The sequence below is a fragment of the Xyrauchen texanus genome, chromosome 4 (assembly GCF_025860055.1).
Source record: "Xyrauchen texanus isolate HMW12.3.18 chromosome 4, RBS_HiC_50CHRs, whole genome shotgun sequence".
In the NCBI taxonomy this organism is placed as follows: domain Eukaryota; kingdom Metazoa; phylum Chordata; class Actinopteri; order Cypriniformes; family Catostomidae; genus Xyrauchen; species Xyrauchen texanus.
In genome coordinates this window covers 29,649,939-29,722,027 of record NC_068279.1, presented here as the reverse complement: position 1 = coordinate 29,722,027, position 72,089 = coordinate 29,649,939, and the positions used below count along the sequence as shown (strand labels likewise).

Sequence of the window (72,089 nt, the reverse complement as noted above, 5' to 3'; positions counted from 1 at the left end):
CCCACTAGCTGTCTTGCATTCCCATCTTTTGATATCTTTAAATTCTGCAGGAAACAGTTTACGATTCACCCTGCATGTCCCACAGGCATTAGTTCCCATTTCTAACAACTTAACCATAAGAGCTGGGGATGTGTAAAAGTTGTCAAACCAAACATTGTGGCCCTGGTCTATGAATGGCTGCAGTAACGATTCAACTACTTTGGTGGCCAAGTAAGTGACATGTCCATCATGACTACCTGTGTAAACATTAAAGTCGAGAGTATACCCAAAGTCTGATGTTGCAATTACCCATAATTTAAAACCCCACAGAGTAGGCATGCCCTTCAAGTATTGTTTAAATCCTGAACGAGCTTTAGACTTGACCATACATTCATCTATTGCAAGATTTTTGTTAGGCTGAAAGAGCTGCTGGCATTTTAGTTTGAGGTGGTCCATAAGATAACGCAACTTCCTAAGGTGATCCTGATTATCCTCTGTGTTAGGGTATACAACATGTAGAGCTGCTAAAAGAGCCTTGTCACGCGACATAAATCCCCTCGCCCACGGGCCCTGAAGTGGCCCTGAAGTTTCACAATGACGATGGGAATAAGGGAGAATTGAAAACCCCATGTAAATAAGCAACCCAAGAAATTTGTAAAATTCATCGGGGGTCACCTCCATCCAAGCTCCTTGGTAGCTAGAATATGATGGACAGTTAATTACGAGCTCCCACTCCTGATGGTTTGTAAAGCTGCATATCTCAGCAACTATAGCCCGAGAAAAAGACAATATGAAAAAAATTATTTCTCGCAACATCATATTGGAGGTTGACTGCACAGCCTGACGCGCGCTACCTAAGTCAATACCGAATGGACGGCTAGGCTTAAATGGGAGAGGTTTTGGTGCCTGTGAATCAATGTCAGAGTACAAGGGATAAGAAACAGAGTCAGGGAAGCGTTTAAGCTTTCTAGCTGACTTGGGTCCTGGGCGAGAATGAGAGTAACAGTGTTAGTGTTACTGTGAGTATCAGTCATATGAGAGATAGAAACAAACAATACATACAAATGGTCTTGGCTGGGGATCAGGTTCCATCTCATCCTCCATATACTCGAGGTCTGGGTGTTCCTGCTGTAGTTCCTGGTCCAGCAGATCTTCCTCCTGTGTGCTCATGCCCTCATGAACCTTGTCCTCCTCTGCTATGAACCTAAGCTCATCAGCAGTCAGCTGCCACCTCCTGCTCTTGAGAGTGCCATAGTCACTATCCTTCTTTACAATAGAAAAAAGTACATCAATTTGTAGCCAGCAGTGTGTTCTTCATAAATCCATACACTGAATCACCAAAGGCTTGCAGACTAACCAGAATGTCCAACTACAGACAGTCCTCTCACACTTTGCTTGTGAACAGGAAGCTACACACAATCTAAATGCAGTTACTGTAGTGTGTGGAGTTCTTGCTCCGGACATGTTGAAAACAGAGAGTGAAAGGTTAGTGCAGGCAATTTTAAATAAATCAAAGTCAAAGAAATCTACTAAACAAAATGTATTTATTTGTAGAATGGGTGATTCTCACTAAACCTGACAAAGAAATGTCATATTTAACCTAAAAAAAATACATACATTATATTTATATATATATATATATATCCCGCGACCCGACTTCGGATAAGCGGTTGAAGATGGATGGATGGATGGATGGATATATATATATATATAGAGAGAGAGAGAGAGAGAGAGAGAGAGAGAGAGAGAGAGAGAGAGAGAGGGAGAGAATTGAATTTTAACAAACTTTTATTCCAAAAAACATTTTTACAGTACATTTATGTTACAATATACAGAAAAATTAAGCACCAAAACAAATCAGACGCGTGTGAAAACCAAATTACCTTCAAATACCGAACACAAAGCCTCATTGTAACACCAAATACTTTCAAAAGTGACAAGATCATCCATATGTTTGTAGTAATTAAAATCAATCAATATTCTTGCTTGTAACATATTTAAAAACAGAGTAACTATATTTTGCTCCAGATTCTGTTCAACTTTCTTTTTCCTACTTAAATAAATAGCCAATTTTGCTTGGCCTAAAACAAAATTGAGCAACTGGCATACAAAATTTCTTTTCAACATATATTTAAAACCCAAAATAAATAAAACCATAGAAAAAATTTCATTTCAACTCTGAAAAATATTTCCTAAAGACAAAAATAAAGGCACTAATCTGGCACAGTTTACAAATGCATGAAAGATGGTTTCTCTCTCAGTGCAAAAAGGACATACAGCACCAACCTCAGGATTTAAAACTGAAATAAAAGCATTGACGGCGACAGCGCCATGAAGGATTCTCCACTGTAGATCACCTGTTTTTTAGTTAACGGTGGTTTATAAAGTGCTCTCCACTCAGGTTTTCTGTCATCATCCAATTTAAAAAAATCACGCTACGAGTATCGATTTTCTTATTTAACATTTTTTTGTTGAAATTAATTACACAATACTTGTACAAGACTTTACCAGTACTTGAAAAAAAGTCTATGAGTGAGGATTCAACAGTTTTTAGAAAACTACCGGAAAAATCCTCTAGGTTCAGGGAAAGCAACAAACAAGGAAGAGAGTCTTCAGGGTTTGGTGTGCAGAGATCATCACAATATTCCATCAGCAAAGTTTTTTCTGATGTTTTAAGAGCTGTCTGCCATTTTATTAGAAGCTGTGCAACTAGACGGGTAGATCTGATTCCCAAACGCTGGGCCGTTACCTCCTCATTCTTGAAATCGACCCCTGATATTTCCAGTAGTCGGCCCAAGGTAGTTATTTTACTCTCAATGAGTGTCTTGTTGAGTCCTGGGAACAGACCACTGGCAGACACATCCAATCGTGCACCACAAACCAAAGGCTCTTCCAAGAGCCAATGAAGAGACTGTGAAACCTCCACTTTTTCAAAAACAAAAAGACTCCAAACCTTAAAAATGTTCTTATAAAACACTGGTAGACCAGAGGTGTCCAATTTTGTAGGGTCCATTATAAATAGAGTTTTGTCCAGTCCCAGACTTTCAAGATTATTTAAAATCACATACGCAACTGCACACCATTTAAAATCAACTGAACCAGCTAGTAGTCTTTGTACGAACTGCAACCGAAAGGTTGCTATTCTACTTTGGAGATGTATTAAGCCATGCCCGCCCTCCTCTTTAGGCAAGAAGAGCACATTCTGTGGAACCCAATGTAGCTTATCCCAGAAAAAATCCACTAAAATAGCCTGGACTTTAGCTAGCAGATGTGCGGGAGGGTCAACACATGCCAGCCTGTGCCATAAAGAGGAAGCAATTAAGTTGTTGAAAATTAAAATGCGCCCTCTGTATGACATCTTCGGAGTTAAACATTTCCATCTATCCAGACGACCTTTGACTTTTTCAATGACTTCTTCCCAATTTTTTTGTACCGTCAAATCGTCACCCAGATACACTCCTAAGTATTTAAAACCTGATTTTCCCCATACTAAACCTTCGGGAAGTTCTGGTTTCCCACCTGTCCATTTACCTGAAAGTAAAGTTTCACTTTTATTCCAGTTAACACTTGCAGAAGATAAGCCTTTAAAAGTTTTAAGTAAACTTAACAAAATCTGTATGTCACTTTGCCTACTAATCATGACTATAACATCATCTGCATAGGCTGACAGTATAAGATTATTTTTACAGTTTGGTAAGTGTATACCTTGAATTTTGCCCCTTATTTGTTGTAAGAGTGGCTCAATTGCTAAAGAGTAGAGCATACCAGACAGAGAGCACCCCTGCCTAAACCTCTGAGAGCTTTAAAAGGAGCACATAAACCACCGTTCACTTTTAAAATACTCTCAACGGCACTATAAAGAACTTTAATAAGATTAATAAAATTTTTACAAAAACCAAGGGCCTCTAAAACCCTCCACAAATAACAATGTTCAACATGATCAAAAGCTTTCTCCTGATCTAATGAGATTAAACCACAATCTAAATTTAGCATCTTGGAGACTTCTAAAACATCACGAACCAATGAAATATTGTCAAATATTGACCTACCAGGAACACAGTAGGTCTGGTCAGGATGGACGACACAATCCATCACTCCTGCTAGTCTGTTAGCCAGGGTTTTAGAGAGCAGTTTGTAGTCACTACACAGTAGTGAAACGGGCCGCCAACACTTGATGTCTGTAAGGTCGCCTTTCTTGGGCAGGAGGGTTAACACTGCTCTGCGTCAGCTCAAGGGCAGCTGGCCTTCAGCCAAGCTTTCATTCAACACATCGAGCAGATCTTCACTCAATTCTGTCCAGAAAGACTTATAAAAGTCAACTGGCAGACCGTCAATGCCCGGCACCTTTCCAGACTCCATTTCTTGGAGGGCCTTATACAGTTCCCCCATGTTCAAAGCACCAGAGATCTTAGCGTTGGCTTCCTCCGATACCTGGGGTAAGTCATTGAAAAATTCACTATCACCCCTGTATCCTGCTCCAAGTTCATTTTTGTACAAGCTCTCATAAAATGCCACTGCTCTCTTACAAATATCTGCAGGGTCTGTTAGTATTCTTCCAGATTCAGATCTCAGAGCATGGATGGCTCTGCTCTGACCATTCTTCTTCTCTAAGTTGAAAAAGAACCTGGACGAAGCATCCATCTGATCCATACTCTGAAACCTTGACCTGACCAGAGCCCCCTGTGCTTTAAAATCCAGTAAGTCAGCCAACTGTGTTTTTTTGTTTAGCAGAGAATCTAAGTGACCCTGAGCACCAGTTGACTCAGCCAATTCCTGAAGTTTTAAAATATCCATCTCCAAGGTGCTCATACTAAGAGTTGTCTCTTTGTGACGTTTTGAGTGTACTGTAAGCAAAATTGCTTTATTTGGGCTTTCCCAAAATCCCACCACAGTCGTAAGGATTTAAAAGATCCCTTTGTAGTTCGGAAATCATCCCAGAACAATTTAAAAGTATTCTTAAAAAAACTGTCACTTAACAAAGAAGTATTTAGCTGCCAGTATGCACTTCTTGGTTTCACAGAGCTTAAAAACACAGAACACTGCACCATACTGTGATCAGAAAAGCTCAGAGGGATAATAAGACATCTTTTTACAATATTACGGTGATGCTTAAAAACATAAAACCGGTCCAGTCTTGCCAGGGAGATCATGCTGTCACGAACATGAGTCCAGGTATACTGTTTTTGCATCTCATGAAACTGTCTCCAAATATCACATAACTCATGCGTCTTGACAAGCTGGATTAAACGGTTACGAGAGGGCATGTGTGGTTCAACATGATTTCTGCCCAAATTTGACTCTGTACAATTAAAATCACCACCCAAGAATAAATATTCTTCTATACAGCATTTTTCTAAAACAGTAAACAATGTATTTAAAAACGACATTCTTTCTATTGTTCACGTAGGGACATACACACAAATAAAGACACAAATAAAATTTCCAAAAGTAGCTCTTACTTTTAAAAATCTACCTTTAACCACTTCTTCCACCTGATAGGAGTGTGGACTGAAACTTTTATTAAACAGAATGGCAACCCCTCCACTAAGTGAGGTGTTATGACTCAAAACAGAGACCCCGTCCCACTCCACTGCCCAATCAGCAGCATTCCTTAAGTCACTATGTGTTTCCTGCAACATAACAACATCCATTTTTCTTTGTTTAATCACCTCAAACATTACTGCTCTTTTTCTCATTTCTCTTACTCCATTAACATTCAAAGTTGCAATATTCACATCACCCATGCTTGGAGAAGAGAAAGAGATAAAAAAAAAACAGAAGCACTCCACAGACATACATCACATCAACAACCAGACTGTCAGGGTTTCTCACTACCTTCATTAGTGTTGTCAGAGATGAGTTTCCTCACTATCTTTTTTAACCGATATACCTCTTTGTTTGTGAACAAACCTTCTGACATAAAAAGCCTAGTTTTATCAACAAACTGTCTTGTTTCTGGAAAATAATCAATCACACGCACCCCTCTCTTGTTTTTGGTTGCTCTAAGGAAGAGTTTAATGTCTTCCACTTCATAAGTGCAATTAGAGAAATCACTCTGAGAGAGACTGACGCTAGAATCAGAAGACTCGCTGCCACTCTCCATTCCATCTTCATCATCATCCGAAAACTCCTCGTCTGCCTTCTTATCTCTAACAGCTGAAACAACGCTTGATTTCTTCCTTTTAGATGGAACTTTGAAAAAACTCTGCTCCGTCTCCATTTCAATGCCATCACAAAACAGATTGGGCTGCACTACGTTAACTGCTATATCACTCGTTTGTGTGTTCTTCTTAGTGACGGGTTTGCGAGTAAGAATATTTAGAAACTCAGCATCACCCGGTCTATTTTCCACAACCACTTTATTGGGGTCAGTTACCTGAATCGTATTATTGTTGTCAACGGGTGGATCTCCGTCCTCCGCTGCACCTGTCTCTGCCGCAGGCGGAGCCGCGTTTGACGGTCCAGCCTCAACCGGTTCGCTGATATCATCAGTAATATCATCAGCCGCAGAGCTATTGTCCTTATTTTTACCAGGACACGCACGAATTAAATGACCCACCTCCCCACAATTGAAACATTTCATCTTGTCCGTTGTAGCGTAAATAACATAATCAAAATCATCAACTTTGAAATGCAGTGACAGATCGAGATCCTCATCTTTTAAGATCATGTAGACAAATCTCCTAAAAGAAACTACATGTTTTAGCAGAGGAGATGTACAACCAATTGGAATCTTTTTGATGGGGGACACTAATTTACCATAACGGGATAAAACTCCCACTAAAGTTTCATCGCTTATGAAGGGTGGGACATTAAACAGCAAAACTTTTCTGGATGGCGTGGAAAGTGGAAGGACGGGAGAAAACAGATTATTAATGACTATTCCAGTCTCAACTAGCTCATTTGCTTTTTCCACAGAGCTAAGAAAAATGACAGTGGCACTGTTCATTCTGGAGGCTGACATGATATGTTCATGCCCCACAACCTCTCCTACAGCCAAACAACAATCCTCGACGCTCACCGCGGACGCCACATTCACTCCATGGCGCTGCGTGAGTTTACTCAAACCTTGCACACCTGGGGCCGTCATGCTGTCCGCAAAAGAAAGGACGGTAGCACGCGGCCCAACCAAAACAAAAATACCAACACTTGCTAACAATAAATCAAGCAAAAATGAAAAAGAAAAAATAGAAAAAAGTATAGATTCACTCACAAGCTTCAAAGCACACTCGCACCGCTCTTGTCACGCTCAACAATCACACCGGAAGTGAGAGAGAGAGAGAGAGAGAGAGAAAATTAAGCCTACTTTTAAGACAATTATTGCCATTATTTTCAGGACACTTTAGCACATTTTATCCCCCAAATTCTCAGTAGCATAACTTGGCAGCTGAAGGTTTAATTATTTTTTTTTTAAGGCTATCTGCTACATTATAGTAAGATATCTACCATTTTGTATTACATGGGAAAATCAACAAGCTATATAACTTATCTAACTAGCAGGCCAGTTAAAAAAAAAAAAGTCTGAACAGCATCTACTCTCAACCCAGTTGAGAAGCATCTGTGGTGACCACGACACGTCTGTGCACCTGCTGTAGAGAGACTCCTGTCTGGAGAAAACAGAGGTCTGTCCAAGGGTTGAAAGTCTGACTGCAGGAAGGGGTGATTATGCCGCGGCGCCATGCCAATCTTGGACAGAGACCGGCTCCAGAGCCAGTGCTGAAGCGGTCTCATATGCATCAACCCGAGTGGACGACCGCGGCTGATGCCCCAGAAGTCTCTGGAATTGTTTTAGAGGAACCTCTGTGCCTGGCTCGAAGAGAGTGAGCCACCTGAGCACTAGCTGCGTTCATGAGGTGCGCTGTCATTGAGACTGAGTCTAACTCCATGCTGAGAAAAGAGATGCTATGAACCGGGGCGAGTTTGCTCTTTTCCCAGTTGACCTGAAGCCCTAGACAGCTGAGGTGCCTAAGCACCTAAGTAGGTAAGTAAGTAAAATTTATTTATATAGCACCTATCACAGATAAAATCACAAAGTGCTTTACATAGCAAGTTTAACAAAATAATAACAATTTAGACACATCATACAGAAATAAAATAAAACATAAAACATACAAACAACATAGCTCAGTCAACTGAAAGCTTGTCTAAAAAGTACTGTCTTTAGCTGTTTTTTAAAAGAGTCAACTGAAGCGACCACGCCGCATCGGCGAGGGCAGGGCATTCCACAGTTTAGGAGCTACTGCAAAAAATGAGCGCTCTCCCCGAGTTTTAAGGCGTGTTTTGGGGACCATCAGGAGGTTTTGACCTGAAGAACGAAGAGTGCGGCCGGAAGAATATGAGGTCAGCATGTCGGCGATATATTGTGGGGTCTGTCCATGTAGTGCTCTAAAAGTTAAGACTAAAATTTTAAACTCAATTCTATATTTTACTGGAAGCCAGTGAAGATTAAATAAGATGGGAGTAATGTGAGCCGTTCTGTTAGTTCGTGTAATTAGCCTGGCTGCAGCGTTTTGCACCAATTGAAGACGGTTCAGAGAAGATTTGTTAAAACAGGTAAAAAGAGAATTACAATAATCAAGCCGTGAAGAGATAAAAGAGTGAATGATCAATTCCATGGTAGCTTTAGGTAAAATAGATCTCAGTTTAGAGATATTTCTCAAGTGAAAAAACAATTTCTGACCAACTGTCTAGAATGACCATCCAGAGACATAGATTGGTCGAATAAAACACCCAGGTTTCTTAGACTCATCTGGAAGGACGAGTCCAAGGAACAGAGGTGTTGTTTAATTTGGGGTAATTTTTGTTCTGGAGCTATGATCAATGTTTCAGTCTTTTTTGTATTTAGTTGTAAATAATTATTATATAACCAGGTCTTAATGCATGACAGGCATTCTAATAAATCGGTTAATTTACCTAATTCTGACTCATTAAAAGAGCAATACAGCTGAATATCATCAGCATAAAAGTGATAGGATACATTATGAAAATTACGAATTATTTCACTAAGGGGGCTAATATACAATAAAAACAAAATTGGACCTAAAATCGAACCCTGAGGAACTCCATATGAAAGCGGGGTCATGTCAGACAAGATGTTGTTTACGGACACACAAAATGATCTATCACTCAAGTATGAAGTGAACCATTTTAGAACAGACCCAGAAAAACCCAATTCATTACGTAGACGATTTATCAACACTCCATGATCCAATGTATCAAATGCCGAAGATAAGTCAAGTAAAATTAGCACAGTGTATTGTCCAGAATCAGCAGCCATCAAAATGTCACTTGATACCTTTAGAAGAGCAGTCTCAGTAGAATGGAATTTGCGAAAACCTGACTGAAATACATCATAAACATTTTTTCCTTCTAGAAATGAAGTTAGCTGCCCCGCCACCACTTTCTCAAGAATTTTAGATAGAAAGGGCAATTTAGATATAGGCCTGTAGTTAGTCGGTTCAAAAGAATCCAAATTAGGTTTCTTTAATATGGGGCTGACAACTGCTTGTTTAAAATTGATAGGCACAGAACCAGATAAAAGGGAAAGGTTAATCAGTCTAACAACATACGGACCAACTAAATCAAACACTTTTAACAGCAACGAAGTCGGCAATACATCAAGCGGACTTGAAGATGGTTTAACTTAGCTTAATAAGCCCTTAATATCCTCTCCATTGACAGGTGAAAAAGTATCCCATGAGTATGAGGCAGCTAAACCACAGGATATGGACTCAGGGGATGGGTTTATAGTAGCTCTAATATCTTGCACCTTATTTACAAAAACCTGTAAAAACCTATTACAGTCAGACTTTGAGTGCACAGGCACTTGGGAAGCAGGAGGAGAGACAATCTTAGATATGGTATCAAACAGGACTTTAGGATTTTTCTTGTTCAGGGTTACAAGATTCGAAAAATAAACTGACCTGGCCTGTTTTATCATAACATTAAGCACTGTGATAAGCTCTCTCAAATGCAGTCTATGTACTTCCAGACTTGTTGATTTCCACAAACGTTCAACTTTACGGCACTTTCTCCTGAAAGACATTATTTCTTCATTCAACCAAGGGCATGGATTCTTAGGGGATGTGCTTTTATTTTTCAGAGGTGCAACATTATTTAAAATAGACAGACAATGGCTATCAAAAGACTGAAGAAATGAATCAACGTCACTACACTCAATAAAAGAACTAGGGTCAATTGCCTCAGAAAATTTCTCAACTGTGGTTTGGGTAATTATGCGTCTTTACAGCATAGGTGTACATGGAGGACAATCAATATTAAATGACAGGTTAAAAAATATGCAGCTGTGGTCACTAACATTAATGTCCATAACACTCAATTGGTCAATGTTCAGGCCTAAAGAGAAAACAAGGTCCAACGTATGGCCTTTTATATGCGTGGGACCAGAAACACACTGTTTAAAATGAAATGATTCAGTGAGAGTTATGAACTCAGATGCCACAGCACAAGAAGAGTCAATATGGAGGTTAAAATCCCCGAGTATCAGAACATTTTCAAGTTTGATAATTGAAGATAAAAACTCTGCAAAATTCTCTAAAAACAAGCGAGCAGGACCAGGAGGTCGGTAAATTAAGACACAATAAAATGGAGCAATATTTCCAATCTTGGTCATCTGTAGCTCAAATGTATCGAAAAAGTCCGAGTTCAACAGCCTGCAACAGAAACGTTCCCGGTACACGAGCGCGAGTCCACCACCTCGCCGCGACACCCGCGGTGTCCCGAACACAGAACAGTCCGGAGGACAAAGTTCGTTGAGATGAGTGTACTCCATTTCTCGCTGCCATGTCTCAGTTAGGAACATAAAGTCAATATGTTCCTTTGTGAATAAATCATTGAGGATGAACGTTTTGTTAGCAATGGAGCGTGTGTTAAACAGAGCAAATCGAGCCGGCTGGGCACGTTCTGATAGGTCGTGATTGTTACTCGCTAACTGGCATGTCACAGGACACAGAAGCCGCTCTCGCTTGGGACTTCGGAGCCGGCGAGACAGAAAAGTCCGGACAGGTTGACTGATCCAAAAGGACGGCGGTGCACAGGACGTGTTCATGCCCGGCTTGCTGACAGGAACCGACCTCAGGCAACGCTCAATCCAGAAAGATCCAGGACCTCTCAGACATGGAGGCAGGCCACGTTGTTTCCTCAGCCTGACCTGGACACCAGCCCTGGAACCCCGCTTCCTTCTCCTACCGCGAGGCTTCGTTACTAGCAGGTACATCGGCGATGACGTGGAATATTCCAAGTTAGGAGGGAAAAACTCTGTAGTCCTGGCCCAGGTAACCGAGAAGTCGTTCATGGACCTCTTGATGTGGAATAACGTGTGGCGATCGTATTTTAAAACAGCTGAGACACAGCTACTTGTTAACAGGGCTGATATGACAAAAAACAACACCAGAAAAACCACAGATACACGTGAGAAAAGAGTGAGAGCAGAGGCAAAGCCGAACACAGGCGCCATCTTGCTAAGAGGAAGAGGAGTGATGGTCCCTGTGAGCTCATAGTAACTCTCGAGAGTGAGCCAGGATGAGCCAGTCGTCGAGGTAGTTGAGTGTGCGGATGCCCACTTCCCTTAGCGGGGCAAGGGCTGCCTCTGCAATCTTTGTGAAGATGCAAGGGGACAGGGACAGGCCCAAGGGGATTGACGTTGTACTGATACGCCTGGCCATCGAACGTTAACCGTAGGAAGGGTCAGTGTCGAGGCAAGATGGAGACGTGGAAGTAAGTTCTGCATGAGCATTTTGAACAGAAGATTTGCAAGGCCGGTTGAGAACTCACAGGTCTAAGATTGGTCGCAACCCACCACCTTTTTTGGGTACGATGAAATAAGGGCTGTAGAAACCCTTCTTCATCTTGGATGGAGGGATAGGCTCTATCGTGTCCTTGAGAAGCAGATTCATGATCTCTGCCCGTAAAGTGCTGGCTTTTTCGCCACGTCAGGAGGTGAGTGGAACAATGGTGAACTCAGCTTGCTGTTTCACAACCGCTTGGCTCCGAAGAAAAAATCTGACTGACAGACCCACTTCCCTTTACACCCGTATGTCTGGGGGCAGGACATGCAAATTATGTCTGGCATTTTCACATTGGTCTTTTCTCAAGTTCAGAGATACGCAAGGCTCCCAAGGAATCGACACAACATTGAGTGAGTGATAGAAGGGGAACTGCCTGTCCGATGAACGCCTTAATTTTTTCCAGAAAAAAACTAGCGTTACTCCTACAAATAAATGCTTCGTAACTAAAATGTTTTGACTTTCAATAGACAATATTGACAACACATGTTAAATAACTTGTCTTACCTTGAAATATCGCCTCAGTTTTCAATTTGAAGCTGTAAATCCAACACTGGAGGTAATCACCCGTGATGTCCTCTCTGGCAAACGGAGGATGACGCAGATGACGATACATTTATTATTAAATCCCAGTAAAACCTTAACCATACATATGTGCCTTTAGCTTATGTTGTCATGAATACCTGGCAGTTTTCAGAAATAAAATCGGTGATTGGTCTTCGAAGATATTGAGACAGGAACCATGGGAATAATTGTTCCCAAATTTGAATGCTCTGGCTGGAAAGGGTTAAACTCCATGATATAATATTTTCAAATATCTCCAATAATAGATGTATGCTTAATTATGGTCCAATAATAATTTATACCATAGCTAAATTTAGGATAATTGAGAAAACAATTACATGTAATTGGCACATTTTCACACACCATTGGAACAACAACAAAGGTATCAATTCAGGTAACAAACCCTTTGAATCCAAGTCCTCGTCCTCTAAGGGTATTCATATACTTCGAGATATATATTATATGAGTGGGATACTTAGTAATTGTTGTAGAAATTTTAATACTCATTGATCAGTAATAGTCATTGCAAAGGAATGCCACCTGGTCTTCTCATTCGTAGAGGGAGATGAGGATAGAAAATTTCTGTATGTGATTATGTCTGAACCGAGACAGTATTTACAACTGAAAAGCAGAACCGAGACACTTCAGGAAAGGCTGAGTGGGGTCCTCTGCCCTCTTCAGGTCAGAGGTCATTTAGTACAGGGGGGTATGTTTGGGCTAGTTAGTAGTAAATCAGGGCTAGTGGCCTAGTCCCTGTATCTAAGGAATGTAGAGGGGGAAGATCTGCTTCTGTTGGAGACCTTGGGGAAAAGAGGTATAAAAACAACTCAGCCCTCCCCGACTAGGTCTCACTCATGTCACAGTGTAATTCCTGTGTAATGACTGGGTGCTTCTTGCAAGAATAAATTCTTTTAAAAGACTGTTTGATTCAGAGTGTCTCTTACACAGTGATATTTGTTGGTTAATAATTTTTTCCACAACATTTTCAAGACTCATCATTAATTATTTTCCTGCAGTTGAAGGAAGTAAAGGGAAGCTCCAATGTTTGACTCTTGCATGTCCTCATGCACTTTGGAAACAAGACTTGAAGATTAGTTGGCTGAACCATAAGCTCTTGGAAAGGTTAAACTAAATTCTCGGGTTGCTGTCATGTAGCATCCTCTCTGTAGCCTCATGACTATGGGATTTGTTTGCAGAGACATTTTACATTTTGTAAAATGTGAAACAGCACAATTGATGAGTCCATTGGAATTTAGACTGGGAATTTAGACTGGACTATACAGTAATTAGAAAACTCTTGTACTGTATGTAGCTTTAAAAAAAAGTGCACATGTTTTAAATAGCACAATTCATCATGGAGGGTTCTGTATTATGGAATGATTGTAGTATAATAGAGGGATTGTTCACCCAAAATGAAAATTCTGTAAACGTTTCTCACCCTCATGTCACTCCCTGGTGTCTTTTTAATACAATGGTGGTGGATAGTAATTCACTTTCAAGCTTTAAAAAGAATGCAAAAGTATCATACAATTTGTCCATGCAATTCATGCATCATATTCCAAGTCTTCTTAAAGCATATGATTGGTTTTTCTGGATTTAGTTTAGGGCTAAACAACACAATTTCTTGCTTGAACACATGCCCCTGTGAACAAGCATTTCAGATGCAATCATGAATGTGCAACAGACTTTTACTACAAATTATTTAAATTCTGTGTTTTTTCTGACCAAACCCAATCGTATGCCTTCAGAAGACTTGGAAAGTGATGCAAGAGTCGAGTGGCCTACTTTTATGATTCTTTTTTGAAGTGTGAAAGCGAATCACTATTGTTGTAATGAAAAGATGCCCGTATCGTGTTCAAATCGTGTAACGCACACCTAGCCATGGATTATCCTGCTTAAATCATGGTCACTTGCCAGCATTGATTAGTTACAACTGTCATTGATTTTTACAATACAAATTTTAACTGTGCAATGATGGTTAACTTTATTTACATTTATTACATGTTATTTTATAACAACCATCTATAGCTCTGCCCGTTCAAAATCAAACACAGAGATAAAGTAGTGCTATAATATAAAACATTTTTGGAAACCAAACTCTCTTTAGTCAAGTCAAGTGGTTTTTATTGCCGTTTCAACCATATACAGTTAGTACAGTACATAGCGAAATGAGATAATGTTCCTCCAGGACCAAGGTGCTACATAAAACAACATAGGACAAACCCAGAACCACATGAGACTTAAATATTTATTAAAAACTGTTAATTTAAATACTCAATCCAGCAATAATAATAGCCACATAATATTGAAGAGTGGGCACTCCTCAGAAAATGTAATATTTAGTCCCTATTCTATGTAATTTTCATATTAATGAGGAAAAACCAGAGTTGCTCACATGACTTTGACCTCTAAGACATCCATATGGTATCCATTTAGGCTGAATAACTGACTGAATAAAGAATGAAATTGCCATGTGGTCTTGCTTGGTTTCAAACAGCACAATACTGCGCATTACTGAAGCTCTCCTTCAGAGCTTCAGTAAGTGATGTGTGATCGCGGGGCACCCTCTAGCGGTTATAGACGCACATGTTGAGCAGACGTTTTATCATATTCCAATATAAATAGCTTTTTGCTAATTTGCCAATTGTCTTGCCTCATCGTGACGGACAGCAAATGACGGATTTGTTGGGTCCCGTTTATCTTCTCTCTCCCCACCCTGTGAAAAAAAGCTGATTGTCAAACCATACTTTCCTTATAAGTGCTTTGGGTGAGTAATAAGGTGCTGATGAACACTGCTGTCTTTTCCGTGTTTCCTGTAGCTTTACAGATGATTTAAAGATTGCACTGCATGACTTGATGTTGTTTTGTGATATGATGGTTAATCCCAGCTCTTAGGCTGGGATTATGTGCATACGGAGGTCATTTAAACAGTTTTAATGCACACATTCCATCCAATCAAAATCGAGTATTCGAACAGACCATGGTATAAATAAATTTTTTTTTATTCTAATTATTAAAGTGGAGAAACAAAGCACACAACATAACAGCAAAACCAGCAGGCCACTCTAAGTATAAAGAGCTCTAAACCCACACAGCAGCAATTTACTGATACAGATATTCTATGTTACTGAAGATCTATTTTAAATCCTAGAGTATGTGGTTGTAACCTGCAGGTACAATGGCTGGATAATACATCACATCTCTTGTTCTTTGTGTCTCCTCCTGCTGTGATTCTGTAGATTAGCTCTCAATCACAGCATGTATGGCCACGACTCTAATAACAGTAATCCAGTCAAAGGATTTGGGGCTGAATAAACTCAAGCAAGAGCAGACCTTATCTTAAAATCAGCTTTTTCTGCATTTTAAAGGGCATACACAGATTCAGCATGCGACTCAATATGTATAACATAGCATGCAATTTGACGGTACTTCATATGTTCCTCTGCAGACACAATCAACAGTAAATGGAGGAGATTCTCGAGTTGCTCAAGAGGTATTCATTACCTCCAAAAGCCTTAAGAAGCCTCTGAACAACTGCACAATAATAGGGCAAGGAAGAACCAAAGGCTTGTGGGTTTCCAACCATGATAAGAGACCCTGCATGGAGAGAGATAAAAAAAAATACTTCAAACTCCTTGTTTTTTGCATTTATCTTAATATTACTCTTGACCTTGGCCTGCAAATGAAGCAGAATAATGAATATCCTGACAAGAGTGTTTCCTGGTGTACATATCTAAATTAATGTCAGATGACAAAGCCAGTGCTATCTGCAAAATCTTGATATTTTACATGAACTTACATGATAGAAAGGGATTAAAGTTCTGGAAATGATGTGCATGTCTTGGTCTGATGCAAACATGTATACAAAATCTCCATTTTGTAACTCTGGGATGCTGCAATACGTGGTCCCAGCTGAAGACATTTGGTGACAAAGGGCATCAAATCTTCCCTAAGGTCTTGTCAGTCTAGCCACAATCTATTGTCAGGCACTGTTGGTGTAATGTGATACTCCTTTAGAACAGCTATACAGAGACTTCTTGCATGATAGCATCGAGAAAGTCAAGTTTACATGGCTTTACGTGGCATCTTTTTCACTGTAAAATCTAATTAATTAACCTTACCTCCCAAAGCATGTAAACAGGTTGCATTAAAAATAGTTATTTAGCAGTAAATGTACTTATTTTTCTCAAGTGAACTAGGAATAGTCCACTTGAACCAAATAAGTATAGTTACTTGATTTTTTTTAAGGCAATTGTTTTCCACATATTTTTAAAGTAAAGCCAACATTTGACAGTGTTCTTTTAGTCATCCATCAATCGTATTTAATGTCACAGTTTTGGGGCTTCGTTCAGGAGCGGGTTTGGTTATTAGCAATAATTAAGAACTATCAAAGTTAATTATTAAAATCAATAGAACACTGATTAGAATCAACATTAGCTTATTAATCCTGCAAATCAACAATCATCAAAGATAACTAACAAAATCAATAGAATATTAATAGTAATTAATATTGCCAGGGCACCACTTATTATAAATAATTTTATTTATTGGAGTGAAATTATTCTCATGGCTTATTGAAAATCATATCACACGTATTTAGGTACAGGTTTGAAGGGAAATCTTTTAGAAACAGGGATGAGATTATTTATAAAAATATACCACCGTTCAAATCATCTTTGAATACAGACAAACTTTATTGCTATTCTTAACATAAATCTATTCTAACACATATATATACATGAGACAGGTTGTTGAAAAGAGTGACAGAATGTGATTAAATGATCAATACAGTGAAAATTAACTTTTATGAAGTCTGTTGACAAAGCCTTCAGAACCATTTAACCTTATTTTAATCTAAATCGATTTGCTATCGCATTACCATATTTAACAAATACACCTGCACTTTGAGCAGAATATTGGAGATGTACTTGCATGTAGTGGTGTTGCCTTGTGTTCTTTGTGTTGCTTGGTACTTGGCTCTTGGTCGAAAGTTTGTTCCATCGATGTTTTGGACCTCTGTAAAATCCGTTATTGTCAGTATGAATGATGAGGTTGGCTTTGAAGCGAGGCCTTCTCATGGGTATGTGTATCGTAGATTTGATGAGCTTCCTCTGGACGTCGAGTCCCGAGCTTACTTGGACCTCACATGGCATGGATCTTGTTCCGACGAGATCCAGAGAAGACCACGAGGGAAGAGTCAGAGTGAAGTCTGAGCAGTCAAAAGAACAGGAGAGACAAGCAGAGAGGCAAGAGGACAAGAGGTGACGAGAGCCTTCTTCCTGTTTGGAAACATTTGAACTGAAATTGGTCGCATCCCCAAAGATGTCCTACACCAAAAAGAGGTGACTTTTGATTTTATGGTCCTTTGTTTCAGATTCTTTTACAAAATTCCTGCTCAGAATAGTGCATATTTAATCATGAACTTTTATGTCTTGTGAATGGTACAAGAGACATATATTCTTTGTCATCAGCTTCCTCCATGTAACCAAGCAAGCGTTTACATACTAAACATGACATTCTTTCATGGATATTGTACGTGTAGGTAACAAAACATGACAATCCCTGGTTACAAATCATACTGGTTAATTAATTGGTTATACAACATGGATAAAATATTACACACATTTTAAAGAGGTATATCATGCTATAATCATTAATTTGTCAGTTATACAAGTTACCACAGTTCAAAGCAATTGTCTGAATTGCCTAGCAAGACTACGTATTGTATGTGGGTCCATGCGGTCTTGTATATTTGATAAGATTGATTCAGCAAAGTACTGTGATTTTCTGTGAGATGTTTCTGGATTTAGGAATATCCTTTTAAGAGGCTGTTTGTTGAACCATGATCATGATGTCACACGATCTGATGAGTTTAAGTGTAGCAAACTGGTTTATATTGGGGGACAGAATCTTGTGTGTCTCAAGTCTCTTGGGAACTCCAAGAGTGTGTGTTCTGTCTTTTATTGCTTTTACCTTTTAACTTAGGGCTTCTTTGCAGAGAAGTTTCCAAGTCATATGGTATCTAGTCTCTTTATCAAGTCTCTTTGTTAGTTTTATTGGCCAGATGTGAGATTAACTAGTCTTTAAATGTATGACATTGTGGAATTCCAGGATTAACATTGGGTTTTTCCTAGATTCAAATCATGTTGTTTCAATACTTCTGCATGTATAATACTATATCAGAAAAAACTAGAGACACTTTTTGCACTCTACATAACTTTCTATAAATAATACGTGAAATCTGTTGCAATAGACTGAAACACATTGCCAAAACAATCTGAATTTAACCAGATTTCACACCACATACAAATGCGGCTTGGATCAGGTTTTATATGTTTCTTTTACTGTTCATCAGCACCTCGAGTTATTCCCCAGAGCCCTGACTATACAGCAGTGTTAAAACGTCAATAAGAATGAGTGTTAAGAGGAGGAAAGCTTAAATGGATGAATATACAAAATGTTACGGTTATTGTAAGAGATATAGCTATGTATTGAAGTATTAGTGCCGATCAAAACACATCATGAAATAAATAGTACCCACATGAAACTATTGTTCTTTGATGTTCATCTTAAGTTAAAAGTAACTCTCTCTCTCTCTCTCTCTAGTTCACATTCACTCTGTCTCACTCTCTACTCACCCACTCATGGACAAATTAAGAATACAACCCAAGTGCTACCCTACATATTTCATGCTGGTTGTCACTCATACCCCAGCCAAGGAAGTCAGTTTGATGGTAATATTTTGCTCAGCATGACATCTCATTTATTCTTCCTAATCATAATTTTTTTTTACACACCCTTTCCTCTGCTAAAGGGAGCCCCGTCTTTCCCTCCCCAGTCATTTCTGAGCTGGGTGGTACTCTTCAATTCAGGTCACCGCCTCTGAGCAATACTTTTCATGGGGGAACTGGAGGAGGGATTTACATCTCTAGGCCAAGATTTCCCCTCCATTTGTTAGAATGCCAGGTCACCGCACTCTTCGCACAATGGAGGCAAGATAATGGCTCTTGGACTAGCTCCTATTTATAATGCACTCAGTCTATCTGACCTTGCTCAGGGGCAGTAGATGAAGTGGTGAGGTGTTTTCTGATTTCCAGATTTCCGGCCTTTAGTCCTATGCAGTAAGCCAGGCCTGAACAACCTCCTTGCTCACCTACAAGACATTTACACAGATTTGAGAAGTTACTTAAGACTTATTTGTTTGCTGTCCTTTAGGTGAGGTCTATAATTCAGATTTCCATTTAATCTTGGTTGTAACCCAGGATTTATTCTTATTCCTTTGTGGAATAATAACCTTCATTAGCTACAATATAAAGTGGCAGGAGAGATATTTTCCTCTTCAAGTGCAGTTGGTCCTGAGCGAAAACAAAAAGCACTATGTGCAAAGAATCCACAACAGTAGCTCTCAGGTAACCGTGATGCATTAGGCACTTGCGCTCTTAACCTTCCTCAATAACAGAAATATTATCCAGGTATGCTAATACTTTTTGAGGTTTCCATGGCGGCAGTGGTCCTTGGCTCAGCACAGCTAAGAGATAATAACATAACCATACCTTCCATATGCTATTAACAAAATGGGATCTGAACATCTCTCTCTTCCTGCTTTAGATGGAATACGAGTGGGTAGCATTTAGAATTACCAGTGGACATTTTTAAAAAGTGGAGGCCTTTTTCTGCATTTTTGAAGTTGAAAGGTGAGCTGTTATGCACATGCACATAAACAACCTTTGACCAGTTTTAAAACAGTAATGCAGCCATTAAGTTGGTCAAACTGATTATATTTGGCTTGAGAATACAGAAAAAATATGTTTGTATGAAACAGGATGCTAGTTCCTCTTAAAATGTAGCTGTTGTTTCAAATCGTGTTATTGTGAAGAATTAATACATTATTAATTGAAGGAATTTTTTGATACATATAGATGAATTAGGGTAATGTAGGACACATATTAATTATATATTAATAGAGTTTGATATTGCATGATCACATGAGAAGTCAGCATGTTGCTACTGAAAGTTCCAGTAGCCTGACATCGGCCCTATTCTGTTTCTGACAAGCACCATCTCCCATCAGACATATTTACTTCAATTCAAATGTGTGTTAACATTGCCCAGTGGCATGAACGACAGTGTGTTGCATCAGCAGCATGGAGCTCATATGTGCTCATACATTTAAAAACACTTTCTGCTTTGGCTTCTTGAAACAAATTAATTTGCTATTTCAAAAATATGGGACCATTACTAATTGAAGTGACTTTGATACATAAGGTAATCTGTGTCATTCTTTCAACTTGACTCAAAAAGTGGTTACCTCAAGGATCTACAGTATTTCTACTAGATCTACTGTAACCCATAAAATATTTTGCTTGTATCCTCTAATTTGTCAAGTAAATGTATTCAGATTAAATAACATTAATTAATTGAAAAACTGTTAATTAAGATGTAGCCACATCACGTCACCTCGCAATTAAAAAAAAATTAAAAAATAATTCAGTTTATATTCATCACCATGAATGATTCGGACCATCAAATGATACGTTTTCATGTAGCAAAGTTTGAAGATGGTGGTATAAACATAGAATTTCTTGTAATGGATCAAGAAATATGAGCATTACAGCAGATATTTTCCAGTGTCTTAGATTACCCTAATTCTCCCTACATTGAGGTTATTATTCTGGCTCAGAATGCTATATTTTGCATGTCTTTTAGGAGTAAGCCATTGTAGTGCATGTCCTCTGGAAATACAATAAGCTATACACTGTGAGGCATCAAATAAGCTTCAGTCCTTTCTGAATAACACATGTGCACCTGTTCCCAACAGCAACATCAAAAACAGAGCAGAAGGCAAATAAATGTTGGATTGTATAGCTACAACCATTTTCCAGCCAGAACTGCAGCACAGAGCACAATCCTCTACTGCATACTGCTCTCTCTTTTTGGGCCTTGCTGGTTTTCTGTTATCTTGCCCTTAATAGCTTTGATCAAAATTGTAGCAGGAAAGGAGAGACTGCAAGGATGGGAATGGCCTCAGCCTTGGCACAGCACTTGTGCAAAAACACTATTATTACTGATCCAAGCTGTTGTCGTGCATTGGGTGCAATTATATTCACTTAAGGGTCCCTATAGAGATGTGGCTTTGTGATTTTGAAGTTGGTGCTTTTAGATGTTCCAGTAGGGTATGGTTCTACTGAAAGAAAATATTTGAAAGTAAAGGTGGAAATAAAAATAATAATACAGAATCGCTGTGTTTTATTATATAATGTGTTTAGATTTAATTTATTTTTTGACAAAATGTGACTACAATAATTGCAATTGCCATCATTAGATCTTTGACAGTGACACAAACTGCCCATGCCATTAAACAGACATTTGAATGCTTTCAACATCATAGCATAAATGTTTCAAATTTACTTTTTTTGTTGTTGTTTCCAATATTGTGAGTGCTTATCTTAATGTAATGGCCAAGCCAATGGATTGTGTTGTAGCTTTTTTAACACACACACACACACACACACACACACACACACACACATAGAAAAGAATTACAGAACAGCCTTAATGTATAAGACATACACTGATCAGCTACAGCATTAAAATCACTGACAGGTGACGTGAATAACACTGATTATCTCATTACAATGGCACCTGTCAAGGGGTGGGATACATTAGGCAGCAACTGAACAGTCAGTTATTGAATTACATGTTTTGGAAGCAAAAACATTGGGCAAGGGTAAGGATCTGGTAAGGATCTGAGTGACCTTTTTTAGAATGTGAATGTCAGAACTTGTCCATGGAGCAATGGAAGAAAGTGGCCTTTTCTGATGAATCATTGTAGCGTTTTCCACTGAGGAAAGGACGGAAACAACGACCGATTTCAGGTAAGGTTTCTTTTTAATTATAAATCAAAGAGGTTACACACAATCTTAACACAGCAGCTTCTTGGCCTTCGTGTCGGGTTCTCTCCCTTCAATGTTCTGTGGCTGCTGTTTTTATCCGCTCTCCTTACATTACTGCAATTAAACACAGGTGTTAGGATTAATTTAGCTCAGGTGTAAGCGCCCTTACCGCTTTTCTCTCCCGGACGGGCGCTTGACCACACCCCCGCTGCCACATACCCCCACCGCCCGACTCAGGCCGGGGCGTCATCCGGCCTGCCTACCACCCCCCCCCCCCCCATTTCTGGAGAGGAAGTCAGCGGCAGCCATCTGCACCCCCGGTCTGTGGACCACCTTGAACTTAAAAGGCTGAAGGGCCAGATACCAATGGGTGATCCGGGCGTTAGTATCTTTCATGCGGTGGAGCCACTGCAGTGGGGCATGATCCAAGCAGAGGGTGAAGGCCCGCCCCAGCAGGTAGTATCGGAGGGTGAGGACCACCCACTTGATGGCCAGACACTCCTTCTCTACGGTGCTGTACTTGGTCACCCTCAAGGAGAGCTTCCGGCTAATGTACAGCACCGGGCGCTCCTCTCCCTCCACCACCTGGCGAGAGTACGGCCCCCAGCCCTCTGTCTGAAGCGTCCGTCTGTAATACAAAAGGGAGAGAGAAGTCAGGTGCATGCAAAAGCGGCCCCCCACAAAGTGCAGCTTTAATCTGTGTAAAAGCCTGTTGGCACTGCTTCGACCATTGGACCAGATCTGGAGCCCCCTTTTTAGTGAGGTCACTCAGCGGGCTGGTGACTTCCGAATAATTAGGCACAAACCGTCTGTAATAGCCAGCCAGCCCCAGGAACTGCCTCACCCCCTTTTTGGTCTTGGGTCTAAGGCAAGTCGCAATCGCCGTGATCTTGTCAATTTGGGGACGCACCTGGCCATGACCCAAGTGGAACCCCAGATACCTCCACACGCCCAACCGTGCACTTTTTCGGGTTTGCCATGAGCCCCGCCCACCGCAGCGATCTCAGGACGGCCCTCAGATGTTGCATGTGCCGCTGCCAATCACTGCTATAAATTATGATATCGTCTAGATAGGCAGCGGCGTAAGCAGTATGCGGTCTGAGGATCCTATCCATGAGACGCTGAAACGTGGCTGGTGCCCCAAACAAACCGAACGGAAGCGTCACGAATTGGTGTAATCCGAACGGCGTGGTGAAGGCCGTTTTTTTCACGGGATATTGGTGTCAAGGGGATCTGCCAATAACCCTTCGTTAGATCCAAGGTCGAATAAAATCGAGCCGTACCTAACCGATCGAGCAGTTCATCAACACGGGGCATTGGGTACGCGTCAAATTTAGACACCGCGTTGACTTTTCTATAATCCACACAGAAACGTACAGACCCATCGCTCTTGGGAACAAGGACGACCGGGCTGAACCAATCGCTGTGGGATTCTTCTATTACTCCCATCTCAAGCATCGCATCCAATTCTTCCCGAACTATTTTCTTTTTATGTTCGGGCAAGCGATAAGGGTGGCAACGTACCACCACACCCGGTTCGGTCTCGATGTGGTGTTGTATGATGTTTGTGCGGCCCGGTAGAGGAGAGAACACGTCTGCAAACTCCTTTTGTAGTTCGGAAACCTCTGCGAGTTGGTGCGGTGAGAGGTGGTCTCCACAAGGAACCGGGGTGTTAGGATTGCAGGCTTTGTTTACCTCCGGTCCGAGCTCTGCCCTCTCCGGAACTACCATTGCCAACGTCACAGAGGCCGCCTCTTCCCTCCACAATTTCAGGAGGTTGAGGTGATATATTTTACGCGCGCCCCCTCTATCGGTACATTTGACTTCATAATCGAGGTCCCCTACTCGTCGTGTGACCTCAAAGGGTCCTTGCCACTTGGCGAGTAATTTCGAGCTCGATGTTGGGAGTAATACAGGCACTTTATCTCCCGGTGCAAATTCTCGTAGCTGAGCACCCCTGTCATACAGCCGGCGTTGGCATTCTTGAGCCTGGAGCAAATTCTCCTGTGTTAATTGCCCCAGAGTGTGGAGTTTTGCTCGAAGATCAAGAACGTATTGAATTTAATTTTTACTATTAGAAGGTCCCTCCTCCCAAGCTTCACGGATGACGTCGAGGACCCGCGTGGGCATCGCCCGTACAGCAGCTCAAATGGGGAGAACCCCGTGGAGGCTTGCGGAACCTCTCGTACTGCGAATAACAGGGGGTCCAGCCACTTATCCCAATTCCTAGCATCTTCGTGCACGAATTTACGAATCATATTTTTGAGTGTTTTATTAAATCGTTCCACCAGTCCATCTGTCTGAGGATGGTACACGCTAGTGCGAATCGACTTAAGCCCAATAGTTCGTAAAGTTCGCAAAGTGTTCGTGACATAAAAGTAGTGCCTTGGTCGGTGAGGATTTCTTTCGGAACCCCCACCCGGGAGATTATCTTGAAGAGTGCCCCGGCAACACTACGTGCTGAGATGTTGCTCAGAGGCACTGCTTCTGGATATGGCGTTGCGTAATCCACCAGGACTAACACAAAGCGATGTCCGCGTGACGTCCGTTCTAATGGCCCGACGAGGTCCATTCCAATTCTCTCGTAGGGGACCTCGATCAATGGAAGGGGGCGCAAAGGCGCTTTTGGGGTGGCCGGTGGGTTTACCAGCTGACATTCGCGGCACGCCGCACACCACCTGCGGACGTCGCCGCCAATGCCCAGCCAATAGAAACGGGCTATTAGACGGAGAAGTGTCTTCCTTTCCCCTACGTGACCGGCCATAGGATTATAGTGAGCCGCCTGGAAAACCATTTCCCGGCGGCTCCGTGGAATCAACAATTGTGTCACCTTCTCTTTTGTTTGAGCGTCCTGCGTCACTCTGTACAACCGATCTTTAATAACCGAAAAATATGGATATGAAATGGCGACGCCCGGCCGGAGTTGTTGACCATCGATTACTCTCACTTGGTCAAAAGCGTGCTTAAGGGTTTCATCCCGCGACTGCTCCAAGGGGAAGTCCCCCTCCGGGAATTCCCTGAGAGGAGGGGCGACAACCTCGCCCCTTCCCTCGTCATTCGGAGCAGCTGAGGATGGCCCCGGCTCCGCCTCCCCCGCCAAAGCATCGCACATCACACATCTCTTCACTTCCCTGCAGGACCCATCCACACAAACTCCCTCTAATACATTTCTAAAATTCGGCCAATCAGTACACAAGATTAGCGGATGGGTGAGGCGGGAACTAACCGCACACTATGTTTTCCTCCCCGGAATTTGATCGCCAACGTCACCATAGGATACTTGTGAACATCCCCATGCACACACCTCACCCTCACCCGTTTAGCTGTGCCCAAAGCCCCGGGTTGAACCAAGCGTTGGTGGATGGTGGTCTGGTTACAGCCGGTATCCAACAATGCTTGGTATGTACCCCCCTGGATCCTTACCGGAATCCGGTACGCTCCAGCCCGATCGGGGGCAGCCTGCGGGACATCGGAGACCCGCACCACCGTCCCCACCTCCATCAGCGGACATTGATCCCGGAAGTGGTCCGGGTCTCCGCATCTCCAGCAGTCCGGCCCAGTCTCCACGGCCGTACCCGTGCTGGCGGGCGCCCCCACCTGAGGAGGAGAGCGGCTGAAGGACGGGGAAGGGGTAGGTGGATTCTCCCACGGCCGGGAAGTTGATCTTGGGAATCCTCCATGCCTGCGAGGGGCAGGAACGGGCCCTGGGGAGAGAGCAGAGTGAGAGGGCACAGGGGAGGGGAAAAAAACAGGGGAGGATACAGGGGAAAGAGAGCGAGTGAGCTCCTCCGCTCTCGGAATCGCCGCCATATGGTCCTCCGCAAGACGAACGGCTTCCTCCAGCGACGCCGGGCGGTGGCACTGGACCCACTCCGCCGTTCTCCTGGGCAAGCACTGAACAAACTGCTCCAGTACCACCTGATCGACAAGTCCCTCAGCGTCGCGGTCCCCCGCAAGCAGCCACCGCCGACAGGCATCACGGAGCCGCTGGGCGAACGCAAACGGGCGATCAGATTTATCCAGTTTCAAGGCCCGGAAGAGCTGACGACTTTCTTCCGGGCTCCGAACAACCCGTTGCAGGATGGCTCTCCTCAAGTCTGTATAAGCCAGGAGGCTTGTTGCCGGAAGTTGTTGTGCCGCGAGTTGCGCTTCCCTGGACAAGAGAGGGACTAGGCGGGCTGCCCACTGGTCACGTGGCCACCCCCAAATTTCCGCCGTGCGCTCAAAGAGGTCCAGGAACGCCTCCGGATCATCTGCTGGCCCCATCTTCTGTAGCGCGGGTGGGGGCAGTGTGGCGCGGGTGTCCGGGGTCGCGGCTGCGGCTGGAGCGGCCTCCTGGCTGAGGAGGCTCCGGATGGCAAGCCGGTCCTCTGCTTGAGCCCGCATGATCTCAAAGAACCGACGATCCTGGTCCTGTCGAAGCTTAAGCAGGGATTGTTGGTGGCTCTGATGGAGCGTAGCGAGGGACTGGAGGACTTCCGCCAGCTGGGAGGACTCTATGGGGCGACTCTGTTCCATAGCTTGGACAACTGTTCCTTCGAATTCCCGGGTTTCGGCACCAGTGTAGCATTTGGACGGAAACAACGACCGATTTCAGGTAAGGTTTCTTTTTAATTATAAATCAAAGAGGTTACACACAATCTTAACACAGCAGCTTCTTGGCCTTCGTGTCGGGTTCTCTCCCTTCAATGTTCTGTGGCTGCTGTTTTTATCCGCTCTCCTCACATTACTGCAATTAAACACAGGTGTTAAGCTTAATTTAGCTCAGGTGTAAGCGCCCTTACCGCTTTTCTCTCCCGGACGGGCGCTTGACCACGCCCCCGCTGCCACAATCATGTTTTCTTATAGATTATGTGCATGGCCGGGTGCGTGTGTGTCATTTACCTGGGGAAGAGTTGGCAGCAGGATGCACTATGGGAAGAAGGCAAGCCAGTGGAGGCAGTGAGATGCTCTGTGCAATGTTCTGCTGGGAAACCTTGGATCCTGGCATTCATGTGGATGTTACTTTGACACGTTCCACCTACCTAAAGATTGTTGCAGACCACATACACCCCTTCATGGGAACGGTATTCCCTGATGGCAGTGGCCTCTTTCAGCAGGACAGTGCGCCCTGCCATACTGAAAAAATTGTTCAGGAATGGTTTGAGGAACATGACAATGAGTTCAATATGTTGACTTGGCCTCCAATTTCTCCAGATCTAAATCCAACTGAGCAGCTATGGTATGTGCTGAACCAACAAGACCCATCTCACAACTTACAGGACTTGAAGGATCTGTTGCAAAAATGTTGGTGCCAGATACCACAGGGCACCTTCAGAGGTCTTGTGGAGTCCATGCCTGATGGATCAGAGCTGTTTTGGCAGCACAAGATATTACACAATATTAGGCAGTTGGTTTTAATGTTGTGGCTGATGTATGTGTACAAGGTCTACAGAACAAACCTCAGCATTCAAAAGCAGCACAAAAACAACTTCGGCTCCATAGAAAGCATGTCCTTGTCTCTTATATTATCCTTCAATTATGCCATGTGGCCTCGCTCATTAGCAATGCTGGTGGTTTTGTTGTGAATTAACTCTGTCACAATGAATTCTAATATTTTTCTCTTTTTTACCTTAATAAATCAGAAAGCCAAGTGGGTCTGCCTGGCAGACAAGCCCCCTCTGTGAGAGAGCACTTGATTAATGATCTGGAAAACACTTTGCCATTTCAGCTGATTAAATAAAATTGACTGGATTTTTGCATTTTATGATAAAGTGACCCTTGCATGCTTGAAATGACCCAGTAGAGAAAGCATAGCACTCTCTCTCTCTCTCTCTCAAGGCAGAATCTATATTCTGTGTCTTGCAGATCTAAGAGTGAGATGTCTCCTCAAGCAGAAAAACACACTCTGTCACCAGTTGATGACAGTACCTGCCAACCATGTGCACCTCTGTGCGGAAATGCGAAGCCTCGGAACAGGAGCGCAAAAGTTCCCATTCAATTTTCCATCATGTTATTGAGCAATGGGGCATTCTCTCTCTCCATTCATGTGGAGATTGCGTTTTCAAGCTAAATTAGTAATGATGTTGGCATGTTCATCAGATTGACTTACCCTCTATGTTCTGTTACATCTTCCCATGCAGCCTGTTTTTTAGAATTGTATTAGTTTGTTATAGTTATTTTATAAAAACAGATTTCTTGATAGTCGACTAAAAATGTTGATTGTATAAGCTGCGTTCAAAGTCGTTGATAAGTAAACACACACCTTAATGCATAAAGTTGCATCTTTTCTTGGCAACTGCTAAATAAAATGAGCTATACTTGATAGAAGAATTGTTTATTCTGATTATTATTCAATTATACAAAAATACAACTGGAAAATGGTCTTGTATTATTTTCTTTACCCATGGAAAAATCACTGAAACTTACAGCCTTTTCTGGCTTATTGCTTTATGTGCTACTTGTGCATATTAATGTTGTTAAAATAAAATATCTATATTAAAAATTGGTAACCTGCAGTTGTTACCTGAAAGATCTATTTCTACTATTTTTCTTATAATGTTTTTATTTGGTTTCACATTAAGATAAGTCACAGAGACAAAAAAATAAAACCTGACCTTTTACCTGAGTTTCTTTTCTTTGTCTTTTTGTTTTTTTTTACATTTTACACCTTAAAAAATGTGCTTTAAATGAACTGGTTTAATTAAAGTAAAAATATATATAATACAAATTAAAGTAAAAAATATATAATAAAATATATATATATATATATATATATATATATATATATATATATATATATATATATATATATATTATTTAACATCACTGAATCAACATTAGGTTACACCAACTAAACAAATTTTAAGGGATAAATATGAGAAATTGCACTTTAAGGCAACAATAGCAGGTTACCACTTTGTACAGTGTAGCAGAATTTGGATAAAGTAAATAAACGTGGATGCTACTCATAAAACACTACTCTTCAATTCAAATGCACTGGATTTGTAGCGACAATCTATATAGCATCACTATAAAAACATTTGCGCCTTGTAAAAACAACCAAGCCACATTGACTATTTCCCTAAACTTGCTTTTACAGTACGTCTAACTGCTGGATCTAAAAAGCCAGTGGTTAGACAGAGACGATAAAAAGCATAGAACTTTGCTCCATCTTTTTAGACATAGCCACCCCCACACAGCAACACAAATAATTACTGTCTGTTCCCGGCAGCATCGATCATCCACAGTGCAGATCGTTGCGCTTTCAATGGAGGTCTCTCTTCATCAACATCAAACCCATTTGAGTGGAAAAACTGCAGTGTCCAAATGATGTTTACACTTGGGCTCTGATGTCTCTACTTAGTGATATACCCAGTGTTGCAGGCATACTTCCCTCACCAAGGCAGGAGGCAGCTTCATTGCCAGAACTCCGATAGCATTATGTTCCATATGCAGAATGGCTTAACAGCCCTGGTTGAAACTTGCTGGATTTCAGGGAGACTATTTCCTTTAATACAGGAAAAGGAAGAAACCTTATATTTTGGTCAGCCTAAGCTTAATGAGAAAAGAATTTAAAATAGAAATATAGTAAAAAAGTTGTTATTCATTGTTAGCAACCATTAGACTTGCTTGAAATAACAAGCCTAGTTCAGAGTTTGTTTGTGTTTGTTACATCATGACCCTGTCCCTGATATATCTTCCTACATATTACACATACATATTTGATAGATTATGTATTAAAGATCCAACAAGATGTATTAAAAATATTATGTGTTATCTACTCCAGCACTACTCAACACGTGGCCCACGGGCCGCATGCGGCCCTCGAACAGTTTTTTGTGGCCTGCGTTATGATATCAACATCGGAAATATATTTATCAGCAACCTATCAAATCTGTATGAATTGTGAGGTGTCCATGAATCACGTTTGAGAGGGAATTCAAAGCAAAGATGTTACAAAATAATATATATATATAATAATATCTGAGCATGGCTGATGTTATGAGAGCAGTGGTTGGTCTGCGCGCATTCAAACGCAATACATGTGAGCTCATGCATGATCTGTAAGTCAAAAATGCATGCTCGTAATCTCACTTGAGAGTTACTCAACACACTTCGAATCTGTCCAATCTCTTGAATAGCTTATCAGAGATATATACTCATCGTGACAACAGTATTTACAGAAAAAAATAACAGTTTTTCCTGCAGTGACAGCGTTGAGACATCTTCACACAAATGCTTTTTATTGATCTACTTTGGTGCAAAATGCTAAACACTCATTTATGATGAGAACACAATTGTATAGGTTTATGTTAAAGCTTTTGGTTATGGAGGTATGGTTTTCTCATTAAAACCTTTATCTAACTTTAACCATTAATACCTTGTCTGATTATGACACCATTTCACTCCTTTTTGCACCCCCTGTTGGACATTTCACTGGGAAACTGCAGCAAAATGTGTAATGAAGCACTTTTGTTTTTCAAAAATGTTACCATAGCGTGTGTAAAAACTGTGAGAGTCCTATCCAAAGATTTTCACTACAGCTTTTAACTTAAAGGGGTTATGACATGCCTTTTTTTATTATATTCATGTGTTCCTTGAGGTTCACTTACGTAGAGTACGGAAGTAGAGAACAAGTCATTTTTAAGTGATCAACAAATGCTGTTTTTACAGTGAGGAGGAAGTTTTGAGTTTTAAAAACTTACAGCATGTTTTTTTATAGTACAATGAACTGTTACATGTCAAAAGATCAAGGAAAATTGTATTCCTTATGTCATGACCCCTTAAACAGGATCTCTTACTAAATTACTAATCTTAAAGGGATAGTTTACTCAAAAGAGAAAATTCTATCCAAGTCGTTCCAAACCTTTGACTTTCTTTCTTCTGCAGATCATAATAAGAAATGTTTGAAGAATGTTTGTGGTGCTCTTTTCCAGAGGAGAAAATTATAGGTGAATAACAACTTATGTTTTGGTCTGTTCCTCACACAGCACATGAATCCAATGGACTCATTTTATGGTGCTTTATTGATGCTTTTTATTTTCAAGTTAGACAGTCCCTGGTCACCACTCACTTTCATCAAATGGAAAAGAGAAGTGTAAACATTCCTCTAAACGTTTCCTTTTTTGGTCTCACGAAAGAAAATCATAAAGGTTTTGTGTGGCGTGAAGGTGAAAAAAAGATTATTTTTTTTACAAATTTTAATCGAACCATCCCTTTACACTCATTCCACTTTTATTGAACAGGTGTCAATAAAAGCTCTTTAGTGATCAAAAGTGAATAACATTTTGTACAAGCCAAACTGGACTTGGTATGTGTTTGAATATGTACAGTAGTATAATGGAGTAAGAGGATGCTTATGCTATGAGACATGGGAATGCCAAACCTCTAGCAGAAAACTACTGTGAGATGCGGCCGCTTAATGGCATCTTAACATACAGCTGCCAGTCTGCAGGCAAATATTTGTTCGGTATGCAAACCTGACATCACCTGGGCTTATCAATACATAAACAGCTTGTGTAAACAGGTAGAGGGTGGCCAGATTGTGGTAGTTAAGATGTGTATTTGTGAATGGATTTCACAGAAATGCACTGAAGCACTTTTCCATTCTGCTCTTTACTACAAAGCTCTGGCTCTCTGTTATAGCAGAGCTGTGTAACAGCCATTTAATTGCCCCCCCTTTTTTTTCTTGTTGGATCTAACTTAGAGTGTACTCAAACAGGAAGAACACGCTCTCTTGCCTCTTCTCTTCTCTCTTCATTCTCTCCTTCTTCGGGTCTCCTCTCTTCTGCCTGCATGTGCTGGTCGCTCCGCTGACTGCCAGGTCCATGCCATGTGAGGCCCAAGGAAGCTCAGGACTTGATGTACCGAGAAGGAATGAGAGGCCTCGCTTCACAGCTAACCTCATAATTCATGCAGACAATAACACTTCGATCAACACTTTGAACAGAGGTAAAAACATCAACAGAACGAACTTTCGATCAAGAACCAAGCAACACAAAGAACACAAGGAAACACCACAAAGACACGCAAGTACATCTCCAGTATTGTGCTCAAAGTGCAAAATGCTGGTGTGTTAATTCAATAATTTGGGTAATCCGATAGCAAATCGATGTAGACTCAAAGGATAAATGGTTCTTAAGGTTTATTTTCACTGTTTTGATCATTTTATTTCACATTCTGTCACTCTTTTCACCAACCTAATTTATATGTGTTAGATTAGATTTAGGTTTGGAATAGTAATAAAGTTTGTCTGTGTTCAAAGACGACTTGACTGTGGTATATTTTGATAAATAATGTCACCCCTGTTTCTAAAAGATTTTGCTTCAATGCTGTACCTAAATACATGTGTAAAGGGATCAATGGAAAGGAGGAGGCGAGAACCGGCTTGACAATATAAATAATATTTTAATGAGAAACTTAAAACAAGGACACAAACACACATGACGGACATGTCTGTAAACTCTCACTCTCTCCCGCAGTATCCTCTGCAGTTGACCTTTATCCCTCTCGGGAGGCTTGATTAGCCTAATATGGGACCGGGTGTGACCGGATCACGTCCCAGCCCCGCCCTCCGCCCTGCCATATTCCACCCTCATTCTCTCAGGCTAGGGAGCCCCCAGCATGACGTACACCTCTTTCCCTGGGGGGGAGGGCGTGCCCTAAGCCCCGTCTGCCGGCAGGTCATCCCCGTCTACCTGGATGAGGGAGGGGACAAGGGGAGTGAAACTGGGGGGGGGTACTTCCTGTAACAGTGTAGTACCCCCCCAAAAAACACTGTAAAATTTAAAAGAGAGGGAAAAGGCCAATGCAGAGTGGCAGTGAGAGAGAGAGAGGAGAGAGAGATGAAAAAAAAAACCTACTCACCAGTTCTTCGATACACCGTCGCATGGTCCTCGATCACTACTCCACCCTCTCAGGCGGACGACAGCCACTTCTCCCCGGGCAGACCGGAGTCAGACTCATGACCCCCGGTGGAAAGAATGCCCCTCCGCATTCTCAGCGACTCGTGGGGACTCTCCTCCGCCCCTGGCAGCGGCCCTACCGCTCCAGGCGGTTGGGGAGACACCTCTCTTCTCCCCTCACGGACGGCGGTCTTCCATCGACCCATCCGTGTTTCTGGGGGATGGCAGGGCTCTCCTCCGCCCCTGGCAGCGGCTCCATCGCTCCAGGCGGTCGGGGAGTCCAGTCCCCACTCGCCTCGCGGACGGAGGCCATTCACCACGTCCGGGCGGTCGGTTTACTCCCTCCCCCGGTGAATGGCAGCGGCACTCCCCTGGGTGGACGGCACTATCGAGGACTCCGCGACGGGCATCCCTCCGCCTTCCCGGGCTTCGGCACCAGTGTAAAGGGATCAATGGAAAGGAGGAGGCGAGAACTGGCTTGACGATATAAATAATATATTAATGAGAAATATAAAACAAGGACACAAACACACATGACAGACATGTCCGTAAACTATCTCTCTCTCCCGCACGATCCTCTGCATTCGACCTTTATCCCTCTCGGGAGGCTTGATTAGCCTAATACGGGACCGGGTGTGTAGGATCACGACCCGGCCCCGCCCTCCGCCCTGCCACAATGTGAAATTATTTTCATTAAGCCATGAGAATAATATCACTCCAATAAGTGAATTAATCATAATTCACTTATTAAAGCTAATTCCTTACAGTAGAAATTTTGAGCGGATACAACAAAACATTGTATCACAATGTTAATGGTGGAGAATCTATTAAGACAAATAATCTAGTTATTTGTAATTTATCTCATTTTAATGGTTGTCGAATGTGACTAATTCCGTTATACCTTTCATTACTTAATAAGGTACAATAAGGACAGTTTAATTTAGTCCATAGCTCACATATTTCAAGTCCCTAAATTCCCTTCTAAATTTAGCATACCAAATATCCTTACATATAATGGTGAGAATGAGGGCAATTTAAAGTTCACTTCTAAATGTTGCATTTCCTTTATTTCCTACAACTACAATAACTTAATTCTCTATAGGTGTTAAACAAACTTTTGTAGATATTTCAAATTCTATTAATTTACTGAAATCTCAGACTGCATGAATATAAATAATATTATGAAATTGCTCATATTATACATTGCTCATATATGTCCTTTTGTGTTATATTAGCCTTGTGATGGCGTTCACTATGGTAGTCGGATAATTAAAAGTAATGTTTAGGTATCCAGGGTGTAGTCACATTCAAATCACCATGTTTGATTACATTTGACCCTTAAACACTATCACTGTCCTTTTTTATATGTCGTGTTTTTTTGGCAATATTTATTTATTAAGTGGTGATGAAGTACCTCTGGAATATTATCTTCTACTTTTATGGACATTATTGATGTGTAACTCTTTCAAAATGCTTAATTTTGGAGATAATTTTTTTTTATCATATTCTTGTTCCCTATCTGTCATGCACTCGACGTTGTGTTGATGTAGTAACACTAGGGGATGCCCTTGGGAGCCCCAAACACCTCTGATCCTTGAGAAAAGGCCAATGGGAATTGGTGAGTGGAATTTGCATGCCACTCCCCCGGACATATGGGTATAAAAGGAGCTGGCTTGCAACCACTCATTCAGATTTTTTCTTCAGAGCCGAGCGGTTATGTTCAGCGAGCTGAATTCCTCTGCTGGTCCATTCACTTCTGAAAGTGAGTGAAGATGTTGGATTTAAGGCACATTGCAGTGGTTTCTCCCCCTCTTGTGTTGTGCAGCTGGGCGCTTCAGCAGCTAAAAGAGTATATTCGTTCCACAAAAAGAGTACTAAATAATACATAATAAAAGAGTGATACTGAGTACTATTTTCAAGATGCCTTTCTGTCTGTGTATAATTCCTGGTTGCGGTCGCTATCGCTCCACTTCTGATGGCCACGATCGCTGTCTCACGTGCTTGCCGCATCCCACGTGGAGACATCGTTTGTGGATGGTTCATATCCGCATTGCGAGAACATGACCACGGCAAAGTTGCAGTCGTGGATTTCCTTCATCAGAGGGAAAGCCACCCCAGCAGCTCCACTCCTCTGTCCTTTTACCTACGGGTATGAGGACGTGACGGTTAGCACTGTGGTGATTTGGGGACCTCAATGGGAGCTTCTCTGCATTGAAACCCCCCACAGACCTCCCATTCCCCAGTATGCTTGTGTGCCCTGGTCGAGTTCTGGGATGAGAACGCCAGCTCGCCAGCTCATCTCTTGTGAACTCATTCAGAGCTTGTGAAGAGGATGAGCTCTAGATCACATCATCGGAGAGCGGGCTCGTCCAGTCTGATGCCGAGGTGTTTGGGGCTCCCAAGAGCGGCCACTAGTGTCACTACATGAACACAACGTCTCGTTCCCTCCATCAGGGAATGGAGGTTATGAAAGTAACCAGGATGTTTTTAAGTAAAAAGAAACATTAAGATATTAAGATATGTTTTGACTTTATTTAAATTGTCAGTGTAATATGTTCTTGACTTTAGTTTTGATTGGACTCTGGTCTTTGAAGACCTGGTCTTCCTGGTCTTGTCTCTGTTCCTTGTTCCCATCTGACCGTACCACATGTGTTTCTTGTTAATCTTGTTAGTCCTAGTGTATATATTGCCCTCGTGTGCTCTTTGTCTTTGTTGGTTCTTGTCGTTCATAGGCTGTGGTGTTTGTTTTTTATTTTTTCATTATTTTATTTCATTTTTGTTTTTGCTTTGTGCTTCATTAAAATTACTGTTGAGTATGTGACCGACTTTTGCAGGCTTTCCAATTTGGTGGATGAGAGCTAGCTCTAAAGGAGATCTTCAAACATGGTCTGGACGAACCCACCCGGTCCGATATACTGTAACATTTTGTACAGAGGTGTAAGATTATCCACGAACAAAGCCATCAAATGAACACAACAACACATTCCACAGATAAGGGATCCCTCGCCGAGCCATTAGAGAGTCATAAAACTCATCCATGGTGCCTAAACTGCTATTAAGACCATCTCTGCAAAGAGTCACAAGCAATAAAAGACAGAGAACACACTCCATGGAATTCCCAAGAAGAACTCAGAACACACACTGTTTTGTCCTCCGATATAAACCAATTTGCTGCACTTAGACTCATCAGATAAAGAAACATCTAAAAGTTAATCCATGTAGCCAGTACTTGTGATTTAACTCTATAAAATATGCACCATACCTAGCCTTGCTTGATCATTCTGAAAATGACTCTGTGACCTGTGATCAATTGTATAACTGACAAATTAATTATTATAGCTGCTATACCTTTTGAAATATGTTTAGTGATTGGTAATCACCTGACAATCAGGTTTCTCATAATGTGCAATGTATTATCCAAGTTGTGGTGGCGTAGTGGCTAAAGCACAGGGCTGTTAATCAGATGGTCACTGGTTCTAACCCCACGGCCACCACCATTGTGTCCTTGAGCAAGGCACTTAACTCCAAGTTGTTCCAGGGGGATTGTCTCTGTAATAATTGCACTGTAAGTCGCTTTGGATAAAAGCATCTGCCAAATGTGTAAATGTAAATGAAAGAATGCCATAATTTACTATCTAAATGCTTGCTTGTTTACGTAGAGAATGTTGATGACAACGAATGTCATGTCTCTTGTTCTGTTTTCAAGATATAAATATTCATGATTAAATATTTTTAAGTGGGAGCCTCTAAGAATCCTCTACAAAGGATCATAAATCAACTTTTGAAAGGACAGCCCATTCGAGTTCTACATGTTCGAACCTGAGAGAACACAAGACGAGATCGACTCAACCCTGAGATTGTAAAATCTTGTAAAGGTATTAGGTGTTGCCCAGCCTGCTGCTCTGCATATGTCTGCTAGGAAGGTGCCGTTGGCCAGTGCCCACGAGGATGCCACACTTCTCGTCGAGTGTGCTCAAGCCTGCAAGGGGGTGGGCATGGCCTGGGTGTGATAGACCAGTGCGATGGCATCAACGACCCAGTGGGAAAGCCTCTGTTTGGAGACAGCGTTTCCTTTCCGCTGTCCAGCAAATCAGACAAAGAGCTGCTCAGAACATCTAATTCTTTTCGTCCATAGATGCACCGGACACAGCAATGAAAAGGCTGGGTCTGCCTCCTCCCCAGGCAGTGCTTGCAGGTTCACTAAATGGTCTTAAAGGGGGTCGTAGGAACCTTGGGCACATAGCCCGGTCGCGGTCTTAGGATGACATTGGTGTCAGCTAGACCAAACTCCAGGCAAGTGTCACTGACAGAGAATGCTTGCAGGTCCCCAACCCTCTTGATGGAAGAGAGCGCGATCAGGAGGGCCGTCTTCAAGGAGAGGGCTTTGAGCTCGACTGATTCTAGCAGCTCGAACGGGGTCGCTGAAGGCCTGAAAGGACCATGGAGAGATCCCATGAGGGGAACAGGCATGGCCTGGGAGAGTTCAGCCTCCGGGCACCTCTAAGGAACCTGATAATCAGATCATGCTTCCCAAGGGACTTATCGTCCACTGCATCGTGGTGAGCCGATATGGCGGCAACATAAATTTCAAGGTGGTGGGGGACAGCCTCCCCTCCAACCTCTCTTGCAAAAATGAAAGCACTGACCTGACTGCGCATCTCTGTGGGTCTTCAGATCGGGAAAAACACTAATTTCCTGTATGAGGGAGCTCTGGCTTGGTTGATCATTTCTACAACAACAGGTGGTAGGCCAATTGATCTTCCGCATCCCATCCAGGGGCAAGACGGGGAGGTTCCAGAGGTCTGGGCGTGGATGCCAGAGGGTGCCCCATCCCTGAGAAAAAGGTCCTTCCTCAGGGGAATTCGCCAGGGAGGGGCTGTTGCAAGGAGCGTAAGATCCGAGAACCAAGAGCGTGTGGGCCAGTAGGGGGCCATCAGAGTGACCTGTTCCTCGTCCTCCTTGACCTTGCACAGCACCCGTGCAAGTAGGCTCACTGGGGAAAATGTGTACTTGTGAAGCCCCCGGGACCAGCTGTGTGCCAGTACATTTTTCCCGAAGGGAGCCTCTGCCAGGGAGTACCAGAGCAGGCATTGGGAGGTCACTTGGGAAGCGAACAGGTCTATCTGTGCTTTGCCGAACCACTTCCAAATCAGCTGGACCACCAGGGGTGGAGCCTCCACTCTCTGCTGAGTGTACCTTGTCATGACAGCACGTCTGCTGCCATGTTGAGGTTGCCCGGGATGTGAGATGCGCGCAACGACGAGTCACTGCTTGCTCCAAAGGAGGAGATGGTAGGTGAGTTGCGACATATAACGAGAGTGCATGCTGCCTTGGCAATTTATGTACGCTATCTTAGCGGTGCTGTCTGAGTGAATCAAGACATGCTTGCCCCATATTAGCTGAAGAAACCTCCGCAGGGCAATAATTACAGCCAGCAACTCTAGGCAGTTGATGTGCCAGCCCAGCCGGGGCCCCGTCCAGGAGCCGGCGGCTGCGTGCCCATTGCACAAGGCGCCCAAACCTGTTTGGAGGCGACTGTGGTGACCAGAACGCGTCATGAAACCTGCTGTAGGGGAACTCCACTGATCATAATAGAGTCCAAAACATTGACTGAATGAACTTTCAACAAAGAGCCAAGGAACCAAGCAACACAATGCAAGGAAACACAATGACATACAAGTACATCTCCAGACTTTTGCTCAAAGTGCTGGTATATTATATGAATATTTTGGGTAATCCTTAAACTCTTATCATGCTCTCAGCGTCCACACCTGACACGGACCACAAGCTAGTGTCTACGTCTGCCACGGACCACAAGCCAGCGCCCACGCCTGCCACAGACCAGGAGCAAGCGTCCATACCTGCCACGAACCATGAGCCAGCATCCACACCTCCAGCGTGCCTCACTGGATTCTTGCTTGTCCAAGATTCATGCTTTTTTTTTTTTAAGAAAAGGAGGGACAAGTCAAAATTACCTTAAGTTGTATTGAACCCAGAATATTCCTTTTAAGAATCATAATACAAGCATGCATGTGATGTAAGGATGCCTTCACATTTTGTGAGGTGAACTTGAGTGTGTATCTCTCTCAACAACCAGTGCACATGCAGGATTATAGTCAAATGGCCTACAAAGCAAACTCCAACGCTCTAATCCTATGTGTAGCCAGCATAAAAAAATTGGATTGGGGTTGGAGTAAAATTAGATTAAAAAAATATATATAAAGCTCCATTTATGCTGGAACATAATCTTTTTTCGCTATGTGGGAGCATCAAGCCACCCAACAGATGCCAGTCATATATAGAAATATTTGTTCTGTGCTGGTTCCACCTCTCGAATTAAATTTTATTATAATTATTGCATTTCTATTCTTTGTCATTTTTGTTTTCATTGTGTGTGACATTATTTAAAAAAATGTTACCCCTGCTTCATCTTCATATGGGTTAATTTTTCAGATACTTTGTTTAAACCTTAAAAGGCCAACCTGATGTCACCAATCTTCCATCTATTTGTTTCAGTTCTGCTAGCTTTTACAATGATTTCCTATTCCTTCAGCGAGACATCAGATTCATGTCCACGACTGTTACATCACCTTAATAACCAAATAATTCAGAGTGCTTTTAGGAAATTACCTCTCCCTAGGAGCCAGTCCATACTCTGAAGCACCTTTGCTCTGAAATATAATACAATGTGCAATCCAGGAAGCAATCAAGAGATTGGAATTATTATTTTCCTTTTTTATATTACTTTGACAAAAAAATAAAATTTAAATTGAAAAAAAAAAAAAGATTATTGTTGGATCCAAATGAAAACACAGTCATGATGAATATAATTTTAAAGGTAACTTTTTTCTTTCCAAGGACTGACTTAAATCACTTTGAGAAGCTCTTTTCTGGAATTCACTATAAATTCCCTCCAGCTGTAAAACCATGTTAAAGTGACCTGCTTAATATTGTCCTGGCAGATTGCCCGGTATTGCCTGCCATCAGGTCTTTAGAAACACATTCAGCCATGCTGGACTAACTCAAAGAACTCGTAGGTTACATCTTAATCCCTCTCATCCAATCTAGACAGCATCTGCATCTCTGGAATTAGATTGATATGCCCATGACACTCAATGATTGCTCACACATCCTGCATGCAGCTACCACCACACCCACATACACCAGCAGGATGATGCTGTTTGAGCATAAAAGAGAGACAGACAGACAGAGAGAGAGAGAGAGATGAGAATGAGAGAAATATATATCTAAATTACAAATTACAATATATATATATAGAGAGAGAGAGAGAGAGAGAGAGAGAGAGAGTGAGAGAGAGAGAGAGAGAGAGAGAGGTTTCAATGTTTAATACATTAATCATTTTATACAATATTTACTCAAAATATATTGAAACTAATTATGATTATATATTAAAGTATATTGAAACAAATTATCAGCTCAAAATATACAGTATGTATATATATATATATATACGATTAATCTATATGGTGGATTTAATGGTCTATCACTAGTACATGGTTCATAGGCATAAAAAAGACAATAATAATTACCTTCAAGTTATATAATTTAGATCTAATTAATAAAACAAATTTCCATGAGACACAAGTGAATCAGACAAATATTGTCTGTGCATTCAAATTGCTCTTTGTTTTTCGTTTCTGTTTTATCTGAGCCATGATGTAATTTTTGATCCTCTCACGACTGCATGTGCTTATAAGAGTTTGTAAAAATGCTATCATCATTTAATCACTTACCCTTATGTTACAAACCCATATAACGTTCTGTGGAACACAAAAGGAGTTATCTAGCAGAAAGTCTTAAAGGTCCCCTGACATGAAATTTTCACTTTCTGAGGTTTTTTAACATTAATATTAGTTCCCCTAGCCTGTATTTGGTCCCCTCGTGTCTAGAAATTTCAGTCGGTGTAAACCGAGTTTTGGCTATCTTTCTCTGCCTGTGAGAAAATGAGATCTCAGACGGGCTGATCTTGAATCTCCTTCTCTGCTTTGCCCGCCCAGAGAATTTGACCCGCCAATGAGAAAACGAGCTAGGAAGTACGAACGCGCGCGATTTTAGTTTATCCTCGAGAGATATCATGGCGTGTGATCGATAGAAGCACAAAAGTTGCTCAATAATTGAATGCACAAATGATCACAGAAGTCTTTTTTTTACTTCCTTCATCCAATCCCCAGAAGGATCAATGGATAAATTTCATTTACTCGGTCACAGTAGAGCGAAGTTGTGGAGGGCTTTCTCGGTTACCATGGATTTCTAAAAGCTATTGACCGCGTTCGCAGCTCTTTGACTGAACGTAGGCTATTTGTAAGAGAAATCCCACCACTTTGAAGGAAAATGACCATCGCGCGAAACATTGCGCTGACAGTTCTCATACGCACTGAATAACAGCTCACGTGCTGCGGTGTTCGCACTTCACGTACGAAATCACTACGGCAGCGACGCGAACAACTCCGAAAGGTAGGTAATTTTGAAAAGATGCGTTCGCAACATCTGAACGACTGCGTGTCTAAGTGCCATTGCAATATATCCAATGTAAACACCCACACTACACCTTGCCCCGCCTTTCTCCTCCTCATTAGCATTTAAAACTACAGACACCGAAACGGCACGTCTGAAGGAAAGCTCATTATGGGTTGGCTTGTAGTGGCTATAATTCTGTACCAAGGCTGAATTTTGTAAAAGAGATTTCAGATACAGTACTAGGGACCACTAAGGCCTATATCAAAGCCTACAAAAAGAAGCATGTCAGGGGACCTTTAAGATGCTCTTTTCCATACAATGAGAGTGGAAGGATGCAGGGATATTCATGATTACCATTCACTTTCACTGTATGAAAAAGGGTATCTTTGACATACTGTACACTCCTTAATTGTTCCACAGAAGGGAGAAAGTCATATGAGGTTTGGAATGGCCTGAGGGTAAGTATATGATGACAGAATTTTAATTTTTGTGTGAACTATCCCTTTATAATTATAAAAGGGAATTTGTATCTATTTCAAAGGCTTTTCCTCTCCCTCTGTTCAGCACCAGCCTTGTGTAAGAGTGTCCTGCCAGGACATAATCTGTATCTGCAGCATTTAGCAAACTTGCTACAGCACGTGTTTTTGGTCTCGGACATGAGGGGTCTGTAGCCTAGTATGGCCAGCATGGCCAGCTGTCTATGAGGAACTGTACCCCACAGGACCCACCTCCAACCATATGGCACTTATCCACATCTTAGCACTGGGGTCGTGGGCACAGTGAGGGATCTGTTTTCAGGCGGCAGCCCAGTCGAAAGCCCTGCAGTTTAACACCACTAATCTGTGCTGGAAGCCTCCGTGTTCCTCAGGATTAAGAGCACAAGAGGGGAGGGAAGCCTACGGGTCATAAGAGCCTCTGGCATAATCTGACCTTTATCTATTTGATGTTAGAAAAATCTATAAAATTCGTAGTTTACATACTATCAATATGATTTGAAGGAGTAAAAAAGTACAAGCCTTTAGCGAGTTTCTTCATGACATGATTGCTGAAGTTTGAAACAGATATTACAGATATTAAACATGTTTTATTTTGTTTTTATTAAAGGAGTAGTGCACAGGGTGTCCTGGAGTTGCAAGTTCGAATCCAGGGTGTGCTGAGTGACTCCAGTCAGGCTTCCTAAGCAAATTGGGTTACGTTGTCACGTTGGGTTAACCTCCTCATGGTCGCTATAATGTGGTTCTCGCTCTCGGTGGAGCACAAAGTAAGATGTGCGTGCATGCCATGGAGAATAGCGTGAGCCTCCACACGTGCTAGGTTTCCACGGTAATGAAAAGAATCTTAACATAGATCTTTTTCATACAACAACAATGAAGTAATCATTTACTCACCCTCATGGTGTTCCAAACCTGTATGACTTTCTTTCTTCTGTGTAACACAAAAGTAGATGTTAGGCAGTATACTAGTCTCGCATCTTCCATACAATGAATTTGCCTCATGGAAGAAAAAAATATCATACAAGTTTTGGTATGACATAAGTGGGACCAAAGGGATTTTTTTTCCCCACTCATCAAAGTTTCATTTGTTTGGATGATGTCACTGAAGTGAACCTCTATTGATGATGTGCAATTTGCATCTTTGCAGGCTGCTGATCACAATTATATATTTTTTTCCCTTCTTGGTACACGTTTCATGGAAACAGCATACAAATTTGAATTTATAATTACATGAGGGCGGGTAAGTAATGAGAGAATTTTCATTTTGGGAAAACTATTCCTTTAAATATAAAATAAAATACAGATGTCCTATTCTATTCAAACAAATCTATTCTGTCTATTTGCAACAACAACAACAAAAAAGTAAAAAGAGTGAACATTTTTCAACTCAAAGCAGTTCTGCATCCATGGCTGTAGGGGTAGTGGAACCTTAATGAGAATCCTGTTAGAGTTGGTTGATGTTAAGATCTGCATGTTGAGCATTGTCCCCTGTGAGCTTGCAGTGCATTCTTTCTCGTCCTCTCTCACTCTCTGTATTGCTGCTTGACTCTGCAGAGTCGCAACAGTACTGAGATTTTAACCTAACCCTTTTTTCCCCCTCTATTCACACAAACCTCTTTGGCTCTCATCACATTTAGTGTTTCTTAGTCTACTGCACAATGGATGTGCACCGGTGTGTTGTGTAGGGGTGTGTCTGATGAAAGATTAGCTGGACGTTCAATTGGGATCAGTTATCTGCTGGTATCAATGTATATTTTTTCTTTCTTTCTGTGATGAGGGTAGATCTGCAACCTACATACTGGTGGTAAAAGAAATTAAAATTTGGCGATTTGACATATTGGTGGTAAAAGAAATACAATTTTTAGATCTGCTATCTAATATTGTATATATGTTATATTCTATTCTCAACCATAATCTAGTTTTGGGTTTAGTGCCAGTCACTGTAGTGACCTCGCTGCCTGATATCTATGAGGAGAATGTTTTGCATGTGTAACTAATATGCAGTGGTTTCTGATGTAAAACACATTGATACGAAAAAAGGCCCTCATAAAGGTTAACAAATTTCCCTGAAAATCCATTCCAGGGGACAAATGCTTCCCCTTAATTACTAACACTGGTGGTAACAGTTTTTAATGAGCATTCTTGATCTCAATCCAACCCCAGTACCAACCAACTAGAAGAGCAAGAGACATTAACTGAGTGGACAATTGATGATCAATGTGGCTAATAATCCTTAGATAAAAGCAACATCTTCCAACCATCACCATCTTCTCCACCCACGATTGGAGATTTTACGTCACTAGTTTAAATGAACAAACAGCCGAATGGCTAATGAGTTGTCCTGTAACGCACCCTGAGCATGGAGTTATGGGTGTGAGAAGACACAAATCCTCCCTCAGCCAACAAGTAGTGGGATGCGTGCCACATCTTTAAAGCTGATATTGCACAGTGATTAACTTCAACAAAGAGCATCAATGGTAAAGGCTGTTCATGGTGATTGTATTTTGACAGGGGCCTTTCTCTTGTGATTTATTACAGTTGCTCAGCTGCTCAATGGGGATAACAGGAGATCCACTGTGCAACTGTGTGTATACTGATTACACCTGTAAAACAATACAAAACAGAGCATTTTGCTAATCTCTTCAAAGGGTGAACAAAGAGGAAACAGCACACCAAAGATTAGTGCTACGGGTGTATATTACTGCTCTAAGAGAGACAGGCAGGTACAGCATCAGTGCTCTTCTGTATACCATCAATTAACATGCAGCAGGCAGTCGATTCCTAAGTGTGTACTTTCATTATTTGTTTTATTTTTTTATTTTTTCAAGTTTGATTTTTTTCTTTCTTATAGAACGACTCGTAAGTGACTTCTGGCCAGTAATGCTGGTCAGTACCAGAATGAAATGAAGCAATAAACCATAATATGATATGCCTAAAAACCCACTGTTGTAAAATCACTGTAACACAGTGACACAAGTGGCTTATTGCTTTTCTAAAACAGTGGCAAAAGCATTATGATAAAATACATAAATAATAAACAGTTAACAGAATATCCCAGGTTCATTACAAGTAAAGCTGAACCAACAGCATTTGTGGCATAACTTTGATTACCACAACAATTAATTAAGACTAGTCCCTTCTTTTCTTAATAAAAAGCAAGAAAAAAGGTTACAGTGAGGCTCTTACAATGGAGGTGAATGGGAACATTTATTGGATGGTTTAAAGGCAGAAATGTGAAGTTTAGAATTTTTAGAAGTACTTACGGTACATTCATTCTTCTGTTAAACTTGTGATTTATTTGAGCTGTAAAGTTGTTTAAATCACTGTTTTTGCAGTCGGTTTAGGGTTTATGACATTACGTTGTCATGTCAAAATGATTTCACACTAAAATTATGTTAAACACATATTGTTAATGTCTTATGGCAATCCTTTTGAAACAGAGTATCTTATGGATTGGCTTCACTGTAACCCCAGATTTTTGTTTTTTTGAAAGAATAAGAGGGACAACTTGAAATAAAATTTTGTTGGTAATATTATGCCACAAATGCTGTCGATTGAGCTAAACTAGTATTGAACCTGGTACATTTTTTACTGTATAATTATTATTAGTAATTATTGGAATAAACTATTCTTCCGCCATGTAGTTAAAAGTTAAATCTCTACAAATTTTGTTAAGTTAAAAGATGAGCTCCTAACACCACACAACTATTAACTAACATTGCCAACAGTGTCAAAATCAACAACAACAAAAAGCATAAATAAAATCAGCAAACAGCAATGAAAAAGCCTAAAACACTAACCACATAATGTATTCATTTTGCAATGCTTGCTGGGAACTCGCACATCAGCAACACTTTTCAACATGAAATTGTTCGTTCAGACAACTCTGTTTGAATAGTTGGGACAACATTTGGGGTACTATTGTTGGTCTAACATGTGATTTTATATAGATGCAATGTAATTTACATTTTGAGTTTCTGTGACTTAAAAACCCCCATAAGCTGGAAAAATGCTATTTAATTTTTTACAGTAAGCATGCTTAGAATTTTCAGTCAGAACTATATATTTTATAATGTAAAATACACATAGTTGTGGTCCCCTAACCTGATTTGACAAGCAGTGTGTCAAGAGTGCCGATATATATATAATGACAGATGTTCAGTTCAAAAGCATGTGATTGGGTTAAATCTCTCTCTCTCTCTTCCACCAAGACAAGCAAGGGGTATTATTGATACATGTATATTATATTTTATATATATATGAGTTTTATAGGATTTTCTGAGAAAATGTTTGCACAAAATTAATTAAAAAACCCCTCATGAGCTTTTATGCCTGTGACACTACACTTGAGACGGCACAAAATACAAGAGGATACGTGTATATGTAAGGCACCACTCCTCTGACTTCCAGCAGAAAAATATCTTATATTCCTCATCCTGAAGGAGAGAATATGGAATTTATGTTTGGGTGCCTCAGAGGTAAAGGGTCTCTAGTGCCACCTGTTGGTTGCTGTGTTTATAGCATCTATTGGCCCTCTCAGAATCCACAGCACAATTTACTAATGAACAGCCACCCTGAGAAGTCACTACACACAACGATTAATTTCTTTAATTATCCAGTTTTTTTGTTTTCTTGGTTCAGCACGCACCAACACATCCTCCACATGTTGTTGTGCGAATGTCAAGAATGGCAAACTGCAATCAAAAAAATTCCATTCCATTAAAGAGCAGCCACTGAAGCAGTTTGAGTTCTTAATGAGAAAGCTCACATAGGGGACCACTAAGAATGTTGTATGTTTGCTGGTCTATTTTTTCTTTTTTTTTTTTTTTTCTTTAATTGTATGAGAATGCATTTGCTTTCGGTGAGCTAATTATGGATTAGACCTCTTCTCCTGCATCACAGTAGGAAGAGTCTTAATTATAGACTTGAGCATTATTGAAAATGTGTCAACAAAGCCATGGACTGCAACATGTACACAAACAATTGTAGCAGTTATTTTCCTCATTCTATTTCCAATTAGTTATTAATGCTGTGAAGCATTTCATGAGGCAAAGGACAGGTGATGCAGTTTTATTGTATCATGTTTGATTTTAACAAATCATGATACCATGTTATTATCTTAATGTCTTATAGTTTCCTAACTTAACACATTAACTGTGTAACACAACGCAATAATGCAACAGTATCTTTCTATATGGGACAAAACACCAGGGGATTTCAAAAGAGGTATTTTATTGTTTATGTAGCTTCTTTTTTTTAGCACATAACATATCAAGTAATCGATTGGAACGTAATTTTAGGTGCATCCCAAATCGCATACTTTTGCACCATTCTATGCCATTTTGTAGTTTAAGTAGGCCTACTGGGAGTAGAATGTTCATATTGAAAATGTAACAAAAAGAAGAGTGCTATGAGTACCCAGATGATGCACTTCTGTAAATGAAATAGCGGAGTGTGGCATGTTGAATGCTTCATGCACTCATTGCTCGTGGCTTGCCCTATGTAGCAGAAGGGGCGGAGTTACCTAGGTTAATTGCTGGCATAACACAACAGTTGTAATTAATGGTGAATGTGGCACCTACTCAAACTTCTGTGAAGACAGCACCTTGCAAATGTGAGTTTAATGTTTTATCATCACCCCAAACTAGTATGAATATGTGCATTATTTGAGATATAAGGGTTGGATTGAGTTTGGCTAATGCGCTAAAGCTAGCGCCAACAGATTCCATATGTTTGAAACGTCACTTCCGTCAGCTAAAAAACAGTGATTGCTTCTGTGTATCAAAAACTTGTTCTAATTGGGATGATACTACACTTTGAGAATATATGGCAGAGTGCACAGTAGCCTATATAGTGGGACACAGCTTATGTTATTTTTCTTAGAAACTTTGAACTATTTTTTTAACTAGTTTTTTTTTAATAACCTCTTGTAGTTTCTATGTAGCAATCTGAATGTTTACAGTGGCTTATTTTTTAAATAAACTATGTGAATGCTCTCAGAGACTATTTACCACAAAACGGAGCAATTGTACTGAATGGAAGAATTTGGAACACCCAATATGGCGAATGTAGACAAGGAAGTCCTGCCTACTGGTAAAAAGACAATCATCTTTTAGATACAGACATCGCTTGTCAGTCAACTCAGGACCGCGCATGCACATTATTAGCTGGACCATCCTGAAAAATAGTGTTTTTTAGCATGTTCTAAGCCATTACCATTGCTGTCAGATTTTACTGCTCATTTAAAATATGGTCTTTGATCGTAAGCTTGACCCACCGTTCTAAAGATTTCAGATTTTCCCCATTCAAGAAGATAGGAGCTGTACGTTCATGCAACTTGTATCCATAGAAAATAGCTGCCTAGGTGCGTTCCCAACATAATCTCGGGTACATCACAATAATAAATTGCATAAAAAATCCATACCCCACACTCATTACATTTTATCCATTAAATCACATATTTTTTTAATCCAAAGCTTTTGACCTCATTTAACCAATGCATCTGTGGCTACATTGACCAGGCACAGTATATGATCAGTATAAAATCTTTAATGCTAATATACTGTATGCCTGCTGCCAATCAGCGTGTATGTTGCCTATAACACGAAGGCCAGCTTTGCTTCATAATGCAATTGCTTATGGTAGTGAGGCTATACTGTATGCTGGTAACTTAGTCCATGGCATATCATAGTCATGCCACTGAAAAAGCTCATTAGCAATGGTATGCCCACTGTTATGGCTTTTTATAGCCCTTCAGAGGTCTCTGACTGCTATTAGAGCATCTACATAATAAATCAGATGTGTTTCCGCACAAACCATGTATCCTCTTCCTAGAATGTTTTTTCCTCTCTCAGTAGAGAGAAAAATATGAATTAGTGATCACAGGTTTTCAGTAAGTGATCGAGGGAATAAAGTAATCTCATAGGGAGCTATGCCAGACTCCTGATGATTTATTCATCCAAAATATTTGCTGTTTTGCTCCAATTTAACAGGTTTAACATCTTGCTTCTGTCATCGTTACATGACAGGTTTAGCCAGCTAGTGAAACAGCAACATTTTTGTGCACAGTAGCCAAGAGATGTATTGATTGTTTAACCACTCTGCCAATGAACTAACAAACACTGACCTTTTGATGTCCACGGGGTATTTACCAAAAAAAGAGAGAAAAAGTCTTTACTACATTGATTATTTAATGGGACCTCAAAATGATGCTTATCACACGCCGTTTTGTCACTCTTCACGGATCAATAGTCCCTCAATACATTGACCTTTGTAGAGATAAACTAGTGATATTCTAATGCTGTTTACTTTAGTTGCTGTAATTGAAAAATAAATCTGTATTTTATAAAATTGTGCGCAAATTGCCATTTATCATCAGTTCCAGGGTAGCAGGATCAGCCTATAATGGTAACTGTGTCTTCTAAACAAGACTTACGATGTTATACATTTAAACATAGATAGCTAAAGCAACAGAAATATGTTGGCTGATCTACCTGATTGTCATGTCTTAGTTACATAAAGAGCTTTGTGTGCCAATTTACCTATAGGTAAACTTGTCTATGTACAACAGAAATAGGAGCCATTCAGACTGAACGCGTTCTTGCGCTAACAAAGTTAGATGCAGTACCATAACTAGAACAGAATGCAGGTGTCTCAAGCCATGTTTTTAAAAGTTGACATTCTTTGACATGGCATCTAAAAACATGGGGCTCCTGTGCAAGATGCTTAAAAAACAGAAAAGCAGCACAGTGGTCAAAGATGTCCATCTGACAAGTTTACAAAGAAAAACAACAGAAAAACAGTGCATATGGATGCAAAATGCTTTGGTGTTAACGGACCCTTAGACAGCTTTATCTGTAGTGTCTATAAGCACAAAACCATAGGCCGTGTTTTGGTTTAAGGAAGTCTGCAGACAATGACCTTTTTTGGTTATACTTCCAAATCTGGATTTGTGACATAGATGTTACTGTTAAATCCCAAGACCATAAGTAGCTTTAAAAAACATTGGCCATGTGTGGCCCCCAAACAACTACACTGTAGAATGCCCTGTCTGGACAGTTTGTCAAGTCAACTAAATCCACATGATAAATGGAACAACAATGTGGCTGATCCATAATTTTTATCGTTGGCTGAGTGGACTGAGGTATGAAACGTCTGGAGCAGAGCTGGCTTTCTCAATAGACATCAGCCACATTTAGACAAATGGGAGATGACATCGAACATAATGCACCAACTAGATACCACACAGGGCTGCAGTAATGGGTCAGAAATTCAACAGCCCAGAGCAGAAGCTGTCAAAACTAGGCAGTGCACGAATGGCTAATGTTTTTCATCCATTTTCCCTTGCAGCTAAATGCAGAGATGGTCCTGTTTGCAATCCCAAATCTAATGCACCCCACCCTCTCTCTTTCCCTTTTCTAATCTACTATTCCACCCTGTAGTGTGAATCAGCCAGCCATGATATAAAACGTTTACTTTTTAATTAATCACTCTGATACGACAGAAACCAAGTCACACCCTCCCTAAATTTAAATCAATGATGCGAGCTACAGCTCCCTGTCAGTATTTTCTAAAGTGCAAAAAATGCTCAGAGTTACAGCCTGGGTGACCTAATAATGCACCCTGCCGTACACAGATGAGACTTCATTGTCCCTTCTAGTTCAGTAAAATGTTGGCTACAGACTACATTGGAAGGCAACCCATCCACAGCTCACAGAGGAAATTCTTTGACCTACTGTGTATTGTAAGTCATGCACTGCAAGCATCTGCCATTTGCTCCAACAGCAAAAGAAAACTTTTATATTTCCATGACATTCCAAAAGAGAAAAGGATAGAATGCATGAATTTATGTCAGTAAGGAAAGAGAAAGATGGCAAATTTACTGTCACTCCCTCGGCAGCTGTATTTTGAAACCTCAGCAGAGTTAATTTATTTTATTTGTATTATTATTAATGTTTTAAAATAATGTTATAAAATGTACAATACATTATAAAAAAAAAAAATATATAAAAAGTTTGCTAGGTTTACACAGCTAAAAAAGGCAGAATTGTGTCATCGCAGTCTGTGAAAAGGGTCCATTGAGAGTTTTACTTTAGTTGCACCCCTGTCCATCATTTAAATTATTTGGATATGGTGCTCATCATACACCAGTGTTGTAAATTAGCATTAAAGGGATGGTTCACCAAAAAGTCTGTCATCATTTACTCACCCTCATACCATCCCAGATGTGTCTGATTTTCATTCTTCTGCAAAACACAAATTAAGATTTTAGAAGAATATTTCAGCTCCTAAGTCAAACACATGATAGCATCATCACATAAAGGCATCATAAAAGTAATCCATAAGACTCCAGAGCTTTAATCGTTGTTTTCTGAAGCGATCTAATACATTTTGGTTGAGAACAGACCAAAATATGACTCTTTTTTTTTTTTTTTCACTGTACATCTTGCCATTGCAGTCTGTAGACAATCATGATTTCAAGCTGGATTACACTTCCTATAGCGCCATCTGTGAATGCATCAACCACTAGGAAGTGTAATCGAGCTTGAAATCATGATCTTGCATAGATCTCGCAATGGCAAGATGTACAGTGAAAAAGTTAGATTTTGGTCTGTTCTCACCAGAACATATTAAGTCATATGGATTACTTTTATGATGCCTTTATGTGATATTTGGACCTTCAGATTTGTGGCCACCATTCACTTGCATTGTATGGGCCAACAGAGCTGAGGTGTTCTAAAAAATCTTACATTTTGTCTGCAGAAGAACGAAAGTCATACACATCTGGAATGGCATGAGGGTGAGTAAATGATAAGATAATTTTTGGGTGAACCATCCCTTTAAAGGAATAAATCACCCCAAAATTTCTGTAATTTTTGCTCTATGTATTATATACATTATTCAGAATGTCAACTTTTGTGTTCCACAGAAGAACGAAAGCCATAAGGTTTTTGAGTGACATGATTGTGAAAAACTTGAACTATTGAACTATAAGGGTGAACTATTCTTTTAAGGCATAATAACCTTAAGCTATTGGGCTTCTTAGGAAAACATATTACATGATACCAGCTAACTGCACAAAAGTAGTGTATGCAGCAACAAGAAAACCTGGATCTGAAGTCAGAACAACTATTCACAAGTGATCTAATTTTATCATTTGATCCAGACTGACAATATATTGCTGCTAAATCAACCTTTTGATCTGAAACTCTATCAACTGAATAACATAATGAAAGCAATTATGTCTGGTGGCTTTATCTTTTACTGACCTTGTCAAGCCAACAGATTGATTTTAGTTCGTTTTAGTTTCCTTGGAAATTGGAGCCTTGTGGAACACCATGGGAATAGTTCAACTACCTGATCAATGCTGTGGGTACCCGTGTCAAAGAGCATCAGGCTGACATCATGTATCAGGGAGTCTTTGGAGTGTTCAGTGACCTTTACCTCATCAACAGAGCCTCTAGTAGTCTGACACAATTAGATGGAATGTATGATGCGTAAAAAATTGTCTAATCTCTATAATTATTTAGATGCATAGGACTGCCATAAGAATCAATTACAGTAAATGGAAAGCAATGATTCCTGTTGTGTTTAGAGTCTAAAATGTTGTGAAATGCTGCCATCTATGGGAAGCATTGGAGTTAAACATTGTGACATAGTGACAGGGTCTGATTTTTTTTTTGCAGGCACTGTGTTATATACAGTATAACATGCATAATGCAAAATCTTAAGTGATAGATATCTGACTCTCTCCTGACCTATGTCAGCATGTGTGTGAAAGAGTGCTCATTTCACATAATCCAGTTTTATAAGATTAGTTCATTTTCATGGAACACTTTCTGTAATGGTTCAGTTAAACTAACAAATCAATTTTAGGGTGCATTATAATAAGTATAAAGTAAGCTGAAGGACTAAATGTATAACTGTGTGTTTAAAGAATCATGCATCAGTAGCCTATATCAAAACTGTTTCAACAAACTTACATCTACAACGTACTTAACATAGACAGTAAATAAAAACATACAGTATATCCTATTCATGCAAGTATTCAAGCATTTACACTAGAGTGAATTTTATGGGATTCGTCCACTTAAATAAGACTAACTTGGGAAGAGAACATACTCTTCATAATTAACAGTTACTCGAGGAGTCAGGGATAAATGAAGACATTTAGGTTGCCATTCAACCGAAGCAGCAATAATATAAAGGCAAAGTTACAAGTATGTTAATAGTTAAGACACACTTTCTTTCTTGAAATTGCAAACCAAGCTTGTTCCACTTTACTGCAGCTCGGAGTTGCAGCGTGAAATCACAAAAAGTCTGTAATTATTTTGTTATGATACTATCACACTGTGTAATTACTAACTGGCAAAAATATGCCATTAATTTTGGTATTTGTATTTTGTTCCATAAACATGTACAAGTAACATTTACTTGTTAGGAAACAAGTCAAAAGTGGTCATTATGTTTTTATTGCCAGTTCATAAGGCACACACACACACCTACACCAGACAATAAGTGTACAGCAGAATGAGCTATTATATATATTATTTGTATAGCACCTTTCACAACACACGTCATTTCAAAGCAGCTTTACAGAACATCAGGCATTACCCTGATATTGTGCAACTAATAATGTGTTATGTGGGCAACTTATAAAATTGTTAAGGATACATTTAGAATTGGATCAGAAATGGAAGAGGAACTAATATGACATCCACATTTTTAAATTACGTGTTTAACATTTACTTTTCAAAAGAGAAAGTGAATTCTTGCTCTAAGATGTCATATGTAGCAGTGTCAGTACATAATTTTGGCCAAACACTCCTCGTTTTTGTAATATAAATGTATGAACGGCATTAACGCAAAAAGGGCTTCAATAATATATGAGATAATACATATACCATAAGCAATTAAAAGATATCAGCCTTAGGGGCATCTTTGCTGAATTTGAGATAATTTGGCTCAGAGAAATTTGTCTATCTTTATTCAGTGTAAAGTAAATTCAGATATTTTAGGTATCTGTACAGTAGCTTTTTAGCTTTTGTTTAGAAATATCAAGATATATTACTTAAAGACAGATTTTGAGTTAATAACAGATTTTGACCCTGACTATCCCCATAATTGGGGTCTAGCAATGCCTAGGACATATCCTTTCAAAACAAATCAATCAAATCAAATCAAATCACTTTATTGTCACACTACCATGTACACAAGTGCAACAGTAGGTGAAATTCTTGTGTGCAGTTCCGAGCAACATAGCAGTCATGACAGTGACGAGACATATACCAATTACAGTAAACAACATATTTACACAACACAATTTACATATCAAATATACACATACTTACAGAACACAATAATTATATACAATGTACAGTAGACAATACACACAATATAGAATACACAATATACAATAAGTAAAGAGTATATGAAATATATATATATATAAGTAGTTGTATTGAGGAGAATATGTTGACAGTCCAGTGTGAGAATATAGATTAATAAAGTGCAGTGCTAATTATTGATCCTGATAGATCAAGTGTTCAACAGTCTGACTGCTTGGGGGAAGAAGCTGTCATGTAGTTGGCTGGTGCGGGTCCTGATGCTGCGATACCGCCTGCCTGATGGTAGCAGTGAGAACAGACCATGACTCGGGTGGCTGGAGTCTCTGATGATCCTCCAAGCTTTTTTCACACACCGCCTGTTATATATGTCCTGGAGGGAGGGAAGCTCACCTCCGATGATGTTTCTGGCAGTTCGCACCACCCTTTGCAGGGCTTTGCAGTTGTGGGCGGTGTTATTGCCGTCCCAGGCGGTGATGCAGCCAGTCAGGATGCTCTCTGCAGTACTAGTGTAGAACCGTGTGAGGATGTGGTGGTTCATTCCAAACTTCCTCAGCCGTCTCAGGAAGAAGAGGCGCTGGTGAGCCTTCTTCACAACGGCCTCAGTGTGGACGGACCATGTGAGTTCCTCAGTAATGTGGACACCGAGGACTCCGAGGAACTTGAAACTGCTGACTCTCTCTACCGGTGCTCCGTTAATGGTGATGGGGCTGTGTGTTCTCCGTCTTTCTTCCTGAAGTCCACTACAAGCTCCTTGGTCTTACTGACGTTGAGGGAGAGGTTGTGCTCCTGACACCAGCGTGTTAGAGTGTGCACCTCCTCTCTGGAGGCTCTTTCATCATTGTCAGTGATCAGACCTACCACCGTCGTATCGTCAGCAAATTTAATGATTGCATTGGAGCTATGTGTTGCCACACAGTCATGTGTGTACAGGGAATACAGGAGTGGGCTGAGAACACAGCCCTGCGGGGCTCCAGTGTTGAGGGTCAGTGATGAGATGTTGCTGCCCATTCTAACCACCTGACGTCTGCCTGACAGGAAGTCCAGGATCCAGCTGCACAGCGAGCTGTTTAAGCCCATAGCCCGCAGTTTCTCATCAAGCTTGGAGGGCACTATGGTGTTGAATGCTGATCTGTAGTATACAAACAGCATTCTCACATATGTGTTCCTTTTTTCCAGATGGGAGAGAGCAGTGTGTATTGTAGATGCAATGGCATCATCGGTGGAGCGGTTGTTGTGGTAGGCAAACTGCAATGGGTCCAAAGAGGTGGGCAGAACAGAGCAGATGTAATCTCTGATTAACCTCTCGAAGCATTTGCTGATGATGGGGGTCAGAGCAACAGGACGCCAGTCATTTAAGCAAGTGATTGTGGCTTGCTTCGGTACAGGCACAATAGTTGATGTTTTGAAGCATGTGGGGACTACAGACAGGGAGAGGGACAGATTGAAAATGTCCGTAAAAACACCAGCCAGTTGATTCGCGCACGCGATGACGTGATGACGCGGCCCGGAATGCCGTCTGTAATAAATCTTAATTTTTCAATGTTATAGTTAGCCAAACTGATCTGATTCAAACGAATGTAAGGATTGTAGCTCAAGTTGGATATGAATCAAATTAATAAAGAGTGTATTTATGATCTTATTTTTTCAGATTGCAGAATATGTCTTAAAAAAAAAAGATAAGTATTAGGACATTTTGTGTTTTAAAGTGTTTCTGGAGCAATTTTAGTACATAGTACAATAATAATAAATAAAAAATAAACAAGGCACATTACATATTTAGCCTGTTTTTAAGATTTAGACATTTCTATTTCATACCAAAATTCCATCAAATTGAATTATGTAATTCTTAACAAAATTACATTTATATTTAACAATATATATATTTGTATTTATTTATTTCATTTTGTTAAAGATTATTCAATTACTCAGTATGATTAATCATCATAATGATTTTGTTATACAATTAAAATGTGTAAATCTTTATTATTATTGTTATTATTATTTATTTACAAAAAAAATTAGTGTATGTTTTACTTTTGTTTTTGTTTTAAGTTGGCATGTACTCTTATTATTAAATATTTTTTTACAATATTTCAAGTAAGCTAGATAGTGTATTTCCATTAATCTGCACTGAATTAAAAATGTTCTAGCAATTTTCTGAGCTTCTCAGTATAGATTTATGGATGTCTGTGGGCACAGCAGTGTAGAAGTCAACACACCGTATTACTCACTGCAGGTATTGGCTCGGACTTCAGTGTCTGTTCTGAATTAGATGTTTAGGAGGTTTATATTATCGTAGAATTCTATCTGTTAACATTCACATTCATTTAAATAGCAGTTTTCCCGTTCATCTCAAAGGCAGCAGACAGAGACAAATATGCTATTCCCAAGTTCATTACATGCTATTTTTTTCCCCCTGAATAATAAGGCTCTAGTAAAACATCTGCTATAATATAGCAAATTGTTTGTGATAAATATTTTTTCTTGCCAACAATGTGTTTAATCAGAAAACATGGCTACTTTTGAATGGCCGTCAATGACGAAAGATAATGATTGCCCCCAGAATGGTGTAGTTACAGCATCCCCAGCAGGCGTTAACTGGACTATGCTAACCTGCCAAACCTTGACCCTTTGGCTAGCCAAGGGGTCAAGGCTTTGGCTAGTTTTGTTACGACATATCCTTTATGCTGTAACTAGACTTGAAACTACACTACTGTAACTCGATCCTTGCAAGATTACCTGTATCGAATTCAGCCAGCTGTCCTCTCACAGGTTTCTGGAATTCTGCTATCCGTCTTCATTTTAACTTTCTGAAGTTCTCTCACATTACAAATCTACTCTGGTGTCTTCAATGACTCCTGACCTGTGAATACATCAGACACTGCTCTGTCTCAGCCTTAGACCATCTGTGGAATATACAGTTGTTAATGTGATGATAGTTAGACCTGGTGAAAATTCCCAGTTCAATTGGCTTGCTGCAACAGAACTAACAGGCACCAGAGGGGTGCATGGGTTTTTTATCAGTCCCTTAGGACAAGGGTTTGTTTCATAGAAAAACAGTGGTGTTAGCAATAGGGATGGGAATCACAAGCGATTGCACTATACCAGTTCTGATTCTTCTTAAAGTAAAAGTTCACACAAAAATGTAAATTCTCTCATGATTGACTCAACATTTTGCCAGCCCATTTATGTGGATGATGTTCTTTCATCTGCTGAACTCAAATGAAGGTTTTTAGAAGAATATTTCAGCTTTGTAGGATTAAATGGGTGCCAAACTTTTGAAGCTCCAAAAATTACATAATTCAGCATAAAAGTAATCCATAGAACTCCAGTAGTTAAATCCATGTCTTCAGTAGTGATATGATAGGTGTGGGTGAAGAACTGATCAATATCCAAGTCCTTTTTTACTATAAATTATCTTCCTTGCTCAGTTAATCCCCACTTTAACTTTCACATTCTTCTCCTTGTGTTTTGACTTAAAAATGTATCTGTTTCTCACCCAAACCTATCACATCGCTTCAGAATATATGGATTTATCCACTAGAGTCATCTGGAATACTTTTACGTTACCCTTATGTGGATATTGGAGCTTAGCATTTTTGGCACCTACATTCACTTGCATTTTATGGACCTACAGATCTGAAATATTATTCTTTATTTGTCAAGTCAAGTCAAGTCAAGTATATTTTCTTTGTATAGCGCCTTTCACAACACACATAGTTTCAAAGCAGCTTTACAGAAGATCAGTAATTAACAGACGATAAAACTGTAATGTCTATAAAGTCGATGAATCATCATTGTGTAATTTAGATAAAATACGATTCTTAATCATGTTTAAAAATAATTAAATCATAATTGTATTAATAACCCCAGTGAGCAAGCTGTAGGCGACTGTGGCAAGGAACACAAAACTCCATAAGATGTAGATTAATGGAGAAAAATAACCTTGGGAGAAACCAGACTCACTGTGGGGGCCAGTTCCCCTCTGGCTAACATTAGGAATGTAATGTAAATATTACTTATGAATAGTTAAAATCATGGTTTAAAATTATTAAACTATAAGTAAGGGTTAAGGGTCAGTGTTTAAACATTGATTGTGTTTGAACTGTAAGATTAATGACCAAAGTCTTTGAAGTCCATCTTGATTAATTGCAGAAGTTCACATAGATGCAACTGTCCTTGTTAATTGGCTGATGAAGGCTTTTTTTGGCAATAGTTAGTCTATGCATTCCATTTCAAGATCGTAGTCCATCAATAGACCGAGGTGATGCAGGTTGGAGTTCATCCTCTGAAATCCATAATAATTGACTGAAGTGATATATGGCTGGCACCGGCTGCATTTAGTCATCATCATTCAGCGACATGTAGCAGTGGAGTCCAACATGAAGCATGAATGGTGCTGGATCCAGCCAGTTCTGGTGACCTCAGGATAGGAGTCCCGAGGTTGAGACAGGGAAACAAATAGAAAGATATAAGTATAAATGCCATTAAATTTATTGCAGAGTTAGAGATCATGATCACTGTTTCTGGTTTCTGGTTCCGGCAGACCCAACTAAAGCAGCCTAATTGTGGGTTGGAGGATAAATTAGGTGTATGCCTGGCTAAATAGATGAGTCTTTAGTCTAGACATAAACTGAGAGAGTGTGTCTGCATCTCCAACAGTGTTTGGGAGACTATTCCATAGTTTAGGAGCCAAATTTGAAAAGGATCTACCTCCTTTTCTGGATTTTGATATTCTAGGAACTATTAACAGACCAGAATTTTGCGATCTTAATGAAAGTGATGGAATATAGCATGGTAGGAGATCACTTAAGTAGTGTGGAGCTAGTACTTGGTGTTCAGCAGATGAAAGAATGTCATACACATCTTGTATGGCATGAGGGTGAGTGAATGATGAGAGGATTTACATTTTTGGGTGAACTATACCTTTAAGAATTCTGGTAACTCTCAACATTTCTTTCAGTACTTTCAAAGAAGAATAAAAAATAAAGTAACATAAAATAAGCAATGCCATTCATAATGCATTTACTGTCCTCAGCAGCCTGTTGCCAAATGATGAGATCATTTAATTTTACAAAAATACTTAAGCTACATGAATTCTTCTCTTTAAACTTATGACATTTATTTAAATCATAATTTTTATATTCATTTTAGTGTTTACAGCATTATGTCATCATGGTAAAATAGTTGCAAAATTGGATATAACTTTACACAGAAAGAGTTAGTCAGTGTTTTATCACAGTAAAATCATGTTAAAATGCATATTGTTTACATCCTGTGGCTATACTTTTGAAACAGTGAATAATATTTTTTTTTATGTTTACGGATTTGGTTTACATGTCTTGAGCCACACATACACACACACAAACATAAATGTAGCCTATTTTTAAGATTTACACATTTCAATTTCATAACAAAATTCCATCAAATGTAATTATGTAATTTTTAACAAAATTACATTTATATTTAACAATATATATTTTTTTGTTAAAGATTACTCAATTGCTCAGTTTGATGGAATACTGTTACAAAATTAAAAAATAATGTAATATAAATGTAAATATATTTTATTATTTATTTATTCATAATTATTTTGAGTGTATGCTTTTATTTTCCTTTTTTTTTAAGTTGGCATGTACTTTAAAATTTTTACGAAAGTCTATCTGTTAACATTCACATTGATTGGCACCATTCACTTCCATGTAAGTTGCCTCACTTATAACCAAGATTAGTATTTTTACTTCTATTTTAGTATTTAAAATTTTTTTTAAAGGCAGAGTGGGACAAGTCGAAAATAATTTCTGTGGTATAATCAACATTATGTCATGCTGTCGATTGAGCTTAACTTGTATTGAACCCAGAATATTCCTTTAAATCATAACCTTTTTACATTTATTTAGTGAGTTGCTGTCAAATGACTCCAAAGTCAGTATGTTATTATGCCCAGATGCAGCAGCAAAGTAACTGGTGACGACAACAACAGCCATGTTAGGACTATGGTACTTGTACAGGTTACAACAACTGTACAAGCATTGTACTAACACTAGATGTCAGTATATCATTTATGATACAATGAACCTGGGATGGTATCCAGGTATAGAGCAACCTATGAAGTTTATGGCTTTCTTCTTCCCAGTAAATATGCAAATTTAAATATCTGATTCTTATTTTTTATATGAAGCCTTTTCAGAGTGTGCGGTACACAAAAAATAGCAATTTAAAAACTGCTCCATGTGTCACACCTCAAACATTTTAGAGGTCAACAACAATGTTATGGTATTTCTAGCTATATGATTAGACTACAATAAAAGCATTTTCTGTGTTTTTTTTTTTTTTTTCATTTACAGTATGTTGGTTTGCACATTTTTAATAACTTTTCAGGCTACGTTTTAAGCCTATCTGGCGAACACAGGACATCATTTTGCAGTTTGAGTATCAACAAAATATTCTATCACCCAAATATTATTCATTCAATTCCAATAACCTAGCTAACGTTGCAGTGGAAAAAACACAAATGTGGGTTTTTGTTTTGGATACATGTTTTTGAAACCAAGCAATGATAGCATTGCCTCAATGTGGATAGCATGACATGGGAAAAATACAGCAGCCAAGGAATTTGTTGTAATTACACATGTATCTCCATTCCTTTTGTCATCTGGTTTACTCATATTGTAGGCTAACTGACAAGTGAAAGACATGTAATGTATTAGGGAGATTTAGCTATAGTAACTGACTTTTCCTGGCAGAAACTAAAGATATTGGTCAGACCCTGCGAGACTTTAAGTGTCACAAAAATCAGAGACAAACACCTCAGCCTCAGCCATAAAACTAATATTAAAATGTTGTCACTGCCAAAGTATGGCAAGTATAGTTTTTATAGTAGCCAAGCTATTGTTTGTTTTACCAAAGCCCAAAGTTAAGAATGTTCCGGGTCCATTACAAGTTAAGCTCAATTGACAGCATTTGTTGCACAATGTTGATTACCACAAACATTTATTTCGACTAGTCCCTCCTTTACCTTGAAACATACAATCAAGGTTAAAGTGAGGCACTTACAATGATAGTGAATTTGGCCAATAATAGTGAATAAGTCCAATTGGAGGGTTTAAAGCTGAAATGTGAAGCTTATAATTTTATAAAAGCACTTAAATTAATTCTTCTGTTAAAACTTGTGTATTATTTAAACTGTAAAGTTCTTTAAATCACCATATATTACAGTCATTTTAGGATTTTAGTTTTTGTTGACATTACATTGTCATGGCAACGAAGTTATAAAATTGGCTATAACTTTACACAGAAAAGATTAGCAAGTGTTAAATTAAAAATTAGCTATCTCACTAAAATCATGTACTACTACTACTTACTAGGTCCGCATGGTGGCACGGTTATACTCACCTAAATCCGGGTGGCTCAGTCTCAGTTACCTTCCCTTCTGAGATAGTCACTCTGCGCAGCTTATCACATGGCTCGCTGTGCATGACACCACGGAGACTCACAGCACGTGGAGGCTCATGCTACTCTCCGCGATCCATGCACAAATTACCACGTGCCCCATTGAGAGCAATAACCACTAATTACAACCAGGAGGAGGTTATCCCCATGTGACTGTACCATCCCTAGCAACCAGGCCAATTTGGTTGCTTAGGAGACCTGGCTGGAGTCACTCGGCACACCCTGAATTCGAACTCGCGACTCCAGGGGTGGTGGTCAGCGTCAGTACTCGCTGAACTACAGAGCCCCACAGTAAAACAGATTTTTGCTTTTTTTAAAGAACAGGAGTCACATGTCAAAATGTATTTTTGTGGTTATCAATATTATGTCACAAATGCTTTCGATTGAGCTTAAAGGGATAGTTCACCCAAAAATGAAAATTCTCACATGAGAATGCTCACCCTCCTGGAATCACAGATGTGGGACTTTCTTTCTTCTGCAGAACACAAATGAAGATTTTTAGAAGAGTATCTCAGCTCTGTAGGACCTCACAATGCATGTGAATGGGTGCCAAAATGTTGACGCTCCAAAATCCATATTAAGGGAGCATAAAATTAATCCATAAGACTCCAGTGGTTAAATCTATGTGTTCAGAATGTATATGACAGGTGTGGGTGTGAAACAGATCAACACTTAAGTCATTTTTTTTACATACATTCTCCTCTAAATTCTCTGCTAGCTTTAGAACGTTAGCCAACCTCAGTTTAACATTTGTATCTCAAACAATGCACATATTGACACACTGTGGGGTGATGGTAAAGCATCTCACTCACATTTGTAAGGTGCTGTATCCACTGAAGTTTTGCTAACTGCTACATTCTTCATTATTTACAACTGTTTTGTCAGACCAGCAGTACGACTATGCATCTCTGCCCCTTCCGCTATGTACGGCAAACAGCAAGCTCTGAATGCATGATGTGTCCAACATTCCACACTCCGTTTTGATGGTTGAAAAAGCACATTATCTGGGTACTTAAAGTACACTTTTTTTGTTGCATTTTCAGTGTTAACATATACTCGCACTACTTACACTACAAAATAGGGTAGAATATTGCAGAAATGTGCGGTTTGGGACGCACCTATGGATTTAACAACCAGAGTCGTCTTTAGTACTTTTATGTTGCCCTTATGTGGATTTTGAAGCTTCAAAATTGTGGCACCCATACATTTACATTGTATGGACCTACAGAGCTGAGATATTCTTCTAAAAATATGTTTTGCAGTAGAAAGAAAGTCATCTGGAATTGCATGAGGGCAAGTAAATGATGAGAGAATTTAAATTAAAATTCTGTGAACTATCCCTTTAACTTGTGAAAATGGTGAACTATCCCTTTAACTTGCATTGAACCTGGAACATTCCTTTAATCATAAGCCTACAGTTGATCATACTGGAGTTACAATTTAATGTAATGGTATTAATGGTAAATTTGATAACAATTGATGTTAAATACAGTTTATAGCCATCTCTATCTTTTTTGCTTTTTGCAGTGTGCCAACTCGTGAAAACAATCTGGTGGTCTTTTATATTTACTTTTATATTTACTCCAATTAGGAAGTGTATTTTTTTGTTTGTTTGTTTTTGTTAATGATTTTCAGTTTAAATGTAGCCTATGTTGCCTTCCAAATGTCTAGTATTCTTTTCAGTAGAAATTCGATTCATGCTCATTATTATGCGCGCATCCATGTCTGGCTGTTTTGCTTGGATAGATTGTGTCGAACGGATGTTTTATTCAATTAGAGTTACATATTCTCTTTTTTCTCTGTTTGCTCTAAGTCTATCTGACATTTCGAGATCAAATAAGTAAAATAAATATACCCGAAATGACCTCGCGGTCTGTTTTCTTGCCTCTCACCTTGTTGGGCTCAAGAGCTGGTCGTGGCGACCAGCTTGCAGAAGAGGTCGCACGTGCTCCTCCGTCAAAGCGAGAAAATCCTCCTCCAGTCTCGCGTGTCTCACTTCTATGGCAATTAATTCTGTGTAGTCTGCCTCGCGCCACCACCGTTCGAAAATTGAATGGGATATAGCCTACGTTCTGATCCTGGAGGGAAACCGCAACACCTGTCTCTTCTAAATATAGTCTTCCTCGCTTTTATTCTGTAATCCATTGTCTCCTCGTGCAGATAACCTTTCATACAGTAACCTTGTATTAAATTAACATCCTTTACTCTTAATCAGACCTGTCATGGCGTAGAAAGTTGGAACATTTCAAATATGGGCCTTTTGGTCCATCATCACCAATTCGCAAATCATAACTCGTTAATCAGATTCTTCATATCTGATCATGCACTCGTGAATATGTTTTCGTTTGTTAACATCAAAACCATCCAAATCCAATGTAAAATGGGTCTTTGAGGCTGGCTCGTGTCATGATACATCAGTTTAAATCTGGTGCTGCTTACATGCATACAACTGCGTGGCTAATTTGATTGCCTGTTAAACTGGACTAGTCAAATCCACGTACGTCTATGAATGCTATTGACAGTGCAATATCAATTCTGGATGCATCTAAAGGTAGGCTACATCTTCAGAATTCTTGGTAAGGTACGAAAGCATCTGATTCAAATTTTTGAGTACCCTAATTGGGATATTAGTAACCTATTTATGTCTCCTCTTTGTATTCAACACCTAGCAAATCTCAGAAGTGATAAAGGGGCAAAAGAGAAAGTTTCAACCAGCTATGTCACCGGATTTGGATTGAAAGAACTTAGAAAAAAAACTGTTTCTCCCCACCCCCACAGAGAGGAAGACCGCCCACACCACAGACAGTCGGCCCGAGACCCCTTATACACTGAAAAAGAGGTGGCACTCTGAGAGCAGCATTCATTCAGCACTGCCTGAGTAAGAACTTTGCGCTGCTCCTCTCAATTCTCTTTCACTCTTTAAACATAGTAAGGATGCTAAAGCGTCACCAGCTCCACCCCGGAATGCTTTTATTACTCTTATGGCTCTGTTATTTTATGGAAGATCAAAAAGTGCAAGGTGAGTGCACTTTTTTTTAGTTCTTTATTTATTTTTGGTATGTTTATTGCTTTAAATTTTTAAATCAACATGCTTAAGACATTTGTCTGGGTTTCGCAAAAACAAACAAAAAAAAAAAAACAAAAAAAAAATTACAAAAATCTTTGGAATGAACTGATCCGCTTAAACAGAACAACTGTAAAGTTTTGTTCTTGGTTTGCGCCTGTCTTGGTGTCAGCGAGACAGGTGCTTCTAGCACGTACCTTTCTATTCATCCCTAAAACCCCAAAAAATCATAAAACACTACTCTTAATTTACGATCTGAAACTTTTGTTTTTATAGGAATAGTCTAAATTAAATGATCATGTGAAGATTTGCAAAACTAAGCATTATGCATAGTAAATTGTATAAGTAATAGATGAATAGATTTCACCGTCTCCAATAGAGGACAACCAGATGCATTTCATCGGCTCTACATTCGTGTCTTGAGTTACCATGTTAATAATGTTTAAAAATAAGAATAAGATAATATTTTTATTAGTCATGTCTAGCAATGAGCTGAATAATTTTATTTTGTATAAAAAAAAATGTGTTGCATACTCATAAGCAAACCTTCATGCATTTAAATGCCCCAGACATTGGACTGTATTTGTCTCTGTGTAGCCAAAGAAATTAGAGACTATATACCTCGTCTAGCGTTAAAAAATTCAAGTCAGTGGACATAATGCAAAAAAAAAAAAAAAAAAAGAATATATATATTATTGTATAATGTATATGTACTATATAATTTGTATGTAGTTAATTACAGGGCAGAGCAGTTTTAATCGTTTTGCGTATCTGTTATCAAACGGCACGTTCATTTTATAAAACAAAGTTTGGTGAAGCTCGCGTGACTATGATTTAATTGGATTTTAAATAAATTGTGTGGTGGTATCCCCTGCGCCAATGCCTAATATAATAAATAAACACGACGAATGCCCCTTAGCGTTGACTCAACAGTTAAATCGCAATCTGAATATTATTATGTGCTGTTATTATATGCGTTAATATTTATAAAAAAAAACTATTGTACTGATGTTGTAAGTGTTGAAACGTTATGAGCGCAGACAGTTGGCACAGAGCGCTCGATGAACTGGAGTCTAGACTGCCATGCACATTGTTTAAATAGGTGTATGAGTCTGTCAGTTTGCCACTTACTTTAAGACAACAAATCTCTTCACGGTCAGATATAATCGCCGACAGGAAAATCATATTCCCGACCAGACTGAGAGCCCTTGAGTTGTCTGGGTGAAGGCATGCAAGTGTAAAACAGTCGCAGTTGGGAAAAATCAGACAAAATGCCGCGGGGGAGGGGGAGCGCGAGATCTCCAGCTAATACAGGCTGCAAATGTTGTGTCTGGGTCATTCGCTTGAGACTTTAATACGACTGGCTTTTTTCTTTTTCTTTTTCTTTACAGCTGGTAACTGCTGGCTACAGCAAGGCAATAACGGGAGATGTCAGGTTCTCTACATGCCTGGGATGAGTCAAGAGGAATGCTGCCGAAGTGGGAGACTCGGTACATCCTGGACTGAGGAAGATGTGCCAAACAGCACATTATTCAGGTGGATGATCTTCAATGGCGGTGCTCCAAACTGCATACCTTGTAAAGGTAGAATCCCACGTTTGTCTGTCCAGGTGGAAATGTATAAGCATTTAAGATAGTAACACGTTATTATTATTATTGTAACATATGTGAAAAATAAATCATAGCACACACACACACACACACACACACACACACACACACACACACACACACACACACATATATATATATATATATAATTGCATTCAGTGGTGGGGACTTTCAAAATATATATATGTTACTGTCTTTATATGAATTTTAGAGACATGTGATAATGTGGACTGTGGCCCTGGGAAAAGATGTAAAATGAACAGGAGGAGTAAGCCTCGCTGCGTCTGTGCGCCAGACTGCTCCAACATCACCTGGAAGGGGCCAGTGTGCGGCTCAGATGGAAAAACATACAGAGATGAATGTGCTCTTTTGAAATCGAAATGCAAAGGGCACCCTGACCTGGAGGTGCAGTATAAAGGCAAATGCAAAAGTAAGTGACACACAGCTTTCGTACCGACAAAGGTTTTAATCATACAATTCAGACAAGTCCACTGAATGCTTTTGAATTTGTCAAATATTTTTAAACTTGTGAAGGATTATGGAGTGTCTTATAATATATAAATTGGTGTTTAGACCAAATAAAGTCACAATGTTAAAGTCAGATGTTCAGGACATTTTGGGAACCTATGTCATTGGTTGTGTTGGATTTGTCAATTTGAAAAATAATTGAGGTAGGTAAACCAGCATCATTCATTCTTCACTTCTCGTCCTCACAGAGACCTGCCGTGATGTCTTGTGTCCGGGTAGTTCAACTTGTGTGGTGGACCAGACCAACAACGCCTACTGTGTGACATGCAACCGTATCTGCCCAGAGGTTACGTCTCCAGAGCAGTACCTTTGTGGCAATGATGGGATTGTCTATGCTAGTGCGTGTCATTTAAGGAGGGCCACATGCTTGCTCGGTAGATCAATTGGAGTGGCATACGAAGGGAAATGCATCAGTGAGTGTCTACAGAGAAATTAAGCAGCATTCCTTGACATTTAAGGATTTGCAAAATTTCATTTAAATGAGATATAAAGGTTTAGCATACTGTTTATTTGAATTAGCTGTCTATGCTCAAAGTCTTTTTAAAAATAGTGGAATTTGTTTTCATGTGCTGTTGGGGAGCTATCATTTTCGAGTGCATGTGCAACAATGGCAAAATCCCAAACACACCATGTTTCTTCATAGTCTTTCGTGACTATCTTGTTGCAATTATGATTTGCAAAGGAAAACCATTGGTGTCTAATTGTTTCCTGATGTTGGCAACATCACCTCGTCTCTTTGAACACACTGAGTGTAACTTGCCCACAGTTCTTTGTACAAGATCTACCTCCCAGGCTCTCCAGAACAACAAGCAAATGAAACAATAAAGCATTATTTAGTTAATTTTTCCCTCCAATTGGAATCAGATTTGCTAAGTTCCCTATCTTGTATTTTGTTTCAGAGGCCAAGTCGTGTGATGACATCCAGTGTAGCACAGGGAAGAAATGTCTATGGGATGCCAAGATGGGTCGTGGGCGCTGTGCAGTTTGCATGGAGTCATGCCCAGAAAGTCGCTCGGAGGAGGCAGTGTGCGCTAGCGACAACACCACATATCCCAGCGAGTGTGCCATGAAGCAGGCCGCTTGCTCTTTGGGGGTTCTCCTGGAGGTTAAGCATTCAGGATCTTGCAACTGTAAGTAATACATATTAAAAGACAATCCAATGCTGCCCCCAACAACCTCCCCGAAACCTCCCACCCCCTCCAAATAACGCCTCTTCATTCCCTTCCCGCTGCTAAGATATAAGCTACAGAAAGGACTTAAGATTGGAAGTTCTTTGCATGTCCTCTTTGGCTGGCTTAATTAATTTTGCATTTGCTGGAGAAAAAAAAAAATGTCAAGAAAACAGTTGTTTAAAAAGAACCCACCAAAAAAATGAAGATCACCATGAAAAAACAGATACAAAAAACAGAGATGTTACAAAGAGCTCTTTCTAGGAGTCCTTTGGCATACTAATTTTCTTCATTTAACTAACAAGAAACAATGGGCAGACTAACTTTTGCAGTTAGTGGAAAACGTCAGGTTTGAATTCTAGTTCAGTTTGTGGGTTCATTTTTCCCTTTTGTTATAGTGTAAATGTAGTGATGTATATAATCATATCTATCAGCTTGTCAATTCCATTGTCACATAGCTATATTCATGGTTATCATGTAAGTGTTATATGAATTATGTTTGTTTGATTTCTGCTTTTGGCTGTAATCAATGATTTCAAATGCACTATAACATAAATAGCTCTGCCAATCAGTCAGAGTTTGAAAAGAGATTAATCCTTTTTCTTACTCGCATAAGGTGATTGTAACATTGGTGCCATTGTTTAAAATTTGAAAGAGAATTTTATAACTTTTAAACTACCTATTTTGAAAGATGGTTCACTAGCTAATGAAGCTAGGTCTGCCATCAGTATTACAACAACAATGAGGAAATAGTTACATTCCAATTTGTGCTAAAAAACAAATCAGATGATCATATCTTGACTGCTTACCTTAATGTTATTGTGCTTTAGGGTATGTACATAATTCCAAGGGACCAACTTTATGATCACCTCATGGTTTGAACGACTACAGCATTTTACAGTTTGCAGGACAAGAATATGTTGTTTGTAGAACAATGCTTTCTCAATTCTACTCTGATGTTAGACACCTAACGTTAGCAAGGTGAATCTGTACATGAAGTTTTGTGTTGTCTTATTTGTTTGTTAGGGACTGCACATTTGTCATTTTTTTTAATGTAAACTTTTCTGTAGAATATATATATATACACACCACTCAGCCACAACATTAAAACAACCTGCCTAATATTGTGTAGGTCCACCTTGTGCTGCCAAAACAGCGACAACCCTCATCTCAGAATAGCAGAGTGGTTATCTGAGTTACCGTAGACTTTGCCAGTTCAAACCAGTCTGGCTATTCTCTGTTGCCCTCTCTCATCAACATGGCGTTTCCATCAACAGAACAGCTGCACACTGGATGTTTTATGGTTTTTGGCACCATTCGGAGTAAAATCTAGAGACTGTTGTGTGTGAAAATTCCAAGAGATCAGCAATTACAGACATACTCAAACCAGCCCATCTGGCACCAACAATCATCCATGCGATGGCTGATCTAATCAGCCATTCATGTGGCAGCAGTGCATAAAATCAAGCAGATACAGGTCAGGAGCTTCAGTTAATGTTCACATCAACCATCAGAATGAGGGAAAATGTGATCTCAGTGATTTGGAGTGTGGCATGATTGTTGGTGCCAGACGGGCTGGTTTGAGTATTTCTGTAACTGCTGATCTGGGATTTTCAAACACAACAGACTCTAGAATTTACTCAGAATAATGCCAAAAATAAAAAACATCCAGTGAGGGGCAGTTATGTAGATGGAAACATTTGTTGATGAAAGAGGTCAACAGAGAATGTCCAGACTGGTTTGAACTGACAAAGTCTACAATATCTCAGATAACCGCTCTGTACAATTGTGGTGAGAAGTGTGGGTTGATGCTGTTTTGGTGGAACAAGGGGACCTACACAACATTAGGCAGGTGGTTTTAATGTTGTGGCTGATTGGTGTGTATATATAAATATATATACATCAGAACTGTGCCATTGCTCGACCATGTAGCTATGGTCAGCTGGTGCACATGGTGTCGCCCTGCCCGGTAACAACTATCCGAATATATCCGAAGTGATGGATTTAGACACCAAACCAGAAAAAAAGGCAGCCAGTGGTGGAATGCAAGAGCACTTTTTTGTCTTGATTTAGAGATTTGCCAAACAGACCTGAGCCATTAAAGCCTTTCCTGCCACACAACTGACTTCCTTGATTATGTAAATCTTGATGCATAATTATGGAAGCCAGAGTACCTGGCCAGTTGCCAAGTAGCCTAAAAAACACACACTAAGCTCTAGATTATGGCTTTCTCTGAGGCTTTGGCATAAAAAACACATACGTAAAATTCTGCGCTGTTGTGGTCTATATTCATGCAACAGCTACCATGTATTCTCCCATATAGCCATTACTGAAGACCAGGAGGATGATGACGATGAGGAAGACCAGGACTACATGGCTTATATCCATTTATCACCAGTACTGGATGGATAAAGCACCATCAACCAGTGGAACAGTCCTAGGGCAAGAAATCATGTCCACACTGTACATATGTGTATGCTAATTTATTTTTCAGAGGAAAAAAAGAAGTATACATGTAGTTCAGTCTGCTCTATGTTTATTTATACAGTGTTCTGTTTTATAATTTATACATTTACAGTGACTGTCTTCCTGTCTATCTTGTTATTTTGTTTTTACTTTTGTTTACTTGTCTTTTTCTCTTTTTTTTATGACTAAGAAATATATTTGTCCAAAGAGAAGCAGTGTTATTTATTGTGAGGTAAAATGCTATCATGTAAAGTGTGAGTCTTCTGCAAGCTGTAAATTGCATTCCCTGAGCTGTATAAATGCTTATCAATGTCAATTCTGTATCACAGATTTTTATTTCACACATATCTGCATGTTAGCTTGTGAGTTTATTTATTGGAGAAAAAAAAATGGAAACACACAGGATAAAAAAAAAAAAAAATGTCACTCTTTAATGTACATGAATATTTCTGGTTTTGGGGGATTATTTTTTTTTTTGAATTGCTCTTCAAGGTTTTGTGATGGTGCAGCAGGATAATATTGAAAATGAGTCATTTCTCATATACTGTAGGACACCCCTGACAATTAAGGCTGGCATCACTCAACAGCAGCAGTTTAGGTTTTTGGCGATAGAACAGAAATTTGCATTATGTGATACTTGTTTGAGAAAACTGTGCCATTATGCTTTTTTGTCTTGTTTTTGCCAACATACTGCTCCATATTGCTCTTGCAGAGCTAACAAATGAAAAGATAAAGGACTAAGTATCAATATATAAAACGTTTCACTATGTTGTCAAAATGCATTTTTTTTCAGACATCTCAAGATAAAAACTAAATTCAGTTATAAATATATAGTTTTGTATTTTTTTATGTAAATGTCATATGTATATACAAAGTGTGATGTATTTGTACAGATATTAAGAGTGAAATCAATAAAACTAAATCCTTATCAATTGCTCACTGTTGTTTTGATTGTCTTAAGAGTTGAGGGCCCTGTGCTGTCTTTAGTTAAATGAATGTACTCAAACAATACACCCAGACATTTATTACACTAGCACAAGTGTTTGATTAGAATATTCATTGTTTGTACATAATTGGAACATTTTTGGTTGATTTTTTTAGAGATTTTAATTCTAACTCAGAAATACAATGTAATTTTAACAGATATCAAGTGTCCAGTTACCAAAAGAAGGGGAAAAAAGATCAGTCTCTACACAAGTCAAATATGTTATCAATAGTTATATTGTAATATTACAACAAAATTATTACAACAAAATTGTTTTATTATTTGAAAAAAGTTCTTATGACAAAATAAACCTACCATAGCAGTTTTCTCATACATATATATCTATATATATAATGTATATGTGTGTGTG

The 72,089-nt window shown here is 39.8% G+C and overlaps 1 protein-coding gene across 1 annotated transcript; it reads left to right on the top strand.

Moving 5' to 3' along the window:
- The first annotated feature begins 64,761 nt into the window (after positions 1-64,761).
- On the top strand, positions 64,762-71,650 carry fsta (follistatin a). Its single transcript, XM_052124727.1, has 6 exons — positions 64,762-64,916; positions 66,353-66,544; positions 66,783-67,001; positions 67,288-67,512; positions 67,999-68,229; positions 70,592-71,650. The coding sequence occupies exons 1-6, from the start codon at positions 64,832-64,834 to the stop codon at positions 70,678-70,680; spliced, it is 1,041 nt and encodes a 346-aa protein (XP_051980687.1). The 5' UTR covers positions 64,762-64,831; the 3' UTR covers positions 70,681-71,650.
- The last annotated feature ends 439 nt before the right edge of the window (positions 71,651-72,089 follow it).

Excerpts from the sequence above, each read along its gene's own strand:
- fsta (XM_052124727.1), top strand. The coding sequence starts at position 64,832 with ATGCTAAAGCGTCACCAGCTCCACCCCGGAATGCTTTTATTACTCTTA. Across the intron at positions 67,002-67,287 it reads GTATAAAGGCAAATGCAAAA|AGACCTGCCGTGATGTCTTG; the intron begins GTAAGTGACACA and ends TCGTCCTCACAG. Across the intron at positions 68,230-70,591 it reads GCATTCAGGATCTTGCAACT|CCATTACTGAAGACCAGGAG; the intron begins GTAAGTAATACA and ends TCTCCCATATAG.